This window comes from Numenius arquata, chromosome 2, assembly GCF_964106895.1.
Source record: "Numenius arquata chromosome 2, bNumArq3.hap1.1, whole genome shotgun sequence".
In the NCBI taxonomy this organism is placed as follows: Eukaryota; Metazoa; Chordata; class Aves; order Charadriiformes; family Scolopacidae; genus Numenius; species Numenius arquata.
Window position 1 is genome coordinate 11,321,864 of NC_133577.1, and position 72,089 is coordinate 11,393,952.

The 72,089-nt window shown below is 40.2% G+C and overlaps 2 protein-coding genes across 2 annotated transcripts; both read left to right on the forward strand.

Moving 5' to 3' along the window:
• The first annotated feature begins 205 nt into the window (after positions 1 to 205).
• On the forward strand, positions 206 to 17,793 carry MTRF1L (mitochondrial translation release factor 1 like). Its single transcript, XM_074168325.1, has 7 exons — positions 206 to 554; positions 3,800 to 3,879; positions 5,225 to 5,408; positions 11,444 to 11,607; positions 14,224 to 14,341; positions 16,148 to 16,284; positions 16,731 to 17,793. Exons 1-7 carry the CDS (start codon positions 263 to 265, stop codon positions 16,944 to 16,946), a joined length of 1,191 nt encoding a protein of 396 aa, XP_074024426.1. The 5' UTR covers positions 206 to 262; the 3' UTR covers positions 16,947 to 17,793.
• Positions 17,794 to 21,840: 4,047 nt separating this feature from the next.
• FBXO5 (F-box protein 5) lies at positions 21,841 to 25,658 on the forward strand. Its single transcript, XM_074144637.1, has 4 exons — positions 21,841 to 22,529; positions 22,858 to 22,948; positions 24,032 to 24,193; positions 25,339 to 25,658. The coding sequence occupies exons 1-4, from the start codon at positions 21,841 to 21,843 to the stop codon at positions 25,588 to 25,590; spliced, it is 1,194 nt and encodes a 397-aa protein (XP_074000738.1). The 3' UTR covers positions 25,591 to 25,658.
• The last annotated feature ends 46,431 nt before the right edge of the window (positions 25,659 to 72,089 follow it).

Genomic DNA, 72,089 nt, shown 5'->3' on the forward strand with positions numbered 1-72,089 from the left:
ACACGAGCCGGCCCGAGCCACGCCCCCTACCCCGCCCTGCCACCGCTGGCCAATCACAACGCGCCCGCCTCAAGGCACTGCCCCACCAGCTGATAGAAGCCGAACCCCTTCGTCCCTTTCCGCCGGCCGAGCCCCGAAAAATTTCCGGCCGCTCCCGAGTCTCTTCGGGAGCTTCCGGAAACCCGGAAGGGAGGCTGCCGAGGGCACTCGGGTGTTTCCGGCGCGGGCAGGGCCTGGCGAAGCACGGGCGCCCCAGCTGGGCATGCGGCTGCTTTCGCGAGCTCTTCGCGCGGCGCAAGGCTGCCGGGCGGCCGCGCTGCCCCCGCGGCGGAGCCCTCGCGCAGTGCTGAGCGGGGGCAGCGCGGCGGGGACGCAGCCGCGCCGCGGGCTGAGCGCCCGCCCCGGCTTCGACGAGCTGTTCGCCGCCCCTTCCTTACGCCGCCTGCTGGAGGCGCGGGCGCGGGATGGGGCGGGGCCGGAGCTGGCGGCGCGGATCGAACGGCTGCGCAACAAGGAACGGGAGCTGCGCGATACGCGGGAGCTGGCGCGGCAAGGTGCGGGGTGTGGGGCGGGGCCTGAGCCGCGGGGGTGGGGCGGGGCAGGCGCAGCTGTGGGCGGGGAGAAGGCGGGGCTTACTGGCGGAGGGGGGGTGGGGTGGGGTGGGGCGATTTGCATATGCCGACGCGATTGGTGGAGCGGAGCGGTGAGGGTGGTGGCTGCGCGTGCGTGAAGCGCGTGGCGGCGTGGGGCGGTGGCGGGAGGGCGCTGACGCGCGTGGGAGGGTTAAAGGCCTGTGGGCTGTGGAAGCAGAGGCCAGGGCACGAGTGAGCGGCAGGGCCTCATCCACGGGAGTGGGAGCCGCTGGTACTTGCAGGAAGAGCAGCGTGACAGCATCTTCTTCATATAAAATAAAGATAATTAATCAGGGATAGAAAATTTGTTTAATATTTTTTTTTCGTGGATTTTTTTTTTTTTTCCTTGCTGCCGTGTGCCTGGTCGTGTCCGTTTCAGCAGTCATCGACCTCAGCGTCTGCTCGTGCTGCCCCCACGCTCTGATTTAACTCCAGGCCCTGTTGTCAGCTGCGCACCCCTGGTGTTGCCAAATAGCAAATATTTTTTTTTACCCCAAATCGAACTTCGTTTTGATAGCGGTTAGAAACCAAAATGCAGATGAACAGCACTGTAAGATCAGAAAACTTTCACTAGATCACAGAACCACAGAATGATATGGGGTTGGAAGGGACCTCTGGGGACCATCTAGTCCAACCCCCCCCTGCCAAAGCAGGTCCACCTAGAGCAGGTTGCACAGGAATGTGTCTAGGTGGGTTCTGAATGTCTCCAGAGACGGAGACTCTACCACCTCTCTGGGCAGCCTGTTCCCTGTAAAAAGTTCCTCAAAGTAAAAAAGTTCCTCCTCATGTTTAGATGGAACTTCTTATATTCAAGTTTGTGCCCAGTTTTTCCCCCCTCAGTCTTCTCTTCTGAAGACTAAAAAGACCCAAATCCCTCAGCCTTTCCTCGTAAGAGAGATGCTCCAGGCCCCTAATCATCTTTGTAGCTCTCTGCTGTACCCTCTCCAGCAGTTGCCTGTCTTTCAGTTGGGGCCTCACCAGGGCAGAGGGGCAGGATAACCTCCCTCGACCTGCTGGTCACACTCCTCCTGATGCACCCCAAGATGCCATTGGCCTTCCTGGCCACAAGGGCACATTGCTGGCTCGTGGTCATCCTGTTGTCCACCAGGACTCCCAGGTCTTTCTCATCATGCTCCTCATCATAGATCTCATCATAGGTCATGAAATGTTCCCCAGGTCATGTAACAGAATCATAGAATTGTCTAGGTTGGAAGGGACCTTTAAGATCATCTAGTCCAACCATCAACCTAACCCTATTGCTTCTCTAAATACTGCTGAAATAAGAGTGTTAACTAGTCAGTTATTTCAGCTGATGAAGGTGATGAACACTGTATGAAAGCAGACAGTCTCTTTTTTAGTTTCCTTTTGTTCTCTCCCACCTCAGATTGAAAAAGGAGACCTAGTTCCCGTGAAAAAATTAGTCAATGACCCAGACACACTGAATGAAATTGAGGGATTATTTTTCCTCTCCTTTCAGAACCTGCTGAAAAAGTCAGTGTCATCAAAACCAGCAAAGTGAAGTGATTACAAGTAATTTTGAGCACCTCTGTAGTTCATACTTCAAAATATTTATATATATTATTTTTAACTGATTCTAGAGCTTATATTACATTGGACCTTAAAGTACTAAACTGCTATTAAATAGATTATTTCTTCATTGGATAATTGTTGCAGTATGAATAGCTAGTTTGATTGAAATGGATTTGTAATTCCTTAATTCTTACCCTTTCTTCTGTTGGCCTTAATGACTAGCCCTTGATTAGTAGTTATTGTAAAGAAATGTAAATAGTTGGAGACAATCAAGTTAACATGCTTAAGGAGTTACAGTTAGTCAGGTAGTCAACCGTGCATGCTCTTAGCCAGCTGTCAGTAAAGAGCATGCTTGTTGTTTAAACCAATTTACGCATGACTATCTTTTTAGTTTCCTTCTGTTAAACCTAAATTGTAGAGTCAAAAAGTTTCATTTAAAATTGTGCTAGCGACTCAGTGCAGTTAGAGTGCCGAGATGGTGTGGCTTTACTGTAAGAGTGCACCTCCCCTCTCAGCTGAACGCATTTAAAAGCTTGCTGTACATGGGGAAAAAAAGAAGTCTAGCATCTTTCTGTTTTCCCTCTTGCTGCTGACCGGGCAGTTATGTGTTCCTGTGCCTGCCCCAGTTCCCCCTTTTTTGTTGTGTGTGTACCATTTTCTCCTTTTTGGGGCAATATTTATTTCTTCTGCATGAGTGAGCTGAATCAGTGCGGATCAGAGACTGCTTAAGATGCTGATTTTTATATGTATTTTTTGAGTGTGGGGGAAGTTTGATATTGACCAGAAAAAAAGGAACATTTTAACATATCAAAACTGTAGTACAGAAAAACAAGTCTTAATTATAAAGCATTAGTGTTGATCAGTCAAGTAACACTTCAAAATTACAAGTTCCTCTTCTTAAGCAAAAGTTCTTCCATACCTTAGTTTTCAGTGATGTGTTATTCCAGCTGTTCTGGAATAAATTGACAGAGATAAAATACTTGAAATTACTACTACTATCTCCAAATTTTTGCATACGATGATAGGGGTAATAGTCCTTTTAAAGAAGAGTGTCAGTCATGGGGCTGCTCTGCTCTTTATAAATCCCTGATGTTCCTGTCACAGTGAAATACAGCAAGTCATTTCTTAGAATCACAGAATGGCTGAGGTGAGAAGGGATCTCTGGAGATTATCCAGTCCATCCCCCTGCTCAAATAGGGTCACCCACAGCAGGTCGCTCAGGGTTGTGTCCAGCCAGGGCTTGAATATCTCCAAGGATGGAGACTCTGCAACTTCTCTGGGCAACCTGTGCCACTGTTTGATGACCAGCACAGCAGTTGTTGTGGTTTTGGTTGGGTTGTTGGGTTTTTTTTTTAATGTTTATGTGGAACTTCTTGTGTTTCATATTTTCCCATGCCTCATACCTGAACAATATCAGAAAACACTCTATATATGTACTGTTTGTCTTTGTTACAGATTGTATTATTAATCTCATTTTCTGATAGGTTTAGTGTGTTTGAGGGGTTTTGTGCGGTGGGGGTTTTTTTGTGGTTTTTTTTTTTTTGTAGAATAAGTTTTTCATGTGGTTATTTTTCAGAAGGTTTTCTGACAGTGGCACTGATGTAAGTCTGAGGATTAACCATACTCAAATATTCCAGATGAGAGCGAAGATTTCCGGAAGCTTGCAGAAACGGAAATCGCCTCCTGTGAAGAAGAGATAGCTGAACTGAAACAAGAGGTTAGATCCCCTTTAAAAGTCTCTATTACCTTGCCATTCTTAAATTAACAAAGCCAAATTGTCTTCTCATCAAAATAAGATATATATATATAATCAACTCTTCTGCTCCTCCTCTCCCTGCCAATTATACTCCTCAACTAGTGTCTGTTATCTAAGGAAAATGGAAAATGCAAATAGTGTAGAGACAGCCTGTAAGTAATGCTTACTTATAGCTGAAATTTTTTGAATCAATACACCTTTATAAGTCGGTGCTACAGTTTGTCTTGTCTGGGTGTACCTTTATGGATGTCCAGCTCTTTATCTATTTGAAACATCAAACTTGTGTAGCATCACAACACAGTAGTGGTTTTGAAAAAAAGTAGTTTAATACTTTTGCAGTCCTGAGTAGCATTCTCTAAGCAATCCTGCTTCAGCAGGGGAGTTGGACTAGGTGATCTATATGGTCCCTTCCAACTCTAAAAAAATTCAGTGAAATTCAGTGAAATACTATGTAACTACTTTTGACTGCTACCTTATATAGGTTCTACATAGTATCTATGTTATTTAACACTAAAAATAACGTTCTTTACATAAACAAACTGTTACATATGCTTAATGTTACTGGTGAAGCAGAAGCTGGTACTGTCACATTCTTTGTTCCTTTGACAACAATACAACAATCCCTTTATACATATTTTTGTAAATACTTATGATTTTGTCAAAAGAAGTCTGTGGAAAGAAACATCACCCAATGCTAGTAAAGGAAGGTGATGGAAAAGCATTTGCAAATCATCCACAGATTTGATCCAGCCTGCAAAACTGTGATACAGGTTTTTTTTTGAGTGTATCTTTCTTCTACAGATCAATATAAGGCTGTCTCTCCCTTTGTAAATAAATAAATAAATGAATGATAGAGCTGAATTGTTGTTGTTGAAGGGCTGTCCTCCTGAACTTCCACATCTTCTTAGCTCTGCAGTTGAGACCAGGTTAAAAGGCAATCTTCTGGGAAGGGAGATGCTCAGTTGTCTTGCAAGAACCGGCACGTGTCCCGTGGTGTCCAGATGTCACAGTGCTCCCGATGAGTGAAAACTTCTGTGAAGTTTCATAGGTCTTGAGAGAGACCTGTGTAGCTCCTGTGACTGAACAGACACAGGTAGCCTCCTACCATGCAGCATCCCCCCTTTCCCCATCTTCCTGACTGCTGCTACTTCCCAGCAGGAGGAACTTGTCCTCTGGGCATCCCACCAGTTGGTGCAGGAGAACGCAGCCTAGATCAATTACAGACTTGTCTGGCATTTTATACTGTCCCAGTTGTGGATAGCGGCCTCAGAGGGAAGTCTTAGCTGGGTGTTTTTTGTATTCGCAGATAGCGTTGCTTTTGATTCCTTCAGAAGAAACAGACAAGAGTGATCTTCTCATGGAAGTAACCGCTGGAGTTGGAGGGCAGGAAGCCATGCTGTTCACCTCGGAGATATTTGATATGTATCAACGATATGCTGCCTATAAACAGTGGAAATTTGAAATATTAGAATACTTCCCCAGTGAAATAGGTCAGTAATGAAAATACTTAATCTTTGCAACTTTTTAATTTAAGTTGAAACACTCATTCATATGACACTTGAATTTCCTGACTGCAGGAAGCTATTTTGCACTAACTTAATTTTAGAAGCAGAAGATTGTTTGAATGTCTGAGTACGATTTTCCTCAGCTTCTGTATTTGAGAATGAAAATCCATTTCAGAAGTACTATTAAAATACTAAAGTAGTAAAAAATAAAAGTTGCCTTTCAGTAGTTTTAAAAAGTAGAAATGAAACTAAGTGATTGGTGGAAGAAAGTTCAGAAAGTGATGTAGATACGTTGCTTTAGCTTTATTTTTTTACAAATACAGTTTACATAGACTTTTTATCTGGATATGCTGTTCTACTTAGTTACTTAATGTTTCTAGTGTTTATAGATCAGTTTGGTGGCAGATTGAAAGTCTGTTTATTACTATGTATCCCTTTGCAGAGAGGGATCAGTATTACTGACTGTTCTTGAGGTTTAATCTAAAACATCTTGAATTTATCTGAAATAATGTGATTAGAGGATTTATATAGCTTATCTGCAACAGCTAAAAGTGGGGCACTTGTTGAGACAGATAAGAGATCTAATTATTTATGAAAGTCTTCAACTAAAATTTCACAGGTAATCAGTTTAACAGCTTGATGCCAGTAAAAGGAGATGTTTCTCCGTTCTTCCTTACTACCTCCCTGCCTGTCCGAGCAGTCCTACCATTTTTTTTTTTTTTCTCTGTTTTGATGTCCTTTCACTAAAACTGGCAAAGACTTTCCTTTTTACTACTGGGTTAGTGTTTTTGCCTAGTTAATGTGTTAAGTCAGTTCTCATGAGCCTTAGAACTAGCATAAGTAGCAACATGGGGCTGAATGCAAGGAGGTGGAGAAACTGGATCTTCTGGTGATGAGCTGTGAAGTTTGTTCACTGCATGTCATGGAACAGTGTCTTTGTAAAGACGGGGATTGGTAGGTTTACGCAACAAGCTGAGGCAGTGGCACATATTAGTTAATTTTAGCTTAATCCAGATAGCGTGTAAAGTTATTTCACAAAGATCAGGCTGCTGGCTCTGTGTTGCTGCTGACTTCTTTGCATTGGCACTTGTGATTATGTGTTTTCACAGAGTCTCATCACCAAGTCATTCCAACTGAAAAATAGCATAAAAAAACCCCGCTGATTAGTTTTCAGGGGTTCCAGCACAAGAGAAGAGGAGAAATGCTGTGTGGGGGAAGCAGAAGTGTGTGACTTCTGGTGACATTGAGAAAACCAGGACCTCTTTCCAGCAGGAAGAGGTTCAGTCACCTTAAGCTGATTGTGAAACTGCAATCCAAAACATGCCCAACCAGCAACAGGGATTTGGGGTTTTGATTGACAGATTGTTAACCACATTTCTCAGGAGACTAGATCTGCTAAGTCTGTGTTAACAGATCTGCAGGCTTACTGTTATCCATGCTGTTGTGAGTAAAGCCAGCACATTTTGCTTATTTACCTATTGTTGTGGAGGTAATGTATATGTCATAGTGGGTATGGATCAGTAGATGGCTCCTGTGCAACGTACTGCCCATGGCTCAGGTTGGTTGTCAAACTTTAGCTATATTCATACTTTCATCAGCAATTTTTTTTCTATTTTAGTGAAACTTTGAAGAAGAAATGAGAAAAGCTAGGATGTTAGGATATGCAATTTGTCAGAAAAACTCTAATCTTTTTTTCAGTAAACAGCATAATTCCAGAGAGATTTTTAGCAAGCGTTGAGAAATGTTTTAACACTTCTTCTGTTTACTTACGCCATATTTTGGACTCGATATTTTCAAATATCTTGAACCCTTTCTGTTCCAACCATGTAGAAATTCACAAAAAAAAAATATCCGCAACTCTCCTAGTTAAGCTGCTCATGTCAGTGAGCTACTTCTGCCTTCTAATGAGGGTCTCTCTGCCCTAAGACCCTTCTTGCATCACGGTTTTTGATTCACTGTTATATATTGAGGGATTAAAAGAAGGTTCAAAAATTGGACTCCATGGAAGAAATACAGTCAGACATCACGAACTGGGAACTCAAACATCTAAGTACAGGCTTGATTTGTTGTCTGTATTCACACTTCACCTTTCAGATATGCAGATACAATTGAACTTACTATGGATTTCACTTACACTTCTAGGTTTTTAAAATCTTTACTAGAATTTGATTTTTACAAGTGTTATATCTGTAAAATCTTTGAATAATGTTTTTTAGAATTCTTAGCAGGTGACTTGTTTGAAGCTGATGAACATGAACTTGGGTTTTCACAGTATCAGAATCTCCTTCTAGAGTAACTGCTATTGATTCAATTAATATAATTTTTTTAGTTTCATGATACTTGAATTCATTATTGTCTATCTAGATTTGTTACTATTAATAAAACTTTTTTGATGGTCAAGAGGTTGTTTGTCAAGTAAATGGTTTTCACAGTTCAGGTGAAGGTAGGGACAAGAAGAAGCTTCATGTTACAGCGCAGCTTGTTGCTGGAAGAGGAAACTCATGTTTATGCCCATTCATGACCAGGCACACGCTTTGCCAGGAGCCAACCCAGTTCAGCCTTTAAAGCTGACAGAAATCTATTAAATTTTTTTTTTTATTTTTTTAAGTAAATGGAATAAACGTGGTGCAGGTTAGATGGATGTAAACAGAATGGGGGAAGGGTGTGGTCGTCTGTATTTCATATACTAGGGGGAGAGGGGAGTTGCCCTTTCAATTGAGGCAAGACGTAGGTGGGTGAACCCCAGCAGTCACACACAACTTCACCTTCAGAGCACAGTTTCACAGTCAGCTTAAACAAGGTCTGTCCCACCTTCCAGCCACCTGCCAGCCATGTGTTCCTTCTCTCTCAACTTCTGCAATTTTGAGGCCATGGTGCTAATTGGATCAACCCACTGATTTGGCTTAAAACCCCTCTATTATTTGATAGTTTTAAGTCATTTGTGACTCAATTTGCAGTCCTGTGATTGGAAGAGAAAGGAAGTTGTGCTTGACTACCCTTTTGGTGAAAGCTCAGTCCTTGGACAACGAGCCTGCACTCTCAGAGGCATTATCTTTAATGCCTTCAATGGGAAATTGAAGTAATACATTAACCTAGTATATATCTAGGAGTATTTTCTCTTTGAAACTGCAAGGTTTTTAATGGTTATATATTTATTTTAAACTCATTTGCACTCATTTCTGCGCTGAAATGAATGTTTAGGAAGGTAGGATGTAAATTTGGAGAAAAACAAAGGCAACCCTAGCCTTTGTCAGCCTCTTGCAGTGTATTTTTGTATGTTACTTACATAACCACATATCAAAACTGAGGAGCTAAAAATAAATCAGGAGGTAGGGCCACTATAGATGGCACTGCCACTGAAAGGCATGTTTGAACCCTCAGGTTCAAAGTGTCTGTGCTGTGCTGAGCAAGAACGGAGTTAAGGAACGTGGCTGGCGGCACTGAGCTGTTGCATCCCATCCACGTCCCATTTTTATGGACTGCATGAGCAAAAACAAGGTCCTACATTAAAACATCGCACTCCCTCGTTCCAGAGAGCTCCAGAATTTGGCTGAAATCTGAATATGAGCATGTGTGAACAAGGTGAATGTTAAAGAAAGCTGCGATTAAGAATTGATTTCAGTCCAGTCTTGACTAATCTTATTGACCTACCCCAAGGGATGCCACTGTGCAAAAATAGCATGTTCAAGATACAGCACAAACCCACATGTCATTATTTATTCACTGCCCCTTGCCCTGTAATGGCAGGCAGAGACACAGGTATGGGACTTTGTCTCAACCTGGGTATAAGATGCCACATAAAAAACAAGTGCAAACTCATACCCTTGTTACGTGCACATCAACTTCCAGAGTAGAGAGGGACATTTTAATTGAAAGGGGCAAGCATGTAGTTCATAAGAGCTAACTGTATTTGACAGGCCTATGACATGTCTGCCGGGGTAAAGGGTCTATTAAAGTTTCATTGGATTTGGCTGCATTTCATATTAAACCCATGTTGGTACTAGTTGATTTGAAGCAGTATGACCTAAATATCTGTCTTTTGAACTGGTTTCCCGGTCATCTCGTGATAAGCAGTACGGTGCCACAGGCACACTGTTACTGCTACAAACTTAAACTCTCCTGAACATGTCACAGATGTGGCTGCAGTTCAAATAGACAGACTGTACCCATGGTATATATATTAATGCTGGGAGAAGCGAGGGAGAAAAGACAGAACATTAGCTTTTGCAATGAACTGCTTATCACGTAATTAATACTTGTCAGTAATGCCATAGCCTTGTGGACATTTATGTTATTTTTATTCCTGACGTAGTGTGGCTTCTTCCTCGTGTGCAGAGGTTGCTTATGATTTTTTTTAGTACTTGCTTTTATATGTAAAGAAGTAAGTAAGTTTTATTACTCAACTACATTAATTATTTTAGGTTATGTAAGATTCTTTAAAGAAGAAATCTTTTGTTCATTTGAATAGCATTTGCGTAGTAGTATAAAGATTTCACAGTACCTGTTAGAATGAAATTTACTGATCTAAACTGAAGATTTTGACAGGTACTCTTATTTGTTAGACTGCATGCTTTATGGTCAGATTTATTCTAAACTGGATGGATTTATCTTACAGAATTGGTAGTAGATAATGGCTCTAAATTAGATCAGTGAAGCACTAGCTGAACATTTGAATCAAAGTGGTAGAGATTTGTACAAGCAGAAGAAAACTTAAAAGTCAGAAGGACAAAAATGAGATAAAAGAGAAAGGAAGAGGCAGTTTAGGCTATTTTCCACAAACGTGACTGTAAAAGGAAATAAGTTTTAGTCAAGTTATGAAGGAATGTTAAATTTCTGTAGAATGAAAACATTTGCAAACCTTCTCTGTGGAAGTGAACAATCTGGCCTATGTTCTGGCTGATCATTTTTTCCTGCTCTGCAGGGCATTTTCAGGTTGTACGTTGGCTTCATTTTCCTTTCTTAAGAAAGCTGCCATCTTGTCCGTATGGTCGGTTTCCTTAGTCTAGAGATAGCCTAAAACAGTATTTCCGGGAAGTATGTGCCTCTTCCTTTCCTTGGCTGTGGTTTCATGTTGCAGGACTGCAACAGCAGTGCTCTTTAAAGGCCACCTTTCTGCTCTTCAGCCATTCCCTTGCAAACCATCCACTGTGCTGAGAATGGGATCTCAGAACTGAGCTGAATTAAAAACCAAAACGCATGAAAAATTACATTCATTTATAGTGCCATCACTTCTTTGATCCTTCAAACAGTCTTGTGGGCACAACTGAAGGGTTTGCACTCTAGCAAACAAGGAAGAGCAAGAATGCTATAAACTAGTATTGCAACAAAAACTCTGTTACAAACCATGATGGTATTGGGCTTTACTTTCAAGTTCCAGTACTGGTTTTTAGTATATTGCTGTCAATTGTTTTGCTGGATGTGTTGGTAAGAGGGACAGGAGCTGGAGTTCTGCTCGCTCCAAGGGAGCAAAAGATTAAAATGAAATGAAAGAGCAAAGATGAGACACGGGTAGGATGCACAGAGGAGAATGGATAATAAGAAGAGTATGAATAACACTCAGCCTTTAGTTAAAGAGTTTGAAGTTTTCCCATTGAATGATAAGGTTCTGAACTAACAATAAAAAAATTGACGTAGTTTCTGAAGGTGGCTTTCAAAATTTGATCTTTATGTCAACTTACTACAGGTGTTAAGAGTTCTACTATGGTTTATGATTGTATGTGTACATGTACGTACATGGTTTGTAGACAACCTTTTTATGTATATAAAAAAATTAAATTGGACTCGATAAAAAAGAATTTGATAGTCCCTTACGTGAGATCGTGTGTGACTATGTATGTCTGGCTTTGTTATTAAGACTTTTCTTGCATTTTTGGTATAATTCTGCCTAAGTATTTAAATAGTAAATTCATAATTTTAAGAAACAAATGGCAATGATGTCTAAATATCCTGTTTGAAATATAACAGCATAGTACCAGCAGTTTTTCTTACAGCTTTACAACTGTTTTTCTTCTTTATTTAAGGTGGCCTAAGATATGCAATTGCCAGTATAGCGGGGCTTGAGGCTTACAAGTACATGAAATTTGAAGGAGGAGTGCATCGTGTTCAGCGGGTGCCAAAGACAGAAAAACAAGGGCGCATTCACACCAGCACAATGACTGTTGCGATATTACCCCAACCCACTGAGGTAGTATTTATCTTCTAGTATAACTGACTTTACCATGAGCAATGTTTTTACATGCTGTATTGCTGATACCCAAGTATCTTCTGTCTATGTTGTTATTCTCTCTTAATGATTTTTTTTTTAAATCTTAGTTTTAAATTAAGTCATACTTGTTTGCTTATTTTTATTTTTGTCTGTGGGGCTGAAATAAAGAATTTCTGGATTTCCTCATAATCTTAATCTCAAGAAAGTCACTGGCAGTTTCTTCACTGTAACTTGAAAATTCACTGTGACTGTTTCTTGCATGTTTTCTGGAAAACTTTCCATTTTTTACAAAGTAACAAAAGACTGAACTAGTTTACAGAGCTTATAGAGGTTTCTTTTAGCACCTCTTCTCCATTTTTGTAGTGTTGTCACTTTCCCTTTCCAAAGTGTCTGGGTGATAATTCATTCTCGCAGTATTTCCTTGGTTAAAAACAGCTGACTAAGAATTAAAGCTTTGTTTTGATCTTTGTTTCAAGTTGACCTAGCAAATCGTCAAAGATCATAGAATCATCAAGGTTGGAAAAGACCCTTGGGATCATCGAGTCCAACCATCTACCCTACTCTACAAAGTTCTTCCCTACTCTGCAAAGTTCTTCCCTACACCATATCCCGCAACACCACATCTAAGCAACTCTTAAACTCATCCAAGGATGGTGACTCAACCACCTCCCTGGGCAGCCCGTTCCAGTGTCTGATCACTCTTACTGTGAAGAATTTCTTCCTAATGTCCAGTCTAAACCTACCCTGTTGCAGCTTGAATCCATTCCCTCTTGTTCTATCGCTATTTGCTTTTGAGAAGAGACCAGCACCGACCTCTCTACAATGTCCTTTCAAGTAGTTATAGAGAGTGATGAGGTCACCCCTCAGTCTCCTCTTCCTCAAACTAAATAGTCCCAGCTCCCTCAATCATTCTTCGTATGATTTATTCTCCAGGCCCTTCACCAGCTTCGTTGCCCTCCTCTGTACCCGCTCCAGCACCTCGATATCTCTCTTGTATTGAGGTGCCCAAAACTGGACACAATACTCCAGGTGTGGCCTCACCAGTGCTGAGTACAGGGGGACAATCACCTCCCTACTTCTGCTGGTCACACTATTTCTAATACAAGCCAGGATGCCGTTGGCTTTCTTGGCCACCTGGGCACACTGCTGGCTCATATTCAGCTGCTTGTCAATTAGAACCTCCAAGTCCTTTTCCGCCAGGCAGCTTTCCACCCACACTTCCCCAAGCCTGTACCGATGCATGGGGTTGTTGTGGACCAAGAGCAGGACCTGGCACTTGGTCTTGTTGAAGCTCATACCATTAATGTTGGCCCATCGATCCAACCTATCTAGGTTTCTCTGTAGAGCCTCCCTGTCCTCATGCAGATCAACACTCCCGCTTAACTTGGTGTCGTCTGCGAACTTAAAGATGATACACTCTATGTCATTATCAAGATCGTCAGTGAAGATGGTAAACAGAAATGGTCCCAACACTGAGCCCTGGGGAACACCACTTGTGACTGGCCACCAGCTGGATTTAACTCCATTGAGTACCACTCTTTGGGACCGTCCAGACAGCCAGTGCTTGATCCAGCAGATCGTATGCTCGCCCAGGCCATGTGCAGCTAGTTTTTCCACTAGAATTCTATGGGGTACAGTGTCAAATGCTTTTTGAAAGTCCAGGTAGATAATATCCCCAGCCTTTCCCTCATCCAATAATTGGGTCATCTTGTCATAGAAGGAGATCAGGTTCGTCTGGCAGGACCTGGCTTTCATAAACCCATGCTGACTAGGCCTGATCCCCTGGTTGGCCATTATATAGTTTGTGATGGCACTCAAGATGACCTGCTCCATGACCTTCCCTGGTATCGAGATCAGGCTGACAGGTCTATAGAGTCCTGGATCCTCCTTTTTGCCTTTCTTGTAGATGGGTGTTACATTTGCCACCCTCCAGTCCATTGGGACCTCCCCAGTTAGCCATGACTTCATGTAAATAATGGATAGCGGTTTGGCAAGCACGTCTGCCAGCTCTTTCAGCACTCTTGGGTGTAGCCCATCTGGTCCCATAGACTTGTGTGCATCCAAACGGCGTAGCAGGTCACTGATCTCTTCCTCTTTAATTGTGATGCCCTCATTCTGCTTCCCCTCCCTGTCTCCTAGCTCATGAGGCTGGGTGTCCAGGGTTATCCTTCCTATTCTCTGCCGAAGTTGTCTTGCTCCTTCCTTCTAGAGACCACCATTCCATTCCAGAGCTAAGGGAATATCTTCCATTTTATCTAAAAACCCATCTGGTCAAGTTCAAACATTGGTTAACTTTGCTGGAAGGAGGTGCAGAGCTTTCAGAAGAGTGGGAGGATCACTGTTAAGGCATGGTTATGCCTTAAGCTACTATTTGTCTGATTTCCTGACTTCCATCATGTCGCATTCCAATCTGGCTACAATGATTTGTTAATATGTTTATAAGTGGATGTGAGCTACCACTCATAAACTTTAAAAAGTTTGATCTTGCCTGTATGTGCCTTATAAAATAAACCCAACTATGCATATTTGATACCTGTCTAGAAAGAAACAATGTAAATATGTTCTTTTTTCTTTTTTTTCGGTCTCCCACGACAGATGAAGCTGCAAATTAATCCGAAAGATCTACGGATTGAAACAAAGCGAGCTAGTGGAGCTGGAGGCCAGCATGTCAACACCACAGACAGTGCTGTACGGATAGTTCATATTCCAACAGGTGCTTTGTTTTTTTCTCAGTACAAGAACTACATTGCTGTCAGAATTTCTCTTGAAACAATGGGTTTATTTTCAAAACTGGACAACAGTAGAGCAGAGTTTTTGTATAGCTTTCATGTGTGTTTATACTGTAAATGCGCCGTCTTATGCCGCTCCAACTTGTAGTAGTGAAGACTACTGGCTTCAGTAGGCAAACTATCCATTTTGCCATTAAGCATGACACTTTAAAAGCATCCAGATCAGTTTCTGTTAAAAAGTTATATTTAAGCTTTCAAATAGTCAAAAAGAAACTGAAAAGCAAAGTAGGTGATCAGATTTGCCTTTTCTTAACTAGTCTCCGAAAGAGAGATTGCTCTATTTCTGTATTAAAATGTTGCTTTTAATTGCAGAGCCTACTCGGGATGCTAGCTTCCATTTGCCTGCTAGCTCCTTTCCCGTAGATTACACACAGAATTAAGATCAGCCCATCCCCAGGGCTCAGGTTAGGAGACACAGGGGGGATAAGATACACTTTCAAATGCTACCTGGTTTTAGCTATCACATCCTCTTTTTTTATTGCCATTCCTAAGCTTTTTACTTCCCTTTGAGCAATCCACAATAGCTGCCTTGACTTTCATCGCTTTTTAACTTTTCCTCTTCTCTACCACAAACATTAGTCAGGCTTTACAGCCTCAGGTAATCCTGAGTGCTCTTTATCTTCACGTACCCAGATTTTTGCCACCCATTTCTTCATGTTTATTGAAGACACTAATCCGTTCTGCACTTGTTGCATCACCTCAGTAAAGCAGAAGGTAAACAGTGGAGAGGATAGAATTCTGTTAAAGATACGGTGACAAGAAGGTATTCCAGATTCAAAAAGTTTTGGATTGCCTGCACATTTGGGAAAAAAAAAAACAAACACAAACTTAAACTAGCAAATGATCTTAGGTTTTGCTGAAGGTAGTTATTAGTGTTTGTTATAGAAATCTTAAAATATATTACAAATGTTTTATGGTTATGTACTGCAGATGGTTCATAGGGGGTTTATATCTCACCTTACCTCCTGACTTTTTCCTATTCCAACTTTCCCTTCTTCATTTCCTCTGATTTCTCTTCCTTTACAATTGTCCTGTTAATTCTTCTATTTCTCTCATGCTAACTCTGTTTATAAACCCTTATTGCCACCCAAAAAGTTGTTTGTAAACAAGTCTTTCATAAAGTAATACTATGTAATCTTATAAAAGCATGCTGTCATCTTACCAGTTACTTAAAACAAATCCAGATAACAGCTTAGCTTGTGCTATCTTATTCCTGTATTTCTTCTCCCTACTCCTTTCTTAGACTGTTCACTTCTCATCTTAACTTGAACTGTATGCTTTGGGGGGAGAAACCACACCTTTTTTTTAAAGAAAATAGTGCCCATTTTTGTATATTCTGATCATAATCTTTATACTCACTCTCTCGTGTATTTTACTGCTCATTTAAACCTAAATTTCCTGGAACTGTGGCCAAAAATTGCAAGTATTAAAGGTGTCTTCTGTAAGTCAGATCACATCATGCGTCTTTTATTTTATTATCTACCTGTTGTCCAACATATCGAATTAAATTTTTATCTTATGGCTTAAAGCACCTGTACAACTCAGCCTGCACTTCTCTCCCAAAATGTATCATTAGACATTAATAAGCCTGGACTTTCACATTCCCAGTCCAAAATACTTACTGAAGAAAGAAACAGCTTATTGTAACATAACAAAAATCTTCTAGAAATTGCAAAACCCTTTTAGTACGTGTTACCATTAAGTGTTAAATGTCATGATATTTTTGGCAGGGATCGTGTCTGAATGTCAGCAAGAAAGATCTCAAATTAGAAACAAAGAGAAGGCTATGCAAATGCTATCTGCTAAACTATACAATGCCAAACTGGAAGAAGAAACCAAAAAGAGAAACAGTGTTCGAAAGATTCAAGTAAGTTTCAGTTAGAAAAGATGTAATTCTGCATATGTTCTTGGGGTAACTCCTGTGTTGAACTGCAAATAGTAAATGGAAATATAGAGGAACAGGAACCCACGAAGGACTTACACGAGGCAAAAATCTTATGTTCTGCTTGAGCAATAAAGGTTATCTATTAGCCAGACTTAAAATTTCATTAGTATGTAAATTCTAGAGATCTAGTGAAACAAAATGGATTGGAGCATGAAGAACCAGAACATATTAGAAAAAGATACAGTAAAATAATTCTTCTATATGTTCGAGAACAATTACTGCAACTGCTGAACTGGCCTAAGCACTATGTAACTGTAACAAATTTTGGATAATCATGGAAGAGAAAGTTTTTGCTTCAGATACTTCATCAATATTTCATCCTTTTTATAAAAGATGATGATGATAAACTGATTCTTCTTCATTCATAGGTGGGAACGAAAGGAAGATCAGAGAAGATCCGAACATACAACTTTCCACAGGACCGGATTACTGACCACAGGATAAGCAGATCAGTGCATCATATCGAGGCTTTCATGCTAGGGGAAGAAATGCTAGATGAAATGATACAAACTCTGAGAGAATATGCTGATTATGAATCTTTAATGGAAATTATTTCAGAAAGTGAAAAAAAGAATCTATCCTGAACGTTGCTCTTTGTCAGCCCATTACAACAGATGTAGACATTTGTCTGCAAAGGAGCTTCTTGGAGCCACCAGCCAGAAAATGCAACTGCTTTTCAGATCATGAAAGACACCACAACTTGTTTCCTCATGACTGATAAACAGTTTTCTTACTTGCTGGGTAAAAGACTCTCTTACCTTCATATGAGACATTATTGCTGCAGCAGTCCGCTTAAAAAAGTAAACTTGACTGGGCCAGAAGTAACTGCAATTTTTACCTTTCTCCACTGAGAAGATACCGATACGCCACTCTCAAAAGGTATGCATTAAAAAACGAGCTATTTCTAGTTCCAGATTTCATTAAAACAATAGTTTAAACATCAGGACAGTGTCAAATAGCTTACTTGAGAGAACAAAAAAATCCTATTTTGTTTGAGTGATTGGAAGAAAGTGATAAATAAATGACCCCACTACTAATCTGTATTTTTGTTAATCACTTATACATGGCGTGGGAGAGGAAGTCAAAGTGTATCTCCTTCATGTTTTCATGGCCTTCCAGCCTTTATTGCTAAACACAAAAAAATGTTAGGGAATATCCCTTGCTCAAAAAAAAAAAAAGCAGTGGAAGCCAACTGCCAAGTTATACGAATTGTTTTTGAAAAGGATGTCTCTCTTCTTGAGTCAAAAGTGAAAAGAATTATTACAATATTGTTTGGCTGATATTTCAGTCTCCATTTGGCTTCAGTTCAGTTTCTCCTTTATGTTTTTAATTGACTCCAGTTTATTGATTTTCTAAATGTTAAATGGTATGAACAGCATCTTACTGTTTTTGTCTATTTATTTAACAGTGTCTTAAAACACTTGATCACTGAAAGCAGAGTAAAACTTTTGCCTTTCTAATCTACTGATATACGCGCACATATTTATATCTGTAGGTAAAGAAGTCTTTTAACATTTATTTTAGGCTACATTTTACAATGCCACATACATACAGCAATACAAAACCTGCAGCTTCCATGCCACATTATCCCATCATGCATTGCACCTATGCATGTGTGTATACACACACAGAATGTATTTGAAATATATATACCAGTAAATAAGAAATTGGAACCTAAGGAAAAATGTTACCATGAGTATAGAGGTGTTTACTTTCAGACTTCTAATTGAAATTAGTGTAAGAAATGAGAAATGGAACTAAGTTTGCTACAGATAGCTTGTAAAGATGCATTATTTAAATATCCTATATAAAAATCAACTGAATATTGCAAGTTTATCTTCTTTTACTACATTTGAGACTGCAGTTTGAACCAGTGCACGTCAAAAAAATGCATAGAACCGTTTAAGACCTTTATTAGCTTTGTTTTCTAGGAAATACTGCATGGTAACTATGATTAAGTTCCAAATCTTTTAGTTAAAGATGCATCCATTAACTTGAGATGTAGGAGTGCCTGTATGTGTAAGGTGAGGCACACATATTTCCTGTTGGTGAGACCTAGGTCTAGAGTTACTGCCAGATTTACAACTCCCAGCTGGCACATAAGAAATTAAAAGAAACATCGATGCATTTTGTGCGTGAAAGAATTAGATATTGATGGGAGCAGAAACTAGGACTGAAGTCTTTATTCCTACCAGATCAGTGCCGTAAGAGGAGACTACAGAGCACTTGTGACAGTCTTCTTGACTTCGCTTAAAGCCAGACTATCTTATACCAAGAGTTGGATGCGTTTTGCGATTCCTTCTCTGTAACTTCAGCTTCATATTCCTCCAAACAAATGAGGGCCATCAACCAGGTCTAAGCACTAGACCACTGCATGATAAGTGTTCAGGTCTTTGTCACCCTATTCCCTGATGTTCCAGCTGGTGGCCTGCCTGCCCAGATCCTGCCTGGCTTGTGGCCACCCTGTTGTCTGGCTCCTGAACAGAGGTTAGGTGTGTTGTTGCCATGCAGGTGGCCAGCCTGTGATCAGACTGAGAAAAGCCAGGTATCACGTGGTTCTAGCAGGAGGCTGACAGAGGTATCCCCAAAATGGCATCCTATAAGGTGGACATCACTACCCTGAGTGGTGCCTCCTTGGCCTGTCATGGCAAGCGTTACCACGTAAAGACTTCAAGTCCCTTTCACGTTCCGTATTCATTTTAACGCAAGGTGTGTTGTCACATTACAAATGCGACCTTCCTGGCCCGTGAGAAGGTTGTCTTCTCAGTAGCGGCAGGACCCCTGCGCTGGTGTCCACCCCACTTAGCTCCTAGTACCGCTCCTCCTCGCTCTGCCAGCTGCGAATAACGCTGATTACACCGTAAAATAAATACAATTCTTCCATGGCGGGAGGAACCCAGATGTAAGAACCCAAATCCTTCCCCGGTGCAGGAGCTTTGCACGCTCCGGACGGTGTCACCTTCCCGGGCGCGCCTGGTTCAGAACGAACGCAGACCTCGGTGGGCGCGGACACGGCTGTGTCACCCCCTTACCCCTCCTCCCCCGGGGCGCAGAAGCTGCTCGTCGGTGTGGGAGAGCGCTCCGAGCCCGCCCGGCTGCCGGAGGACGGGAGGAAAGGAGGGAGGAAGAGGAGGAAAAGGAGGAAGAGGCGGGAGACGCCCCACGCCGTGTCTCCCGCGCTCCGGCCCCGCCCCGCGCCGAGCGCGCGCGCGCCACCTCCCCACCACTCGCCTCCCTCCTTTTGCCGGCCGAGGAGGGAAAATGCTGAGCCGGGCCGGCCCCGCCCACCGCCCCTCAGGATTGGTCCCCCGCCTTCCGCCCGCCTCCCATTGGCCGCCTCCCCTCCCCCCGGCGGCGCCCGATTGGCCGGCGCGGTTTTGGATACCAAATTCAAAGTTTTTAAAAGTACTCGGGGCGGGCGGCCGCGCACTCAGGGCCAGCGGGACGCGGCGGCGCAGCCCTGCAGGTGAGCGCGGGCGGGCGGCGGGGCCGGGGCTCCGCGGCAGGGCCCGTTGGTAGGCGGCGGGGCTCTGCGGTGAAGGCTCTGTAATCGAGACGGTTCGGGGCTCCGGGACCGGTGAAGCGCCGTGGGGACCGCTCCGTGGCGGGGGCTGCCGGCGTACGTGGTGGCGGGTCTGGGGGCGCTGGCCGCGCTGCGAGGGGTGGCGGGCGGACCAGGGATGGGGATGCCCGGCGGCCCCGCTGCCTTCCCCAGCATCCCCCCGCGGTTATCCCGCCGGCGGGATGGAACGGGATGGGGTAGAACGGAATGGGACGGCGGCGCATGGGCAGCCGCGGAGCGCCCCGGTCCTGCTGCCGAGCCTCCTGTGGGGCCCGTCCCGCACCAGCGGGACCGGGGCCGGGTCCGAGGGTGGGGTGGGGAGCGCAGCTCCCGCCGGCGGGCAGCAGCGGGCGGGGAGGCGCCGCGCCGCGCTGTCTCCCGCCCGCCGGGCCGCGCCGCCGGAGGGGGGCATCCCCCCGCCGCGCTCCTGCCCGCCCCGCTGCCACCATTTTAGGGGGCAATACCCCAACGTGGGGGGAAACGGAGACGCTCCCCCTCCCCCCTTCCCTGAAGGCTCAGGGTCCGGTTTTCGGGGCCGCGGGGCACGGCAGGGTCGGTGGCCGGTCTACCTGCCGCCCGCCCAGGCCATCTTTGAGCGCCGGGCGGGAGCCCCCTGACAGCGCCCGGGGGGCCCGCGGCTGAGCCCGCCCCGGCGAGTGGTCGGGGCCGGTCTGGGCGCCCCGAAAAACGGGCGGAGAGGGGACACACGTTTCCTAATTTTTGCAGGGTTTTAGCCTAAAAGCTCCCCTGCTCGCTGGTGGCGCGCAAGCGATGGGGGGAAGGGGAGAAGGTGGTTTGGGGAGTGTGGGGGGGCTTCGCCTCTCTCCCCTGGTTCACTCACACTGTACAAAGCCAGAATCGCATTTGCTCCCTTCTTCCACCAAACGTAGCTACGAAGAGGGACTTTTTTTTTTTTTTTTCTGAATCGTTCGTGAAACACGTTTTTCTAATGTGTTTTTTTCCAAAACGGCTGGAAGTGCTTAAATCCCTTAAAATACCTGCTCAAATGGGGGAGCTTACTTTTCATACGGATTGCAAAGCATGTTGAAAATTATTTTCCCTCTAGATTTAACACTTCAGAGATGGCTTCCTTCTTCCCTTCAGCCCTCGCCCATCCCCCCGCAATTGTTAATATAGATAGCACCACACTTCGGGGGGAGGGGAAGGAAAGAGGGCAAGAAAAGCTCGAATTTTCCCTGTAGTATCCATCGACCTCCCACCCTCTTAAAATCATGCTTGTAGGTAAGCTGTATTTCACTTTGACCATTGTTTAAGGGTCGCTGCTTTCCATTGTAATTTACACATCCATTGTAATTTAGGCATACGTGTGAGCACTCACGTTTTTCCTCTGCCACCCAGCTTTTTCCCTTCTTAAAAATGCCAGACACCTGGCTCCATCAGCAGACTTGCCTCTGGCCTTGGATGCAAACTTCAGGCTGCTTTGGCCCATCTATAGCCTTGCCTGGGCCTGATGTCACTCATGGTCCCTCTGCCACTGGTGTCCCTAGCAGGGACTGCAAGTGTCCTGAGTGTATCGCTGCATTAAGGGTAGGGAGTTGGAAACATTGATGTCTCTAAAAGTAGTCCGTGCTGGTGGAATGGTGACAAAGTAAATCATCCAGTCAGTTTTCTTGCCTCAGTTATAAGCAGCATAAAGCTCTAATTTTGAGAAGATCTCACATAGATTAAATATGTGGCTGATCATTAGTTCCAGTGGTTCCACTAGTTGTCTCTGTTTTAGACACTGGAGGGTGAGTTAGATAAAAGCTTAAAATTCATAACACAGAAGGGAGGAGTGATTGGTTCCTTATAAGAAAACCTGTGATGCAGTTTATGCTGTGCAGTAATTCTGTCCTTGTTGTTTCTTGCAGGATACAAACAGAGTAAGGAAATCAAACCTTAACCACTCTTTCAAAATGAAATGTGATTTTGATTGTACGTCTCTTCCTGCTGGGTTTGCACCATTGAAGTCTACTGTGGAGAAAACAAGACTGGAAGAATCCTGCTCCTTGAATTATGAGGAAGACTTTTGTAAAAGCTGTGCTGAAGAGCATCAGAAAATACTCCTTAGTGACTCATATCATGTGGCCACCAGAAATCTAGATCTTGAAGATGAAGGAAGACCTGTACATAACAAAGAAAACAAACAATTAACCCAGACACTTGATGAAGGTATCTATGAAATGGAGGCACTGGAAAACAGTAAATTTAATGAGGACAGTGGTTATTCCTCTATGTTAAGTAACCAATACGCTGATGCAATAGAACATGATGATAGTATACCTTTGGCTGGGAATCTCTGTGACACACCAAAGCATTGTCTCAAGAACCAAAACCAAGCACAGTTTTCAAAGAAGACTTTGTTGCCAGTAATCCATTATGAAGAAATGATTTGCTCAACTTTGAAAAAAAGTGGGAAAAGAAATCTCAAGTCTTGGGCTGTGGTAGACAGAATTGTTTTTAGAGGGAAGGTTGAACTTTGTAACCTAATTGGAAAGAAAATGGGATTAGACACAATAGACATTCTTGCTGAGCTCTTCCAAAAGAACCTGAAGCATATATTAGCAAACATCTTAAGACATCTCAGTGAGATGGATTTAGTAAAGTAAGTATATTGATCTCGTCGTATTTCATTGGGAAAATAACCTAATCAGATGGCTTAAGAATGTTTTAGATATGGGGCTTGTGACATTGACAAAGACAATGGTTAGTATTATATATTAATATACTGAAACATAAACTGTCGATGTAAGCCATGGATAAGCCAAATATGGACAATGTCTTTTTCCCTAGAAGGCAAATTAAAGACTAGAGCTGTGAACATATCCCATCTTCTACATGAAAGAGAAAGATTGCATAGTTGTTCCTACTATTCAATAAAAAGTTTTTCCCTTTTCTGGGAGGTAACTGATATGTTTGTATTGTCATTGCAGTTTTGCCAAAGTCAGCACAACATGGCAGAAGATTCTACAGGAAGATAAATGGATTTTCCAAATGTATAGTAAAGCTGTGAAAAACCTTTCTGTAAGTTTCCACGCTTGTTGGATATTTCAAGCCTTAACCAGCAGTGTCTTTCTGCTATTTCAGGACTCCTCCCAGCCTTCAGAGATCTCAGAAGAGTTTCTTAGATTGAAAACATGAAGTCTCTCAGTGTGCCCAGTTAGGATGCCCGGTCTCGGGTGCTGCTAGTCACTTCACTGTTAGTGCATAGACTCTCTTTGGAGCCCAAGGAAGGTTTACTGAGCAGGTTACCCAGGGAAAGATGCAGATGATCTTAAGAGCTTCCGCATGTCCCATGTCACAGAGGAAGGTAGGAAGGAGAGGGTCAGTTCCAACACCACCCGCTGGGCAAGCCCTTGAGGCTCTTGGCAGAGGCTTGCTTAGCTTCAGCATCTCCACTCATCCAGAAGGGAGTGAGACTGAGCGAAACCACTCTGCTGACTGTGCCACGCAACCACAGATCCAACCACACTAGCATTGCACTTTACCAAGGCCGGGACTCTTGGGGTTTTTCTTTCTTGAGAGACAACGAAACGAGGCTTAGGGTCTGCCACAAAATAAGGTAGCCAACTAGCTTGAGTTTTATGAAATATTTTATGATGCTGGTCTGTTGGGATGAAACAGTTGGACACCACTGAACATTCATTCCATAAAGTTTGATTTACTCCCTACCATTGTATGCTTTTCTTAACCTGAACTGCAAACTTAGAAAATTGGTAGGAGGAGCTTACTTATCAGAAAGAAAACTTCAAGCATCCCTATTCACTGTAAAGAATTAGAAATATTACTTTGTACTTTTAAACATTGCAGTGACGAGGTTACATGCTCTACCTAAATAATTATGTTAATATGAAAGTAAGTTGCATTATGTAGTAGAAAATGGTTGGTTTTGATGGTCTGAACTAGGGGTCTGTTCTACACATTTATAACAGTAGCAACCGAAAAAGCTAGGATAAAATTAACATAGTACTTGGTATGACATTTTATTATAGGAAGCCTTCTAGGCAGGAGGACAGATCAAAAATAAGTTGTTGACTTCTGTTACACCAAAAGTCAATATCAGATAAGTCTTTGCTCAAATCTTATTCTTTTTTTTCTTTTCATTAGAATGGTGCTAAGGCATCAGAACATGCTGCAACAAGGGAATATGTTCTCTACCGAGCGGCTTTAGCTTCCATTCAGAAAGCAACCCCACCAAAAAACTTGAGTAAAAAAGGCACCAGATCCAAAGCATCTAAGAATCACAGCAGGCTCATGGAGTTTTCTGAGGTAACTGGTGATTTCCATTCATCTATAATTTCTCATGTGTTGTTTGGCACACGATCAGCTTGTGAAGAATATTTCTAAAAGTAGTATCTCCAATTTGAAGTGCTTGTAACTCTGATTAGTATGGCTAGATTTTGCTTATTGAGCATATTTTAAGACAACGTCAGAAACTTAAGTGGAGAATAGTGTTACATACACTGAGATGTTCCACATCTTTTTTCCTTCCCCCCCAAGATGTCTAGGTATCCTTAAAATGACTTAGTGGGGTTCTTGTGGTTTAAATTTTGCATTGGATAAGACAAAAATATTTAGTATTTTTCCTCGTAGTTTCCATGGGCTTATAATGAATCACATGTTTTCCATATAGCAATCCCACAAAACCTATTTTACTTCAACACTGATAGGCAATTATTTTTTTTTTTTTAAAAAACAAAGACTAAGTAGTTCTTATTTTTTAAAAATGAAACGAATAATTCTCCCGTTTGTTCTATGCTTCTTTTTCAACTATTTATCTGACTAAGCTGGCTGTTTTTTAACTACACATTTCTAACGTCACACATTTGGAGTTGTCAACAACAGCTAACAGCATAAGCTTCCCTTCACCTTGTTATTTTTCTGGAGTTTTTGTTTTTCCACATATATGTGCCGGTCTACATTACAAGGGTATTAAGACTTTTAAAAGTGTTTATCAAAAGTCATTGTTTGTTAATAAGCAACAGATTTTCTTAACTAGAAAAAAAATTTACACTCAAGCTCCAAAGTCTGCAAATTGGTGCAATACTGGAAAGTATGATCAAGCTGCTCTCATACAACTATATAGCACTTTGTACCATTAGGAATCTGAAAGCTGAGCTGTACATTTAGTCTGCCTGTCCTTTAAATTTAAAATTTAAAGAATTTTAGATTGACTACCTCTATTTCTGTCCAAAGTACCTGCAGTTATAGATTGAGTATTGCTGTTCAATCTCCATCAGAATTTGATACAACCAGAATTAGGCTAAATTCGTAATTTATCTTTCTAGAGTAGAAGTCATATGCTTTTGTGGCACTTGGATAACATGAGGGAATGTTTGGGGTGTGTATTTACCCTCCACTCATGATTTTTTTTTTTTTTTTTTATATATATATATATATGCTTTTTCCAACAGGCTGCCAAGACCTTGAAAAACACTGAAAGCCTTAAGGTCTGCCATCGCTGTGGCTCACCTGCAAAGTATGACTCCTATCTACAAAGAGCGATGTGCAGTCGTGAAAGTTGTGGATTTGACTTTTGCACAAAATGCCTATGCAGCTACCACAGCTCCAGTGACTGTATGAGTGGCAAACCAGTGAAACCCATCTCTAATCTAGGGCCTCTTCCTGGGACTAAGAAAAGCAAGCAGAATCTACGGAGGTTGTGATCCATCCATCCCAGTACAGATACTCAGGTGTCCCATAACAGTTTTTTTTAGGATATGAACTTATTCACAAAGAAAATCAAACAACAACAAAAAAGAAGCTTTCTGCTATTCTATATTTAAAAAAAAAGAAGTTTAATTTTATTATTCCTCTGTACTATTTGGTCATGTTCAAATTCCTAGGAATCATCCCAAATATCCATTTAAAAAAGCCTTACTAATCTCTAAATTTAAAATAAAATTCTGGATATGGATTCTAATAACATTTTAAATATTTTCCTGACAATTTGTCTATTGTGTTCCAGTCTTCAAAGCACTCCACAATAATATTGAATGAAAGAAAAAAGTTTTGCCAAGTAGCCTTCCATGTGTAACCCCAGCAATTCTTGAATGCCAGAAGGGCGATGCGTAAATTGTGTTTTATTTAAATATTTACTCATGTTCAAAAGTCTTTTAAAAGCGTTTATAGTGAGAATGCCAATTGAGATTAGTGAATTTTAGGATAATATTTTTTCAGGGCTTTGCCTTAATTTTAAATGTGAAAGTTCATAATACCATTTTCATAATACCGGTTTACCTTATAGGAATCTTAAATTGTTGCTCTTGCTTCATTTCTTCATTCAGAAACTGCAGGTTTTCCTTGAGCTGAGGTGAAACCCTTTCCAACTTAAAAAAAAAAAGTACTGTATCTTGACTAAAAAAATACTTTGCCAGTGTTTTCCAAATCATAAGATTTTTAATATTTGTATATATTTGTAAATACTACTTTAAATATTATTCATGTTTGTCTTGTAAATGTGAAAATAAATTACTATTCTCAAAAACTTTGTTGGCAAATCTGGACTTCCTATTTATCATCTGAAAATGTTACTTTTCATGCTTGTTTTTCATGTCTTCTAGTACATACTTCTTAAAAATGTTGATTTAACAAAGAGGAAATCTCCTGATTTTGTGTAAAACGTACTGAATCCATTCTCATGCCGTGTTCCTGCAGTTTACCTAAAGGCTCCTAGCAGTAAAATCGCTGATAGTTTCTGAACCAATGCATTCCATGGAAAAGTTTGTGTTGACTGAATTTATGCTGCTGTTGTGGAACCAGCTCACTGTCAGAAGGTCTTTGTGATTCCCCAGCAAAGAAAGGCGAGCTTTCAAGAAAAGGACTGATTTTCTGGAAATGCCCGAGAGTTGGGTGTCTTTTTCCCATTAGTAAGTAGACAACAGACTGGGCAGGCAGCACTGTATGTCCTGCTCCTAGAACTGGGACAGCACTTACATAGTGCATGGCAACTTTTCCTGCCCTTGTTAATTTTCCACTTGTGACAGCAGTGGTAGAAAAAGTTGGGCAGCACCTCTAGCGTTCTGCTCTTATGTGGTGAACCTCATCTCTTAACCTGGACCTGAGACTTAAAATAACAGGCTGGCTGAGTAATATCAACAGTTTTCATCTGTAAATCTTTTGTCTATTTAAACCCGCTGACAGATATGCTCAAGATCTGAGAATGAAAGGTAGAACTCCTCCATCCTGTTATAATTACCTATTGTGGTAATTAGATTATACCACCTTTCCCAACCAGTCCTGCAGGCCAGAAGAAGATTGATGTTTGTATAGGAAGCAATAGCCCTCAACTACTAGATATTGGTTTCTCCAGTATTGTTTGTGGGATGTGGAAAAGGCAATGGTCGGGGGCTCGATATGCCTGCAAAGACCATGAGCCTGTTAGTAGGTTGTAGCCTGAACACAGACAGATAACAAATATTGCAAGCAAAAGTTTGTTATGAGAATTTTCATCTATGTTTATTGAAATTCCTGTGTCCTGAAGAGCACAGATACCTTAATGTGATCTGGACAGAACTGCCCTTTAGGACATTGAATTTGAGAAATGCAGCAGAGGCGTCCATGCTCAGACGGGTGTTGCAGAGTATGATACATCTCGAATTAAAATTTGTGTCTGTTTTGGTGCTGAATGTGGGTGATACAAACAATAGGTTTACTTTTTCAAGTTTTGAGCTTACTAAGGTTAACTATCCACTTTAGTAGGCTTAACAATTTGTGCACAGAGTGAAGAACAGCTTTTTTTTTTTTTCCCTTGTTTCCTGTAGAAATTTATCTGCTCATGTAGAATTTGAAGGAAAGTTCCTTGTTACTTCCAGATAAGGGGGAAGAACTGCACTATGTGGCTTCAGTGGTCACATCTGGAGATGAACAATATGAAGGAGGAGACGTTTTTCACTGAGTGATAAGAGGCAACTAATTCCTTCCTGAAACCTTGTTGCAAAGGTGAGATTACATGACTTCTAATAGAACTTTGGCCAAGCTGTAATGAGTCTGCTGCAAACCATTGTGGCTGTTTCTTTCCTCTTGTCCAACCATTTTTATGGTCTTTTCCTGATCCTCCAACCCTTGCCCTCCCAGCTTTAGTGTTGATAATCAGAATAGACATTCAAGATTGCAGCCTTCAACAGGTGGGTGACAGCTCCTTAAGGACCTTGACCTGTTACCAATGCTTGCAATTTTCTTATGCAAAATTTCTTTGTAGAAGCATGGGGATCTGTGGTGGCCACACAGCTATTTCCTCCTTTATGGTAATCCTGCCCAGCTGTTGAAAACTTGCCCAACAATGCTGAGCACTGGAGCTGTATAAAAACTATGCATCTTACTGAAAATTGTGATTGTTCGTCTCCTCACAAATAGCTTCAGTGAACCATGTATGGCAGAAGAAAACAGAGAACGATCAGTCCCCACCCTGGCATCTATGGCTGAGCGAGAAAGCAGCTCCTTATGAAGAGAGTGTGTTGGAAGTTATTACCAGTGAGTGCCCCAACCAGTGCTGAGGAGAGTGATATATGTGCCAAGGGCAGGAACGAAGTAGTAGATGCAGATTGTTGTGAATGGCTGTGCTGAGCCTATCTTGAACCTGCCTTTGATGTGTAATCAATGTGAGAGTCCTGCCTAAGGCAAGAGCACAGCACTTGCCATATGGAGAGGAGCAGTCCCCAACAACTACAGCTGTGTTGTCAAAACCACTTTCAGACTCAACAACTGGCAGCCCCAGTGACATTGCAGGAACGTGATAAGCTTCTTACCCACATCACATACGCCTTTCAGATCTACAGAAGGTGATAAATACCTGCAGGCTGACAGAGTCCCCTCTCTGGCTGGTGCAGCAGAGTACAGATTTCTCCCAGCGACTTGCTTATCTCTAGGCATGGCTCTGCATGGTGAGGAAAAGGGTGGGATGTTTCTCTGCTCTGTGAATTGCCATGGTGGCTAGCAGCTGTTCCCTCTGGCCTGAACAACTATGGAGCCAAAATATTCCTTAGCTTCACCCTAGCTGGGAGGCAGGCAGAAGCAGGGGTTTAAGGCTTTCTGGAAACAATATTGAATATCCACATTTGGCAGCTCTTCTCTCTTGCAGTTACGATGTTGTCCTGAAAAAACTAAGGAGCTGCTCGAGATGCTTACATCTTTCCGCAAAGCACTAAAGGCAATTTCAGCTGTCCCACCACAGCAACCAGAGAAGCTGGGGAGGCGTCAGATAATGATGATCAATCCTATGATAAATTCACTTGGAAAAACAAGGATGAGTTTGTATGCATTTATCAGTGCAAATTATCCTCCAGCAGCAGCCTTTGAGGTTCCTTTGAGGACTGTGGGACACGGAAGAACCAAACCAGAAAAAAAGACCCTCTTACTTCAACACCAAAACTGCTGGTGCCTTAGCACAGCAAGCAACATAGCTGTTCACCTGGGAGGCTGACTTCTAACGTGTGGCAAAACAGCAGCATGTGTCATATATGCTGTCACTAGCCAAAGGCTCCACCACAAAGAAGCGACAATTTAGCATGCTGAATGTTTTGTTTGACAAAAAAGTTTAAAACTCAAAGTTCTGGCAGTGCTTACTCTCAAAAAAACCTCAAAATATTTAAAGTCTGCCCTGACTCGCAGAGTTTAAAAAAAGCAATCTAGATGAAGATTGTGGTAAGAATTCTCCACCTCTCAAAATATCTACTCCTAAAGCCAAGGGCTGACAACCTTTTTGAGGCAATTATGCGTAGTGTAGCGATTTAAAAAAATGAAGTATGTTCTAGAAAGGGAAAACCACGAGATGGTGCTCTTGATACACTGCATGAAGCTGGATTCATTGAGTTCCTTCTTGCCGGGTATTTCCTCCACCGCCGCTGACTGTAGCTATCCATCTAGTTACTACAGTCATGGGTAATCATATTAAATCTGCGATTAAGAGAACAAAACCCAAACCTTGAATTCAATTGCTGATTTTAATGTTTTTTCAAACATATTTGTGTAGGATATGTACTTCTTTACTGAACTTAAAAAAATACAGGTGACTTCCATAAAAGCCTTATCCTGCTGCTAAATGTACCTGCCTTCTTCAAGGAGAGATTTGCTGCCCTAAAAACATAACATTTATTTTGCCCACCTTGTGCCCCTGTGGTGACAAGTGGAGAGCAAAACCACCACTTCAAAGCAATGGGTGCAAACTGTCCCATCAAACCCTCAGCATGGGTCTGGAGCAAGCAGTAAGTGGAGCTTTGTTTGGGGTCAGATGTCATGTTCCTCCCCCATGGAGGTTCGATGAACACTTCAGCTGTGCGACTGCTGTGGGATGACCTAGACATGTCTTCTGGCAGAAGCTAACAGTGCCAACTTGCAAAATATCTAAAAGGCATAGCATGAGTAGGTAAGGCAACTTCTCATACAGTTCCTCTGCCGTGGTTAGCAGGGGCTGGTGTCTTGAGCTGAAGTGCCATTACCTGAATGCAAGGATGGACCAAGCAATTACTGTGATAGATGCTTGATTTTGGAATACACTTGCCACGGTAGAAAAGGTTCCCCCTCTACTGCATTTAAACTTTGAAGTAGAGGATGAGGAGTTACAGAGATGGACAACTGCTGGAAAGTGAGTCTTTTACCTGATGAACAAATTGCTGTGTCAGCTCCACTCAACTTTAATGTTACCTTGTTAGAATGGTTTCTCCTCTGAAGGAGTTCAAGGGAACATAAGGAAAAAGGGACAAACATAATGCTGATATTCCTAGCAGAAAATAAAAGCGGCAAGGGTCCACTTGATCCTGCTGGCACACATAGAAATAGTTGCAAGGTTCAAATGAAGGACTAGACATTCTTGTAATAGCCACAGGGATGGTTCAGCAGCTGAGGGTTTATCCCTTAAGGTTTAGTATTGCTCTGCTCTTTGCATTCAGAACTGCCCTCCTGGTACCTCAGCACAGCACTCAAACAAGCCAAGGTCTTGAGAGGCTTTTTGAGACCTTGAGATGCAAAAAAATGCATTTCCCTATGTCTGCTGACTGCTCTGTAGGTTTCGAGATGGTGTTGGGGGGATACGATGAGCTCTCCAACAGCTCTCAGCCAGCAGCAGTGTCGGGGCAGTCCATGACCCCAGGGATGGCCCTGAGAATGCCCCCTGGCTGAGCAGGGGCATGGCTGGGAAGAGGGAGGGAACCCTCTCCCTCCTCTCCCTTACTTTTTGCCTCCTGAGTGCTGGGCTAGTTTTTGGGAGGTACCAGAAGTGCATCTGTGTCTGGCAAGGGGGAAGAGGAAGGCTGATGCTGGGGCACAGTGGAGTCCAGAAGAAGGGTTGGGGAAGTCAGCTGGGGTGGCTGTAAGGCCCTGAGTGGAGGGCAGGCTATGTCTTTTGGGTAGATAACACAGCATGTTGTGTATGTTTGCTGAAAAGCAAAGGCCTCCTGATGGTTGATGCTACCTTGTAACCAAAGCAGGACAGTAATGATGAATGCTGGTGTTGCATTAAACGGCTGAGCTACTCTGGCTCTCTCAGCCCATGTTGGACCCGCACTGAGAGCCTCATGAAGGTCTGAGTTAGCTCTTACCAAAAGTATTTGCTGTGGGCATATGAAGTTCAGGTGGTCCTCAGCTGCTGAGCAGAAGGACCAAGCTCAGAAGACGTTCCTGGGTGTTTCAGGAGGAGGTACACCTCTTCCAGGGCTAGTGCATGCCGGCTACAGCTTCAGATGGGAGACTTAACTATGGTGGTACAGCTGTGGTGGTGTTTCACTGGTTGCCACCTCCTGAAACTCCTGACATCCTGCCCGTGGCTCCTGAACGCCCACCAGAGAGCGCAGTGCCCATTCTGAAAAGCTGAGGGCTCCTCCCGGAGGCTGCACCGGGAGGTGGCTCAGGCGTGAGTCATAATGCAAACACGATGACACAAGACCTCTGAGACTTACCTCTTATGTTTAGTGTCATTTTATGAGGGTCTACCTCGGCTCAGTTAATTACATTGTGCAACAGATTTTCGTTAGTCATATGTAGATCTAATTTTTGAGATTGTCCCTGGATACCAAATTAGTAGAGAAGACATCAATTGCAATTTGCTTACAAACATGCTTTAAACACCAGCTGCTTGTAAAAATACACATAATGTTTTTAAATTAAAAAGCTCTGTGTTGCCTTAAAAACACTCACAACAGACAGCAGAATAATCCATTTACTCTCTGCAATGCATTTACTTCTGTACCCCTTGATAAAAAATCTGTGTGCCAGTAGGAAACCCAGAAAGTCTGTAAGTTGCTCCATGTCCCTGTCACTCTTTACGGATCGTAGTGGTTGTGTAATAAGTCATGATGCTAAACTGTAGTAGAAAAAGCTTCACTGAAGCAGGGTAAAAAAAACGTGTAAGGTGTCATATGTTAAAGGGAAGTAAATCAGTAAGGATACCGCAGGACTTCCAGTCTCCCTCTGTACCTTTTAGAAAGAGTTTCAGAAAAGCAAGCAGTTCATATTTGTTCTGGTCTCCTCACCTCTGTTAAATAGCAGTTATATTTTCAGTATTTGTACACGATATACAAATGTAAAATATATCAAAAAAAGATGTCTTAGTATCCTACCCCACCACCGTGGTCCCACCGCTCTGCTATGAATTAACCATGAAGTAGATAAGGGGTACACTTTTTAATATTTCTGTTTATACTCTCAGCGTGTTAATGCTCACAGTACTTATTCTCTTGTCAGTACTCATAATATTCTTCAGTGTTCTCAGCACTCTTGTAAATAGATTATACCCTGAAGGATGACTTTCTTAACAAGATGAAGACCATTCTCTTGCTGTGTTTTGCATATCACAACAGAGGAAAGGTTCTCCTCCCTTGGAGTTTCAGGCAAGAGCGAGGTTTTCCTTGTTCACACAGAACAGCTTTATCTTCACTGTAGCAAGTCTTTCACAAAGTTTCTGGAGTAGACAATAATTCAGTATGTTGTTTTATGTTTACATGCCAGTCTTGAATATGATTACAATGCTTTCGGTTTTCCTGTGCATACATACTGAAGCAAATTAAATTCCTGCATTTATTCTTTTCCATATCAATTTATTAAATTCTGCTGACCAAAATCAAAAGTACCGGTTGTGCAGGTTTTAAGAAGTTAGAGCGTATGGACTCCTTTCTCTGGAAATACTCAGAGAAAAAGAAACTGTTACAATGTACTAAGTAATAATCATATTATTGAAAAACACTGACTTGTAGGGCAGCTAGTGGTAATTCTTGCACAAAGAACAGCTTGACTTCCAGGAGAAGTAGTTTTTTTACCCACAGGCTCATGTTTTTGCCAATGCATGACATGAGAAAAATAATATTCCAGGGACTCCATGATCTTTTCTTGAAGGCGATAGCTGGATCTTCATGAAACATCTTCCTCCTGACTATTCACACCAAGCAAAACAAATCCACATCCAACACAGCATTTTTCAGAAATAGTTTTTAGAATGATCTTGGGGTTTTGGCATATAAACCAGACATAGAATAGGACATAACAATACCTAAATTACATGCCATTTTCTTATCCGTAAGATGCAAAGAACATCACAAGTGAGATGAATGTTGTTAATTCTATTTTAAATGTAAAGCAATGGAGATACAAAATGCTTGGTCCATGGTCATGCAGTGGTTCAGTTACAAATACAGTCTGGACTTTCTGACTCCAAATTCTGGGACTATGTCTTCTCCTATCCATACTGGTTTTCATAGTAATTCAAGTGGTAAATCAAGGAACACTTTGTATTTTATGATACTTGATGCTCAAACAAGCTATGAAATGTTTAGGAATGTGAGAGCTTGCCTACTTAAGAAAGATTACTGGTTTAATTTGGTTACTTATGGATGAAAAAAAAAAAAAAGACAACGAAAAGATATACAAAAGAGGTTGTCTGAAATGACAAAACCGGGCTCAGCTCATGCCTCAAACACTTCAGACCAAGTGAAGACCAGAGGTAGCAAATATCCGTATTTTTCCTTCTGAAACAGAATCCACTCTTTGAAGCAACTTCTTACTGCAGGTCAGTGGTGTATACTTGTACAGCCCTCCTAAATCTACATCACATATTTGTTGCTTATGCAGCAGATGAAAGCAGAAGCTCCTCTATAGCTCCTCTATAAAACCAGGATAAACTTCTAACACTGCTAACTAGGCAGAAATGGTTGTCACTCAAAGTGAAAAAAATGAAATAAATGGAAGACTTACCTGTGACTTGACCTGTGGATTGGGCTCCTAGAAGGTAAAAAATGTTAGTTGCAGATAGGATGGTAGAGGGTAACTACAGGTTTACCTCTTCTATGTGTCTTAATAAATTAAGTATATAATTTGGTATGGGTTTACAAGGATTATAAACTGGAAAGAAAAAGCCATCAGCTGTATTATCAATCATTTCTGTTCCTTTGATTTGAAATTAATAGAATTCCTTTTTCTCAGATAAATCAGCTCATCATTAAAGTTGTAAAGTTCAAAAATATTTCTAAATATTTTCATTACCATATTCACAGAAATTCTTTGTTACAAACCAGCTAAATTTGTATTCAGGGAATAAGGTTAAAAAATTCTTCTATCATAGTTTTTTTTTGTATATGTAACTATTGTATTTATTCACAGATAATTTAGTTAATACAAAATATGTTAGATGATACAAAATATGTTAGATTTGGCTTTCAGGCTGTAACCTGAGCTCCTAGTGTTACAGGGGAAATACCTAGTTATTATTTATTATGCAGCTTGAAGTAGTTGGGAAAGTGTTTAATCCAGTAAGATAAAAAGTAGCTGCTTAAAATATTCATATTTTGAAATGCTGTGTAAGTAAAAACAGAGTGTTCCCTTTTAGGCGACCACAAATACAAGTTGCTGGTAGCAAGCTGTATGCCAGGTAGTAAAAGTTTGAAGGATTAGAAATTAAAAGAAGTCAGCATCTGTTTTGGTTACCATTTTGAAGACTTGTTCAAAGCCAGCAAGTGAGATCATCATTTTAAATTTTAACATGGCAGAAAACACGATCCAAAAGGCTTCTCCTTAAGCTTGCCCTTAAGGGCATGAAAGAAGCTCAATACAGGACTGTAATACACAGCCTGTGGGCAAGAAATTGATCCATAAATCTTTGTAAATTAAGCCAGCATTTGTGTTACTGAAAAATGGATTTCATCTGGTGGTGAACTCAGAATACTCAATGGTATTATATATCCTGTATATGAATTTGGTTTAGTGTTGCTGCTACATTGCCATAGCAGCTGCTGCAAAATTGCTACGAAGAAATACACTTCTCTGATTATATTTTCCATGTTCTTCTGGTCTGGATGTGTTTTGCAGGTAATAAATGTTAACCCTGAGGAAGATGAAAAGCAGCAGCATCATTTTTGTATTAAACCTCAGTTAGCATCAGTTTACTTTGAATTCAGAGTAGTAGTAAAATGTAGCTTTTTTATTTATGCTAAAATTGAAACAAAGTGAAAGGAACATAGAATATATCATTTGGTAGATGTGAGAGATCATAGAATTTAGTTCAGGGAGTGGAGAACACGCTTTTAATGAGACTTCCTCATCTCCTTTATGTGCTCTGTGTAATTTTAAATCTGTTGATTTAAAACATTATGTAATTTTAATAAAGTCTTCTGCTTAATAACTCTTGATTTCCATCACCTTATTCCTACAATACTGATGACAGATTTAAATACTTTCAAGAATATTTCACTATCTTTCAAGCTAAGACTCTCTGAGTCAGCAGACTCGACCTCTCACAACGTCCTCTTACTCAATGACCACTGGGGAACAGCTACAAAGGAAAAAGACTACTTTGCAACAGCACAGAAAAGTTTTAGTAAATGTTTCTGCACCCCAGAGAATGCAGAAAAGATGATGAAAGGGAACAAAAGTTGCAGTCAAGAGGTTTGGTATTTGCTACTGCACTGTCCGTCAGTGTAATTTTCACATCACGCACACTCGTGGTGTTAAACACCGTGTGACTCGAAAGAGGCCCAAGTCAAGGTCTGATCCCTCATTAACTAGTAAGTGACTGTACAAGAGACTCTTTTTCCTTATAAAATTAGTCCTCCGGTATCTCTTTTGCCTCTAGTGTGAGTATGTGATGAGGGCATGTCTGAGGCACCTTCTCTCTTTATTTTTCCAGTCAGACTTGTGATTTCTCTGCCTGCGCTCTGAACTAGCAGGAAGTATGGCAGGTCCTATCCAAAACCAGGGATGTGACTCAGTTAGCACAGACCTGAATGCATGTGGGGAGTTCAGGATTGCTCTTTGGTTTTACTCTTTACACTAGTGAGATGGTGGTGATGTCCATGAGGTTGTGTATCATGTAACCCCCCTGTTTTGCTCCCGATCATTCACACATATGGCACTGACTGTGCAAATCTTCTGCTCTCACCTTACAACACTCCACAAAGTTCACTGCAGGAACACCAAACATCCCTTACGGTTATTCTCATCAAAGACTGAGGGTGACAAAAGACTTGGTTCCCTTCTGGGACTGGATCATGTTTGGAGCAAACAAGAGTTAAACTTGAAAAGAAAATTTTAAGCACTTTTGTACTTCCCCATTTCTGGCCACACTGAGGCAGTGGGAACAGGCTGGCCGGGAATGGTCCTGCCTTCCACCACTGTCACAGGCATTCCGGCAGAAACAGACCTGCAGCCACTTTCTCCCAGGCAGCAAGGGAAGTGCAACCTCCCAAGTTCACATCAGTGAAACCATGGTGTCCATCCCATCTCCTGAAGCATCTGGAGACTACTCTTTTGAAAGCCCTGTTATTTTAAAATACTTAGTGCATGTACAGTCTTTCCTCCTTTTTTAAAAAAGCACAGTTAACACTTTACCATCAAGCTGAGAAGACAGGTTAAAGGGGTTTAAAACAAGCAGGTGAAAGTACAGTCATGTGCAGGTCTTGATCTTGACCAGGGCAAAGTTTGAACTCAGTGATTTCAGCTGACGCCTGCTTAGACCTTCCTTGTGGAAACTCTCACCCATACAACCTTACAGAAATTGTGACACTAACTCAGCGATACTGGAGCTTTTTCTTTCCTGCTGCCAAGGTTTGCTGTAAAAAGCGTTAGAGTTCCTGTTATTGGTGCCATCCCTCATCCCTGGTACTAAACTTGGCCCTGATTTCAAATTTGCTATCATATTAATTTAACCATCCAACTTTTGGCTATCTTTATACCTGTGTTCTTTTCTTTGCACTGCTATAAGTGCATATAAAATCAGATCTAATCTCAGTAACTCTGACAGTTTCCGTGATGCCAACAACAATACCGGTACCCACGCATGCATCTAAAGTAAGGGTCCTCTGCTAAAGAGAAGGAAGGCTAAGAAAAGGTCTTGAAATAAAGTAAGTACCAAAGATTTTTACTTTGCATTAGATATTTGTCAGGAGTAAAGATTTAAATTCCTATTTTGCACTAAATTCCAGCACAGTGCTCCTATGTTGTTGATTATCATTAATTTCCAAAAGTTATCTGAGAAAAATATCAGAGTTCAACACAAGAAAATATCATTGAATTTAACTATTTACTGATGTGTTCATTAGTGCTTTAAAAAAATATAAATAAATTCTTTAATTACTAACTTGCTTTATAGCCAATACTGTTTAGCTTTCAGTATTACTGCAGTGAAGTTATTTTTGACAGTCTTTCAGTTTCTAGTGTTTCCTGCCTTAATAAGAATGTAAAGCCATTGCCCAGTATATAGACTTGCAGGCATGATAAGCTGGATTCAAAATTAATGAATCTTCCTCTTAATTTTAACCCCTGAATATAGCCATGACCTTCTCCTCCTACAGTGCTGAATTACAACGAGTTTGGGGGTGGTTTAAATTATTGATGCAGTTGCCCATGATGGCATTGCTATATTTTTAATTGCAGACACAGACTACATGTGCACACTCATCCCTTTATGTAAAAAAAAGAGATACTTTCCAAGCTTTATGTGGCAGAGCCGTGCTCTTAGCTTTTAACTGTCCCAGCTTAAGCTTTCTAACTAGAGTATGTGCTTAATTTGTCATGAAATAATAGTCACCATAACAACATTATATATTACACTACAAGGTGTTCATATCATAGGCTGTATTTTTAGGCTTCAAATGTATGAGTATGTTACAGAGTTTTAAGAAGTATTGGCTACCTGCTGAGCATGGTAACAGTCCCAAGAATCAGTCTGAGTCCTGGCTTAAAACTCATCCAGTGGCGTTAGAGTAAATTCTTCTGCTTTGCAATACGAGTGGGCTGAGAACATACACACAGCTATAAGACATCTTTAAACTGGTAAAAATAGTGTTCAGAAAAGTTCCCAGTAATTAAGACTGACTGGTACAGAACAGCCCATGTCTATGTTGATAAACCCCCTGAGCCTCCAAAAGAGGCTGTCTACGTGCACATGACTTCTTGGTGATAATCTCCATCATGTTATAACTTTTGAACAGTACGCAAGAATTATTTGGGGAAAAGTTAGTTGGTACAGTCTAACAGCACGGCTCTAATGCTACAAGACAAACTGTTCCAGTGCACAGGACCCTTCCCAGGTACCTTGTAATTAGCTTGAATAGAGGCAGCCACAGTGGACCAGTTAAGCTGATATAAGTCCATCAGTTGAGCTTTTAGAGTAAAGAATGATCTTTATGGAAACTACAACATTTTAAAAGTGGTTAGAGTTTGGCCCACACTCTTAATTACATTTATGGAATGATACACATCCTCAGGTCACTGAGCCGAGTGGAAGGGACTCTCTTCTGCTTTGTCCCAGGCACATGGAAAGAAAGGATTTTGTTCTATCTTGGAAGGAGGAAACAGAGAGATAAAAAGGATTGTGTGCCACGGTGAGAAGGCAGGGGGAAAATGTTTCCAGTCCTAAGCAATGTCAAAGAAGTGGAAAGAAAGCCTCTTTTCTGAAATCCCTGCTGCAGGTTGGGTAGGAAAGGAGAGGGCTGAGAGCTGAAAGTATGGCTTTACTTGTTGAACTTCTCCATGCATTACCTATACCTCAGTATAACCTGCAATATTCAGCATCCAAAGGTTTTGACTGATAACAAACAGACTCTGCACGTGAAAACAGCAGATAGATTCCACAGCAGCTGAAGCTTCCCAGAGATTTATGTCTCAGGTGAAGCCTATAATTTAGGTTTGGTGGAACAGATTTTTCAGCTGTTGTAAATCAAAACATGTACATGATTCACAGCATATGAGGATCCAGTCCAAATTGCATATAGATAATTTCTATTATATGTGAAGGAGTTTGGGGGCTGTTTTTCCTGTGATTTATACCAGCATAATTTTGGAATAAGTGCAGTGAGCATAAAAGTATTTCATCAGTGAGTGAGAGATGAATTGGCTCCAACATGTGCATTGCAAAGATGTAAATGCCAGGTCATGTTGTGTTTCTTGCTGTCATTGTCAAGTTTAAAACCCATCAGGCAAATATTTAGGTCCATTATAGTCATGATAAATTGAGTCCATCATAGTATAAATAATAAAACAGATTTTTGGTTAAATCACAATATTACATTAATTCTATCTTTTTAATGCTCTTCCGGAGAAAAACAGTGATTATTCTATTTAATTAATGATGCTAAAATATTGGGAATATTATTGAAAGCAACAGGCCTTTTTCAAGCAGAAAAGAAAAGCAGACGAGCACATGTAAAATTCTTAAAAATGCACTGAGATGTTGTATCTTTGAATAATTCAGCAAGGAGTTGCCATCAGATCTGTGGAAGATTTTTATGAGATGGTTCCATAATAACAGTGTATTTAGAACTGGTGTTCCCCTGAAGAGTATTTTTTGCAACTATTGTACTGCTAACAGCTACCGTGTCTGAGAAGGAGAAAAAGAATTCTAGAGCAGCACAGTCCAGCTGGTGATATGTAAAATGCATTTAGACTCCAGGTTACTCCCACCTGGCTCCTCAGCCGCTCCTCAAAGGAGTGGTTATTCAAATAATGCACGTAATCCTGGCAATCCACCCAGCAGTGCCCCAGCACAGCAAGGCAAGAGGGCAAGCCTCTGTCACTGTGTCACTGCGGGAGGGCAGGTAGGAAGGGGGCCAGGTATTGTCCTCTGCCTCCATGTGCTCCACCATGTAGAATTGCTTCTGGAGCAAGCCAGCCCAGAGAGACATCCCTCAGCTGGGATACGGCCCTGGTGCTGATGAATTTCAGGCTATTGTCTGAAATTTAATTTTCTTTAATACGTATAACTGAGCGCCTGGGAGAAGACACTTTGAATGTTGCTTTTCAAGATGCTTGTGAAGTGCTGGCATGAGAAATTTGACTCAATAAAAAGAAGAGGGAAAGGCTAAAAGCTAAAATAGAAGTAATAGCCATTTATTAGCCATTTGTGGAAGGCATTGGTCATCGGGCATGCTAAGTGGTGATAATGACGAGGTGTGGTGACTCAGAGCTGACTCTTCTCAGAAGGCTGCAGCTGGCTGCTGTGCTTCCAGCCGTCCCTCTTCCCCGCCGCATCAAGGAGCTGCGCAGCTGGAGCAGCAGCGGATTTGCCCATTCCGCCCAAAATAGAAGCCTGGAGGCTGGGGAAGAAAAGCAGGCTGTCAGGACTGCCTTCTTATTTCATTCCTCTTTTCCCCTCAAGGCAGTAACTCCCTCCGGTGACTGGAGGAGGAAAGGCAGTGGGATGTCTCTATAGGAGGTAACTTTTGGTATCAGGGTCTCGCCTGGAGCACTTGTAGGAAATGGTTGCCCTTCCCTTACCCGTGACCAGTTGCTGGTAGCTTGGCCGAGTCGCTCACCACAGGCAAAACAGAGAGGTCTCAGTAGCCGCAGGGGTTCATGGCCAGCAGTAAAATTCGATGCCCTAGGATTTTATTAGACGCTGTTATTCACCATAAGGTGGGGTTCTGCTTTAAAATATGACAGGCAGCTCTTTCAAAACACCCGGAGGTGGAGAGGAAGGTGGGGGAGTTCAGGATGAGCTTCTTTCTTCAACAGGTAGATAGAGGGAGTGGGGAGGTGCATGACATTGAGTCATATCTACACTTTTTTGTAGTGAGAGACAGACTGAGGAGAGTCTCTGGTCCTGACAGAGGCCTTCTGTCAGCAGGTGCCTGCGGCTGCTCAGAGCCCATGAAACCACCTCACACAGCTTGCTGCCATTGGGTGTGCTAGGTATGTCTGTCTTATGGTTTTGTATTTGTTTATTTTGGTTTTAGAAATTGAAGCCAGTGAATATATTAGTATGCCTGGGGTATACAGGCCTGCAGCACGGCTCCAGCATGTGGCACCTCCAAAGGGCAGGGGCTCTAGAACAGCATTTCCCTGCTTTTCATTCTAAACCTTTTTTGTTTACATTTTCTATCCTTCATATTTCCTTTCTGTAGAAATAGTTACATACCAACTCAATGTTATACCTAACATTGGTAACTTGCTGTTGTAGTTACCCACCATCTTGTTTCTCTCCTCATCCTCCCTTCTCAGCTTGACCCCGAGCTTTGCTGCTGCTGCAGGTGTTATCCACTTGCTCTTTATGAAATACTCAGCACGTTTTGGGGTGTCGGGGGAAAATCCTTAACATTCTTTTGTGAGTTGTTTTTGATGGTGAAACAGATGTATTGCTGAAAGGAGTGCTGGTTTGGTTTCAGTCACCCAGCCACGTCTAACTGAGGACGGTGTGTGTTCATACTTTTTACAATGTGTTGATAAATGCCTCTGTGAGGACACAAGTCTTTCTGGTGATGATATTTAGCACTAGGCTGATGTTTTCATTGTCATCATTTCATATCAGGGAGATCTTTACACTTGCTCAGCTAATTATTTGGCACAGAAAGCTTCAATGAAAAAAAAAAAAACAAAACACCCCAAACCAAACATTTTGTGGACTAATGTAAACTCATATACTGAAAAGGATCTTTCAGAGTGAACTGCTGCAGTCACTAGTTTGGGTATGATGACAACTGAGCTCAAACTGCATGTGAAATTATATTGTGTGATGGCAACCTGAGAAAATAGCTCTCACTGTAGCCTTTGGATGCTGCCAGTTAAGCCTCCATAATTGTCTAGGGAAAGCTTACGGTGCTTGATTTCCTGGCAAGACCTAACCCAGGAGATACAGCAAGGGATCAAAAGTCATTCTGGATGGTGCTGTGGTTGATGGATAGCCTAAAAGGGGCTGCAGACTCAGGAGGGGATTGTTGCATTACTGAAATAGGGCCACGAAGATGATCAGAGGGATGGAGCACCTCCCCTACGAAGACAGGCTGAGAGAGCTGGGGTTGTTCAGCCTGGAGAAGAGAAGGCTCTGGGGAGACCTCATAGCAGCCTTCCAATATCTGAAGGGAGCCTACAGGAGAGCCGGAGAGGGACTCTTTCTCAGGAAGTGTAGTGACAGGACAAGGGTAATGGTTTTAAATTGGAAGAGGGGAGATTTAGATTAGATATTAGGAAGAAATTCTTTCCTGTGAGGGTGATGAAGCACTGGAACAGGTTGCCCAGGGAAGTTGTGGATGCCCCATCCCTGGAAGTGTTTAAGGCCAGGCTGGATGGGGCTTTGAGCAACCTGCTCTAGTGGAGGTGTACCTGCCCATGGCAGGGGGGTTGGAACTCGATGATCTTTAAGGTCCCTTCCAACTCTAACCATTCTATGATTCTATGATTCTAAATCACCACAGACGTTTTTTCTCAGGAGGTCCTCACTGGAAGGAATGAAATTCTGTGCAATTACCTTTCTCATTATATTCTTTGATGGATACATCCTGAGTTTATATTAACTTTAGGAGTTTTAAAGCACTGTACAATCATGTTTACTCTCACAAATTTATAATCTACTTACATTTCACAAAGAATCAGAAGCAAGAATTTATAATTAGCTTACAATTCACTTCAAACTGTTTTGAGAGCCAGGATTATAATGCAGGAATGCAGGAATGCTTGACTTCTACCCTTATCTTTGCTCATCATAGATCTCCATTCCCTTTATTTTTGTTTCTCCTTTCTAGAGACTAAAACACTATTTCATAAAGGCTCCAAAGATTTACGTACAAACCTTGAATCAAGACACAATGAACAAAATAAGATCTGATTGTGGAAAAGAGTTCTTCTCCATGCCCACCAGCTCTAGAAAATGTTTTTGTCATTTTAATGATTTAAAGGCTGAAAAATTACTCAGCCAGTCTATTTTAGATTTTTAGTAAGAAACTAGAAACTAAGATAATCTGCATGAAATTAGATCATTTCCTACTTTAAAACCTCTTGTTACTGAGTTGCTTTACTGACTAGTTCAGAGAAGGTTTAATCCATTACAGAAGCCAAAATTTCAGGTAGATAGGTTTTGTGTAGAAGAAGATGAAACTTAGGGAAAGCTTATTTATATCTGTATTGCAAAGGAACTAGAATGATGCATTTGTGAATAATAAAGGTTATGCATCCAAATATTTAAAATCAACGAACTTTTGTTCAAAGTGAGAAAATGTAATTTCTCTATTTTTTCCCCAAAAAATTCTGTTGACTTCAGTGGAACTATTTTAGTTTACAGTTACCTGAAAGTGGAAAGAACCAGATGTCCCTTTCTAATTCTTGATTCTTTCTTTTCTGGTACTTGATTCATCCACTATTTTTCAGTGTGGATGAGGGAGTTCTTTTGCAGTGTTTGAAAAATTCTGTCCAAACTCTGTTTTTTGTCTGAAAGCTTCTTGAATACAGCTCTGCAATGTCAAACATCTTTGATTTGATTTGGACTGAACCAGATGTCAACAAATTGGAATTTAATGTTGTTGAGATAGATGACAAACTAGGAAGCATAAAAGGATTCATTACAAATTAGAATTAAAGAAAATATTCAGATGCAGTTGTGCAGTTTTTATTCACCATAACTTAGACAATTAGAAAAAAATGAGAAATTCCTTTTTTTTTTCTCATTCCTTATGAAGAACTGAATGGGAATTTAGGACTTGTATCATAAGTCACCAGTAAGCTTTTTTTTTTTTTTTAATCTGAACTGGTATTTTTCAAATAATGGTTCATGGTATGTATGGTGACATTCTTCCTTGGTCCTTTGAAAATATACACATTCTGATATGCCTGGCAGAAGATTAGACAGAAACTCAACAAAAGCTCAGTGTTAAGGAGCAAACCCCAAACTTTTTTAGAGTCTCAGATTTATCTACAGCAGTATAAGTACATAAACCTAGTAAGGATCTTTGCTTTCTTTATGTTGACACAAACAAATATGCAAACAATGGCTTTTTACACGTACAAGTGATCGCAAAGCAAGTTCTAAAGTTAGAAATGCACTGAAATTAACTGTAAAAGCTGCTTGTGTGAACATTTGTCAGACGACGGTTAACTGTTGCTTAATCATCTAGCAGAAAATACAGATGAACAATGAAGAGATTCTCCCTGCTGTGGCAGAGCTTCCTCTGCAGCAGGGCATCTGCTTCCCTGCAGGAGAAAGCTCCTTTTCTCCAGGATCTTAGTGGTGGCACAGAGGTTTCTTTCTCCAGGCTTGGCTTATTAGTTGTACACCTAGCTGGGGCCTCAAAGACATCTTTCCTCTGGCCACCAGCTCTGCTCTCAGATTTTCTTCAGGAGAGCAGGCAGTCTGGCTTCTGGGGGAATGGTTGTAATGGGCTGTGGTATTTACTGGTAAAGCTTGGGAAATTCAAAGGGGTCAGAAAGGGACTGGGAGCAGTTTTCCTCATTCCTGAGAAGAGTCACACCCCCTTCCTGAAGCAGGCAGTGTGGTGGGAATTGGCAGATCTGGATGAAGGAAGAAAAAAGCCCCATAAGGCATAGGTCTGTAATTTCCGTTTATGTAGCACTCAGGTGGTGGCTATCTGAAAGAAATGGGTCTGGTTCCGCCTAACTGATTTCCATTCTAGGCAGACCTAATGCAGAAGAAGACAGGCTCACTAGGGGTGTACAAAAATCTGGAGTTTTGTCCTGGTTTTAGGCATGCAGGTGTGGCAGCTTTGTCTAAATAAAGACAATGAAATCTGATTAGCAGCTGAGGGTTTCCTGAAAGATTTCCATTCTTCCACACATGGCAGAGAATTGCATTTTTTTGTTTGTTTTGTTTTTTAAATCATGAAGGAGAAAGAATTTTGTCTCTTGTGGTCATTTTCGCTATAAGGACTGAAATATGGGTCTCATGAAAAGATGCATCACTTTTTCTCTCTTGATACAGTATGTCCTTCAATGAAAAATTATGATTCTTTTTCTGAAGAATGTTATTGGAATTATTTACAGTGTACATATATACAACTTATACAAAAATACACATAGAACTTTGCAGAATAGAGACTCCCTGTAGAAACTGGTTTTAAAAAGATGTTATAGTGATAAGTTGAAATGAGTAATTGTTGAAAATTATTTTTGGTTTTGTATCCCCTCCATCTTATGAAAGGCACACATAATTTGTCTTTCTTGGTCCAGGTTTCATATACAACTCTATAAATATTTCCAGAGTTTAGGTGGTTTAGGTTTTTTTCTGTAAGGCTGTACACAGCTCAGATTGCTTTGGCTCTGCACATTGTGTTAGATGTCCAGGGTTCAATGTGAATTTTAGCTGAACTCAGACCTCAACCCTTCTGGAGTTTAACCTTCCAAAATTCAGAAATTCATAGGATTATCAACACTGTTCCCCATTATTACTGATCAAGGTTATAAGAAATATTGCTTCTTGATTTTTAAGGTGTCTCTGCAGAGGTACTTCCTGGTATGTCTTCAAGAAAATTAAGTTTATGTAAAAGAACTTAACTCTGTCTTATTTCGTTCAGGTGACTGAAAAAAGACATTGATCAATTATAGTTTTGAGCTTCACTCACTTTCTGGTTTTAACTAAAGGTTGCAAAGCAGTTGATAAACTCTTTAAGAATTTTGTCAAGAACACAAAAATATGTCTCAGAGTGGTGTCCACCAAGTTTTTACATGAAGTAAAGGATAAGTAAGATTAAATGATAAGTACAAATCTCCCTCATTTCCACAGAGTGCCCATTTAGCAAGAGCAGGTTTTTCTTTACAGGCATTCTGGCTAGCTCTTCTATGTTATTGGGAAATACAAATCTGGCTTGAGAATGATCTTGAAAGTTAATTAGACTAGTAAAAGTACCTACTAAATGTCTCTGCTGTTGTTGAATCCAATAAAGATTGACTTCATATTAGATGTAAGTGATAAAATCAGCATTTCTGAGATTAAACCTGTTGAAGTGCATGCCTTTATTCAGTGACTGTAATCCCGAGCCTAGGAGGTGCTTACACTTGATTCTGCAATAAAGAACAATTCTGATGATCCACAGCTAATTTTATTCCTCCTCATTTTTTGATATTATGTTAAATATAACAGAAGTGTCTACCTTGACGTAACTAATTTTATAGACATTTTTTGAAATTATTTAAAGCATATTCTGTCAGTACTGATGTACAACAGCACCACAATTTTCCTTGCCAAGAAAAATCAAAGCTTGAATTCTCTGTTTCAGACTCCCTTTTCTCTTCACTCACCCCTTAGCACACCTTCAGGGTTTTAGAGTAAAATAAAAGCTTTTATTATTATTGCTATTAGCTCAAATATCTGGAGAAACAAAGTGGACAGAAAATACTATAAAGATAACACAAATAAAGAGAAGGAAATTTATAAATGAGGCTTGATATGTACTCCAGAATAAGGAATGGCTAAGCAATATAATTTGAAAAGAGGTGAATCTATTGCTACAATTTAAGGCTACTCCTACTCATGGCTGAAGCAAAGGGCAGACTATTCCCTTATTTTCTGCAAGAGTTTTGCAAGGCTGCTCCTCTTTATACATCCCAGGATGATTTTGCTGCTTTGGCAACAGCAAAACATTGTTAACTTAAGTTAGCTGTGGTCTTTTCACAGAAACACAGAATTTTCTACTGTTCAGCTTCTTTTCTGGGAACATAGGATCACAGGATAAATCAGGCTGGAAGGGACATTAAGAAGTGGATGTCTACTCCAACCTTCCACTCAAGGCAGGGTCAACTGTATACTCCAAGCAGGTTGCTCATCTCATCCTCCTGCTGTGCCCTGCTGTGAAGAGATTGGCTCCAACTTCTTTCTTATCTTCCCAGAGGTGCTGGGGAGCTGCTGATATATACCCTAAGAGCCATCTCTGTACCAGGCTGAACCAGCCCTGGTTTCTCAGTTTCTCCTCATAGGGTGAGTGCTCCAGTCCCTGACCACCTTGGTGGTCCTCCACTAAACCCACTCCAGTTTATTAATGTCTTTCCTGTACTGGGAACCCCAAAATGGAACACAATACTGTAGAAGCAGTCTGAGGAGTGCTGAGTAAAGGGAGATATTACTTTGCTCCATGTCTGGCTATTCTTCTGGTCACACAACCCAGGCTGTTGTTGGCCCTCTTTGCTGTTAAGGCATTCTGCTGGCTCATGCTCACTCCCTGACTGCCAACACCCCCAGTGTCTTTTCAGCAAGACCACTCCCCACAGTCAAGTCCAGCCAACAGCACTTCAGGGAGCTCTTCCTTCCCAGGTGCAGGACCCTGCACTTGCCCTGTTGCATAAATAGGTCTTCAGTCTGCGTTAAATTTCAGGGTGTCATAAAACACACCTGCATGACTCAGGAAGCACAACCTCCTCCAGACTACGGAACCTCGGTAGAACTGATTTGTTCAAAGGACTTTCCAATTGAGAGCCATGCCTTTTTTTTTTTTTTAAAACTCTTTCTCTAAGTAGCAAAACCTATTGTGGTGTTTAGAGAAACAGAAATAAAGCTTCAGGGAGCTGGGCATGTATCCTTCAAGCAGTAGGGTATCTCTCTCTTATATCTTCCTCAGACTGAAATCTACATGGCAGTCAAAATACTCAAAGGAAAAAAAGAAAGTTTAATCTTAGAAGTACAGCTCTCAATTGAGATATTTTTTCTTTCTGTGATTGCTTTAAAAACACTATGCTAACACTTCCCGGGTAACAGACTACTATTGCATCAGAATATGCATACTCCAAATCTGAGCGTTGTCTACAGTCAGGACTAAGAAATGGAATCTTGCAAAAAAGGCATGACAAAGCCACATGAGAATCTTTCTTTCTGTTATAGAAGTTGTCACTGACTCCGAAATGTAATGCGAGTCTATAATGCTTTACTGAAGTATAAATTCAGTTCTCTGATGATTGCTTGGCTCCTTAACAACACTTTGAAGTTATTTACGAACTAGCAGGTATGTTGTGATAATGTGAACTTCCCCTAGAAAATTCCTCTTTGTCCATTCATGCCTACAGTTTTGCTGAAATTTGGAAGCTGAAATTTACCTAATTGTCTAGTTTATTAATCTCTTTGTACCATGCTCATCACCATGGTTTCTGAACATATGTCTGATTATTAAAGCTTTATTGTGTTCCACCAGTGTATGATAGGAAGAAAACAAGAGTTATTTCTTATTATCCAAGCTTTAATCTTCAAACAGGATGCTAAAACAGGCTAACTGCCTATTACTCATCATCTCAAACAATGATGAGAACTATATAATGGTACTTCAGCTCTCACACTTTTATGCAGTGTAATTATAATTATATTACTGGAACCTGCACAAGTGCATTCTAACCTACCCAAAGTAACAAAAGCTTTAATCTTCAATTATTACTTCCTGTGTTTTTTGCCTTCATGTTCCTTCTGCAGAGTACATTGGATCATTCCAGCACGAAATGAATCTCTTGAAGAAAATAAATCACTCTTTACTTTCCAGTTAAAATATGTTCTTGCTTTGCTGTTCATAAACACTTTATTTTAAAGAGGTATATTTTTGTAGAATGACTGTAAGTCTCGAACATTTTCCGATAGCTGTCCTTTATCCAGACATGTTGGATTAAACCTGCTTTTCCTGGACCTGCTTTGACTATGAAGTTGGACTAGATGAGCTCTGGAGGTCCTTTCTAACACACATTATTATGTGGCTAACCCACATGTCCTTGTTTCCAGTAATCTCAACTTTCTTCTATATTTGTAGGAGATTTCATTGTATTTTCAACTTCCATAGATCTAATAAATCTCTGGAATAACAGAGGAGTAATTTTGATTATGTAATCTCAGGATCAGTTCCTTGTTAAATTTTAAATTCCTGAAGTCTTCAGGAGAGTTTCAGAAAATACTGAAAAAAGTTTCAAAAAGGACATAAGAAAAATCAAATCTCAGAGCTGCAATTTCTTTTTTTACTTCATATTTCCAAACCTAAGATGTAGAAGTTGTTTCTTCTAACTGATAAAAAATTACAAATATGTATGAATAAAGACCTTCAGATTTCTTCTCTAGTGGATAATTTAACTAATTATTTGTTTCACACTTTTTTGTCAGCCAAGATGAGGTAATTATGAAAAAAACCCCACTGATGTAGTTTTGTTCATCCTGTTGTTAATCAGTAGTATCTAAATAAACAGTTCCAAAAGAAGCCAGTGGGAGCTCAGTGAGAATTATGTCTGCTCTTATTCTGGAAGTTACAGGAATCCAAAAGCTATTATGTTGAAGATATTCTTGTTAATTAATAAAAATGGATGTATTTTTTTTTTAAAAAATGGCTTCCAGTCTTTGTGGTTAGCTTTAGGGAACAAATAGATTTTTAAATTTTTATTTAAAATGCAAGAGAAAGATAAAACATTAATATTTAATGTTAGTGGGTTAAATCTGTGTTAACCTTAGTAGGTACTGACCTGTAAGTTCAAATGTTATTATAACAAAAAGTAAAGAGTTTTCATATATTTGTCTCAGAGTATGCCCTTCATCTTTCCTCCTCTCTCCCCTGACTAGCAGCCAGAATAGGATTCTGAATACTGATAGGTATAGCAGCTCATAAAGTATTAGTTTCCCAAAGAAATTACAGTTGATTTTTTTTTCTCATTTTCTTTGCAAGTTGTATGTTTGCTCCAGCATATCTCTATTAAGCTTTAATAATTTACCACTGGTTTTATAGTTTTAAAACCTGTTTTTAAACCAAGTGTTTCCTAATGATTTATTGTGCAAACAAAAGTCTGTCAGAAATAAAATTAAAGGCACTAAAAAGATATGATGGTAGTGGCACAGGAGTTGGGAAAATTGTATCTAAATTGTTCTAAAACAGAGCTGGTTAATTTTTTGAAGTGTAATTTGTTGTGTGGTTTCAGAGGAGGTTACAGTAGCATAATTTCAAAATATATGTGTAGCAAGAGGTATCGGGCAGCATTTTATGGCTCCACTCTTGCATTAAACTCCAGGAGCTCAATTAATTTGCTTGGATATAAGCATTAGTACCACCTGTGAGGTTCCAGATATCTTGCCTGAGGCCTTGAGGAGACCCATGGCCTTCTCATGTGGTGGCCAGAGGGATAGAAGGGTGTGCCAGGCCATGCCAAAGGGTCCTACCTGTTTCTCTGTGGGTAACTGCATGGGGCTGTGCTGGGTCTCATGGCCCATGGCAGCCCCTCATGGCATTGCCTGGGCCTCTACTGACGGCTACGAGAGCTCAGACCCCGGGCGTGCAGCTGGGTTCCCCACAAAATGCTGTCTGTGTCCCAGATGCACATGGGGCTGGCAGATCCATGGGAGAGATGTGCCGCTCTGCAGCAGCAACTAGGCAACAAATGGGGTGTCGTGGAGTGGCTGAAAAGGCACTAAATTACTATGTCTGAACAGCTGAATCCTGCCGTACGTGCACGTGCAGACAGACAAACCCTACTCATTAATTCAGTCTGCTCTTTAATATAGAAAAACCTGTGTAACTCACTGATTAGACCTCTGTGTTAACTGAGGATACCCATAAACTAATTTTGTTTCTGAGAATTCAGAGGGTTCTTTTGACAATGGCTTTTTGTGGTATGGAATAGTAAAAATCAGGCTACAGAAATTCACCTGGTTTATTTCCATGTCCCCGAAGCAGACACACCTGTACTTAAACTGCTCCTGATAGATGTTTGTTCTTGTAATCCTTTAAATGAGGGAGATGCTGCAGTTCCCACAGACTATCTATTCTATTAGAAAGCTAAATCTCTCCTGCTACAATTTAAGCCCATTTCTTATGACATTCAGAGCAAACAAACTCCAACAATTAATTCCTTCCTTTAGTGAACCAACAGTCTAATTACCTGAAAGTCTTTCCTCATAAATGATATCTTCCAGATGTTTTATTCTCTTCAGCTGGTCACATCTTTCCATAGAGCAAAAACATGTTCTGCACAAAAGCTTTCCTCCCCCGGTCTCCTATTCCAGTAAAGAGCTTTATGACAATGACAGCGAACACTGAATCAAAGATCACCTGGATTTGACATATGTCCTCTTTGCCTGCCTTTGCTTTTGAGGAATATTCACTGAGATTCATTTATGAGCCCCCTTCAAGCTTCTCATAACAATAATTTCTATTGTGCTGGGCCTTGGCTATCTGAGAGGTTGTCTTTTTCATCAGGTAGTAATGGTGCCATTGGAGTTTTCAAGTTTATGCCTTGTCTATGATTTAACCAGGACTGAGTGATACTTTGTTCAAAACTTAGTTCTGGAGGTGCTCTAAATCATAGTCCAGGGAGGGAGCAGCAGACTAGAACACAAGACCTTTGCAAACGCTAAGTAGGTCACCAACAATTTACTAGGTTTAACCTGGCTCTCTTTGGTATATATAAAAGATGACTTGCTTCTACTGTTGTTGACTGGCCTATACAGTTGTTAGACAACAAATGAATCAGGATAAAATACAATAAAAATACTCTTCCAATTAAATAAAGAGTTGATCAAATTCAGAAATGCGCCAGCTGACTACCACCGCACCATCCACAGAAATACAAGGCAGCGAGGGAGCTCAGAAATTAAAGACTTAGAAATTAAAGGCGTTTTATCAGGTCCCACAGAAAATTATTCTACTTGTGCTTTACTGGAGGCACAAGAGCTTTGGCATGGATGAGTCTCAGGAACATACGGTAGCTTCATCCGGACAGAGACTGGGCCATGCATTCGGTAATGGGATGAGCTACCTTCACTGAGGAGGGCATATACTGATTTACACCAACCAACTGCCTGTCTCTTGGTGCCCAGAAAACCATTTGGAAGAATTATACACAAAACTTTCACAGTTACTTTTTTTTTAATGTCTCTTCCTATTTCGGTCACTGGAACTTAATACAGATAATAGAAGAAAATAGTGGTAGAACATGAGAGGAGCACACAAATTGGAGAGATCTCGGCTGCAGAGATATGTTTGTCACTACTTTTGAAGTGATCAGATTTTGTCACTACTAAAAGGGTTCGGTTTCAGATTGTGCTATCACTTTAACAGTTAAACAACAGATAAGAGTGATCAGTGATCCAGTGAAGTACTGAATTAATTTGGTGAGCCTGGAATATATAAATCACAAGGAAAATAGACACTTAAAAATAGTTTGTCAAATTATGGATAAAGATCAGATGAAAGAAATAAAAAATAGAAACAGAACAGCCTTTGGGACGTCAGTGGGATCCATCAAAGTCTAATCGTTATACAGCTCTGGCATTTTGCTTCAGTGTAGGGGGTGCCCCAAGCACTTCTGGTTGGTGGCTTGTTGAGTAAATGTCAGTTTAATGCTGTTTTCCTGTTTTTGTGAAAAATTCCTGTAGGGTCTCTCATCAGCTAACCAGTTTTATTACGTCCTCACTGCCGCTAGTCAAGCATAAATGTTAGTTCTATATGTAGCTGCTTTCTTACCTTGTTTCTTTTCACTTGGTGATGTCAGGTTTTTAGCCACTGAAGGTCTAAGACCAGCTATTTTTGAACCATGAACTATTGTTATCTTTGATGCTTCTTGCAAATCACATCCCTGGGTGCATGTCACTGAATTCGACATGCACACAGTTATGACAGTTATTTTAGAATTATTAGTTCCAGTTTAAATGTGATCCATGGATAATGCAGCCCAGTGAGTGCACAGGAAATAGGTTTAGTTCTATTTCTCTGTCATGACCAACAAATAAAAAAACTTGTGATTGTTGGGGCTTGGGGGAGACACTTGCTTGTCACTTTTCTTTTGAATTTGCAGGGTATATGTCTGACCCAGATTGCACGTTATATTTTAAGTTTAAAGCTTATCTCTTCTTTCAAACATGCTTCATATAAAATAGCGAGGAAATATTTTGCATGAGTATTAGTTAATTTAGAAAAACTTTGACACTTAACATTGAAAAGAAAAAGAAAAGTTAATTTAGAAAAACTTTGACACTTAACAGGGACATTGAGGTGCTGGAGCGGGTCCAGAGAAGGGCAACGAAGCTGGTGAGGGGTCTGGAGCACAAGTCTTACGAGGAGAGGCTGAGGGAGCTGGGGTTGTTCAGTCTGGGGAAGAGGAGACTGAGGGGAGACCTTATTGTTCTGTACAAGTACCTGAAGGGAGGCTGTAGAGAGACGGGGGTCGGTCTCTTCTCCCAAGTCACAGATGATAGGACAAGGGGTAATGACTTCAAGTTGCGCCAGGGGAAGTTCAGGTTGGATATTAGGAAACATTTCTTTACTGAAAGGGTTATCAGGCATTGGAATGGGCTGCCCAGGGAGGTGGTGGAGTCACCATCCCTGGAGGTATTTAAGAAACGTGTAGACATGGTTCTTCAGGGCATGCTCTAGTGTCCAAGATTACTGGTTTGTGGTGGGGTGCTGTGTGGGTGGGTGATGGTTTTTGGTTTGGTTGTTGGTGTTGTGTGTTCAGGTGGTGGGTGGTGGTTTTGTTTGTGGTGTGTTTTTTTTTTTTTTTTTTTTTTTTTTTTTTACTGTTGGTTGGACTCGATGATCTCTGAGGTCCCTTCCAACCACTACGATTCTGATTCTGATTCTGATTCTGATTCTGATTCTAATAATCAGCTAATAAAAGTAATGCAGTTCATTATTCTGTTCTAAACCCTGTGTCTATAGCAACTTACAAGGTGCCATACAAAGAACATAATTCCTGCATCACCAGGTCATCACAGTCTAAATGCATGAGCAGGCACAGTATAGTGAACTTTTCTTGTACATCTCTTTCACTGATGTTTAATTACCAATGTATTTATTACATAAATAAATATAGAATAAATAATTGCATTAGAGATGGGCAAAACCAGGGGATGGGGCTTTTTTACTGACCTTCCTTTATAGTTGTCATTTCATTTGGGGTCAGAATAGGAAATTTTTTGTGGGGTATGGCATCTTTCTCTAGGATGTGGCAGCTTCGGCTCACCCGACTGTTCTCTGCGTAGCTCCCTGTAGGGCACTGTGACAGGTTGAATTGTAAAGCTCTGGGGCTCTGCCCGTCTGTAAGTCACAGCGGGAGCAGAAGCTGTGTATTTAGACAAATACTAGGTTAGAATTTTGGTTTTTCACAGGAGGTCAGCTCACACAGTTCTGCTAATAGTCAACCGGAAGCTAAGGTGAAGTTGCCGTAAAATCTCTCTCTATGCCAAAGAGTGAATCTGTGATAATGTGACAGATCAACCATATGTTCTAATTTGCAATCTCATGCTCTCACCTGTAAATAATACTTTCTTAGCATAAGAAAGTAAGTTTTTAAAAAATGAGAAAGCAGCATTTCTTTGAATAACTTTGATTCAGTTAAAGTCAGGTTCTTATAATTTTTTTATGCTGGGGTTTTTGCACATAAAATATAAATGAAAGCAGCTATTAAGATTCCGCCTTTTTTCTGCATCATCAAGTGCTGCTATTTTTAAATAATCATTTCTTAATGCATCACATGGTACATTTTCATTAAATAAACATTTTAAATGTGTAAAAGCCATATTCATTAATATATTTTTAAAAAAATTAAGCCAATGGATGTGGCTCCCTATAAATAATTGATACTTGTTTTATCTCCTGTTTCATATAAAGAATTAGTTAAACTAAAATGATGTTTTTTATCATTTGTTTAATTCTGATTCTCTTTTAATCTTCCATTTATGTTAAAGTAATTCAAATACACTTAGTCTTTGTCCCATTCCCTCTGTTTCTTCTTGTGTCTAAGGCTCCAACTCCAAAGAGCTGACGGGCTGCAACTGTCTACATAAATTTTCAGTCAGCACTCATAGTATATCCCACTTACAGCTTTGCCCAATATCCATCCTTTGCACTTTCCTTTCTTTATGCTATCAAAACTCATCAATCCCAGGCTCCTTGTCAGCACCCGCAGCTCTGTGAAACCCACCCACCAATAGTATTGCACCTGCAGGTCTGAGCCAGATGCCACCATAGTTGGTGGAAAGGCAACAGGAGTTGTACAAAACCCTTCCAAGTCAAGCTTTACATATTTTTTTCTCACTACATTGCTAGACACCCATTCGTCCTCACTTTGCACAGCCCCTTTCACTGGCTTTATGCCCATTTGTGTTGTGGGAATCCTTCCCCAGGACCTTCACCCATTGGCATCTGTTTCTGATCTCTATATTGCTGAAATTTCAGGAAATATTGAATTTCTTCAGTTTATTTTCTTTTTCTCAGTTGGCCCCTATTTTGTGTAATTGGTGGTTTGCAAATTCCTCCCTATCTCTCCTCAAATCCCACCTTGCTATCCAGACAAGAGTGCTCTATTCTATTTTGCCTGTTACCCCAATCCTGTTTGTAATATAACAATCAATCCAATTCTCCGAATTTCACCATTTTTCAAGATTCAGCAATTCTGCATGAAATCAATCCATGATAATAGCATTCAGCTTTACAATGATTTACTATGCATTGCTTATATTGTACATACATAGGCTTTAATTAGCTGTCTTCTGCTGTCTATTCCAGACACAGAAAGACAGAACACTTTGTTAAGAAACCATAGGATTTGTTAGTCAGGAAAGGTACGTATTCATTGTGGAGGTACTAAAATATATTTTTATCAAGCTGAAGGTGAGTCTACTAAGGAATAGCTCTGTTACTTATTCTTCTGGAGTTCTATAGTTATGTTTTACCTCTGAACTGAAAAAAAAAAAACCAAACCAAAAACATTTATTTTTGATGACAGTATCAGTCTGGGTTGCTTAATACCTGGATTCCCTGGATTCTTACCCCTTCCCTGCCAGCAACCTTGCAGTACCCTTAAGCAAGCTGTTGTCTTTCCTCATTCTTCGTTTTAGTCTCTGTAAAAAGAAATCAGTAATTTCAAACTGCTTGCGATCTGCTGGGAAGAGCAGCTGCATAAGTACAAAATGCTGTTGTACCAGTTTTTTCCATCATCATCTTGGTAACATAGTTCTGTCATACCTACCATCCTCACTGAATGAAATAAGTCACTTTAACTGCTCTTCACACCCATTTTTTCTTCAGAGGCAGCGCACCAAACTAAGGATTCACAAGTCAGATCCAGCCTGTGTTTTGTTAGAATTCCAATGTAATTCCAATAGCAATTTATCAGACCAAGTGAAGAAAATGGAGTAACAGGTATATTTGTGATACAACACAACCAATGGAAATACTACTCCTGGACTGCAGAGCAGTTACTACATGGCCAGTGGTAATGACTATTTTAGTAGTGGTGGTAGAAGAGAAAAGAATGAAATATTTCAAGGTCTCAGCCAAAGATTAGAGTATTAAAGCAAGTATATTTCTTTTCTAAAAATAAAAAAAAAATCATATGTAAAAGACCAAGTTGGTAAATATAGAATCCTATTTTTGAAATTCCTGGGTTGAGATTTATGAATAGCTGTAGCTTGCTTTTACTTTTGTCTTCCACCCACTATTAACTTCTTGGCAGGAAGAAGTTTCCCCAGCCCACACAGGCACATCAGTTACTTCCATCAGCAAATGGTAGGTCTTCAGACAAAGATCAGGTTAGAAGATCTCGGTTTCTAAAATGGAGAATATGGTGGGTTTGGTGACTGTGGAGCTGAATTTCTACTGAGTCTCGATTACTATCAGATAATCTTTGATGTTCAAAACCTCAATGCATTAGATGCCTCAGAACAGGGTATTTGCAGAATGACCATAGGTGAGGGAGGAGGGATAGTGGTGCCAGGTGTTGGTGCAAGAAATGTATCTTAATGGATCTTTTTCTGAACTGGGAGTGTTGCTGTGCGGTGGTGTTGCCTTTGTTGGAAGAAAATGCCAAAAATTCACCATGGCATGCCAGAGGCAAAAGCATGAGATAGAGTCTTAGTAACACAAACATATAAAGGAGAAGCCCATTATTTGAACGTGATTTTTGAGTACATGAGATGTCAGACATAATGGTTTATATCTTCTATAAAATGGATTTTAAAATAATAACAAATTAGAAAAGCTTAGTCTTTCATATTCAGGCTGATCGTACATGAATGGCTTTTTAAGCTACTTTGCAGCGGAGATCTGGTAATTCTCCTTTTTCCTTTCTCCCAGATTCTGAGCAGCCTGGCAGGCTCAGATTCTGCCCCACAAAAGTGTTAAACACTGGGTATGGTTTGCAGTGATATGCTTTTTATATACATGTCTGATCTTGCCCTCTAGGGTATTACAGCCTGGCTGCAACCAGGGATTTTAGTTATTAATTGAGCCTTGTGTCTTCTACACAGTAACCTTTCATCTTTCCTCTGACAATTTGACACAAATTGTCAAACATCGTTGTTGTCTCATTAAAGCAAATGCTTAAATCGCCAGAGAACATAATAGTTTCCATAATCATTTTCTTGCAAATGAGTTATGCTTATTAATTTTCTTCTTTTACAAAGAGTCACAAAATGGCTGAGGTGTGAGGGGACCTCTGGAGATCATCCAGTCCAGTGCCCTGCTCTAGCAGGGTCACCTACACCAGGTTCCTCGGTTCTGTGTCCGGTCAGATTGCTTGTAATGAATTTGCTAGTGTAGTAGATAATAAAGCAACTGGCATCCATGGGGACAGGGGTAGCTTCACAAGTTGTCCACAGAAGCAAAGGATGATGCATTCTGCAGGGTTTGGGGGTGACTTGGGGTAATAAAACTTTGAAGAAGTTACCTTAAAAGTTTACCTTAGAAGGTAAATGTGAAGGAAGCATTTTATATAGCCATAGGTATAGGACTAGGTTGGTAGATTTTTGGTTAAACCAATAGGAACCTGAGGAAAAACCAGGAATTGCCTTAGAGAGTGGCTATAGTTTGTGCATGCAAGGAAAACACTTTTACTCACCCAGTAAGTAAACATGGCCAATCAACTCCCTGTATAATGTTTTCAAGAATGGCAGACATTATTGTGAGATAGATCATTACTACTGTATTTTGTTGTTGTTGTTCTAGAGTTAACACCAGCATTATACATTCTTCTTTTCCCCCCTCAGATTTGCTTCCATTGTGTATGTGAGGTTCTTGAAACTATTTTTTTTACCTCCTGGGGACAGACACCCAAATCTCTCTGAACTGAGAAGAGTGACTGAGAATTAGATTAGGAGATTACAAATCCTGGGCTCTAAGATCACTTATCTTTCTAATTTCTGCTTTGCTTTGAGCAACTCACTTCACTTCTCTGTATTCTAATTTTTCCATCAAGTGTTTACATATACATAACCATTACTTTACACTGCCTCTTATTAGGGCACTGGTTATAATAAATGAACCGTGACTTGTTATACTTTGTTTCCTTTGTAGGATTACAATTATTTTTATTTCTATGAGCTTATGCATAGTAATTAAAAAAAATCAATATAGTCCTATTGAATTCTGTGGAAAATAACAAATGAACAAGCAAACAGTTATTTCTGATCCCACTCAAAATATTTAAAGGGGGAAATGGTTTATAAAAATGTTTCAGACTCTGAAAAAAAGATTTTTCCAGTTTATAAGAACATTTTAAAAATCCAGTTAGACAACAGACCCACCTTGTGCCAAACTCAGTGTCTGATGATTGCAAGTGCCCATCAGCTCTTCAGAAATAGTGTTGTTTGTATTCCTGAGAAGCCTGGGTTGAATATCTTGTAGTCTTGTATATTGCATTACATTGTTTTAAACCCCCTTCTATTTCCACACGAATTGAGACAATTCTGTATGGAAACTCTATGATGTAGAAAGCATTTCTGCTCTTCTCCAAACATAATTACAAAACCCATGTAGCATTTCTGCTGTTATCCCTCTTGAGTTCTGCTTTTGCATTTTGATTACTGACCCTCATTAGCTCATTGCCTCTCATGCTCCTGACAGTCTTATTATTAATTTTTATTTCTTCAGCTAGGTGCTTCTCAGAAATGCTTCTGTATGCCTTATTATGGGTTTGTAGTGGTCTTTTTAAGTTAATTGACTAGATTTGATGTTTATAATTTCTGCCTTTTGACAGATTCAGTATTAAAAATGATTCAAACCACAAGCCAGAGAAGTTCTTACAGAATTGAGTTTAGAACTGACGTTTTCTGTATGTTCACTGCAGTTCTCACCAGTGTAATATTAATTGTGATGCCCAGTTACCTTGATCTATTTCTGTCTTATTTAAGGAGTACATGTTTTAGCATTTTCTCTGAAATGTTTTAATCTTTCAGGCTTTTCTATTGTACAGAAATTAAATATGAAGACAGAGAGTAAACATGAAATCTTAAAGAATTTAAGATTCATGTTCAGTACCAGGTTCTGAAATTAAGGTTTGTAGAGCCAGATTAGCAGATTATTGACTATTTAAAGTTTTAAAGTACAATTGGATTTATATTTTGTCAGGTATGAAAAGTATTTACCTTTGTAATACCTGTATAGTTTGTCAGGTTTTTTTTTGTTTGTTTGTTTGTTTTGGTTTTTTTCCCCACGTGGAAAAGTGTGTCGCAGGTTGTCTTTGTCAGCTGAGTTCATAGTCCTCACTTTCCAGTAACGCCTCTGGAGAACTTCATACTTGCAGGCATTTATTCCATGCACAGCTGTGATGCAGTCAATACCAGTAAACTAGAAACTCTGGACAGTAAGACAAGACTGCAAGTACCTATGCATATATTCCTGTACCAAGCAAGTATAAACATTACTACTAAATAATTTGCTGGTATTATAGACTCTGGGCAAGTGTAGAACTCTTTCACTGATGTCAAATTGGTAGGTTAAGAACCAGAAATTGAAATAATTAGTACCCATGGATACTCCCCTTTCATATTTTATATCTAAAAACTCAGAGAAGGATTTCACCAAACATGATACCTTTTATGGAGTATATCAACTTTACTGCTGGCTGCTGAAATAAAATATGAAGTCCTCATCTGATCCGTCTTTCTGAATAGTGCCTCACACAGAAATATTTCTCCAAATGGCTCAGCTTCTGTAACCACTGGAGCCTGATCTTGTTTTGCTGACAGCTTCTACTCCGTGCTGGCCATTGCTGTATTGCGTTATATGCAGGTCCATTTTCTGCTTTATAAAGGGAAGTGGTGGCAACAGCAGTTTATGTTGTTAGAAGCCACAGGTAAGGTACATGTGGCCAAAATCTTGTTTCCTAAGCCGGCTGGAGAAAATTTTACAGACTGGATCCAATCTGCAGGCCACCAACTGGACCACACATTAAATTAATCAGTGGGAAATTATACATTTAAAATCAGACTATATTACCTATTTTATTACGAATTACAATAATTTGGTTAGGGTAATGTTTGCTTGGCTCTGTCATTGTAGTTGTTCCCTCTTTTCCTTGTTTTGATGCACCACAGGAAATAAACACCTGCTTTAGTCGTTGTTATCCTGTCCTGAAATGGGAAACAGAAGAGGAAACCTCTCAGCAGTCATTTCTGCTCTGTTTTCCAGTTCTTTTATTAGCATTACCAAGCCTTCCTACATGGATGACAGAGAAACTGAGGCAGATAATTAATATGATCTGATGAAATTCCACATGAAAAAGAATCAATTGTTAATACTACCTGAATGCTGCAAAAATTAATTAAGAATTGTGTAAGACATTTAGGTAGTGTTAAATGTGATATAAGGTCCTATTTAGAACAGAACCTGGGTTAAGCCCAGACTGTAAATCTACATAAAATGTCCATTGCTCAGCATCATGGGACTGTAAAATACCTTCTATTGCAAAAGGGAATAAAACAGAGTTGTATCCTTGTGCAAATTTGTTGGATTGATTTTTATTTCCATGCACAGATCCCAAGTGGCCCTATCATGAGTCTGTGACAATTTGAATGGAGAAATCGGTCAGCTAAATAAGTTGTCTGTTCTGGCTCAATCTTGAACAGAGACTGAATATTCAGCAAGCAGTGATATCCAATATAGTATTTCAGAAATAATTTCTCTGTGTATATCCACAGTCTAGCTGAAGTAACTAAATATTAAATGCCTGTTATATTTTTACAGAACTCATTCTCTGAGTCAAATCTGCAAATCTAATTTAGTTGTATTAATTCCATTATAATTTAAATCTTTTTACTACAAATGGATCTATATAAAAAAACCTAAATATGTTAGTGAGGTAGATTATTCAGTTAATACTTCCGCTAATGACTGATTTTGAAAGGTAGTATTAAATTTTCAGAGACCAGATATTTGCATTCCCTTATTTATATCTTAAAAGGAATATTTGCTTGTTAAAACAGATGTTACTGATCAGGACAAAGTGATTGTAAAAATTCAATGTTTGATTTTTGATTATTTGCATATTTTTCTTACTATTTTTTTTTTGTTGTTTTGGAAAACCATCTCACTTTATTTTGTTCTGTTTTTTCAGCAGTGAGTGGGACATCTTTTATGTGACTTGATCTAAAAGTTAGGCATCTTTTTTGAGCTGTTCATTTAGTTAAAGTTTAATCTATTCGTCTAACCAAGCCCCTTTAACAAAAAAGAAAGTCAGCTTCCCTAGAGAGCAAATTCATCCCATAATGGAATCAAAGTCAAGTAGAATAATTCTTCTTTTCAATATGCCTATGTCTCTTCATTGACAACAGAGGTAGTCAGAATGACTTGCCTTTGTACTTCACTTTTATGTCGCTAAAATCAGGGGGAAGAAGCCCACTCTAAGATTCTGCCCATCATCTGAGATGTCCAGAGGATACCCCTGGTTATGTATGTTCTAATTTAATTTTTTCCTTCTCTCTCATTTTTGTTACACTACTTTCAGCAGTGATATACAATTGCCCTTTTCCTGTTCCCTGCTTTCTAGGCCCCTGTCTAAATCAGTGTGGTGGAACACTGGAACAGGTTGCCCAGGGAGGTGGTTGAGGCCCCTTCCCTTGAGATATTCAAGGTGAAGCTCGACGAGGCCCTGGGCAACCTGGTCTAGTTGGGGGTGTCCCTGCTGACTGCGGGGAGGTCGGACTAGATGACCTTTGGAGGTCCCTTCCGGCCTGGACCAATCTATGAATCTATGAATCTATGAATCTCTCTGCTATTTTTCATGCAGCTAAAGGACGAGACTGCAGATTTTTAGTATTAGCTTTTTTTAAAAAAAATCCAATAGCTAACTCAAATAATAGTTTATTTCTCAAAATCTAAGTTAGGCTGCTTTTTGAAATGGAAAGACCTGAAATGTTTCTCCAGAAATTGTTCAGTAACATCATCTAGCTCTCCAGGAGTTAAAGAACTGACTTTTGGACTGGTTACAGAGGTCCACTATTTTATATAAACTAGTCTTAGTGGGTATGTTTTGCTCGTACTGCTGGTTGTGAAGTATCTGTTGATTTCTTTAATTGCTAAAAGTGAATATCCAGTTATAAAGAGGTAAACGAATTCTGTATATTAAATCTATCATACATTGTTTCATACTCGTAATGCTTCATTTGAAAATGACTGGTTTTATTATGCTGTGATAAATAACACTGATCTATTTTAGTTTATAGAAGTATTAATTCTCTTAATTATATGTGATTAAGACATATACATGATATGCTTTTGTTCTGGGTTTTTTTTTTTAAATGTATGGAAATCTTCATTTTGATGAATTTCTGTTCATAAACATGCAGAGTTTCCTTAGAGTGAGATTTGATGAAAACAAGGAATGGTAGCGAAGGTCCTTTTTCCTTTCTAACCTCTATGGAGGTAAAGAAGTTATGAAAAGTAACAGAAGCAGAAAGAGGACAAATTGAAAAGCAGTGGACATTTTCACCATTAGAGAAACCAACCTTGGTTAGAAGTGCTTTTAAAAGAGTTCGTAAAAGCTATGTAAGTCTTTGCTTGCAAATGTGCATTTGGGAACTGCCTCTGTGGCAAACAAAGTGTACTCTTACACCCAGCTGTCTCTTTCCTTGTGTTTATTTGGCCATAACCAAGGCAACACTGGTCACACTGAAACTGGCCAGTACATTTCTGCTTATGTTTTCTTTGAAACTCCCCCGTGCTTGGTCTTTTCACGCTGCCTACAGGGACTGCTGAACTGGTGAGAGCATTCATCTTCAAGAGAGGGCTGCCAGCTTTCTGGTAAGGCTGCTAATAGAAGGAATTGATTTCATAGTCAGAGATAAATGGCACCTCTCTGGCAACAGACACGTTGAGTCACATCTGCTGTGCATGTACCTCTATGCTGTTCTCTTGGAAACTCTCCTGTATGGGGTCTGTCTGTCTTGGAGCACAGGCAGAAAAATGGCCTTTTTGAACAGTTCATTTCAGTCAGGTTTTCCAGCTACCGAATATCTGCAGTGCCTATTCTTAAACTTATTTTTAATGGTGTCCACATACCCTGCCTTCAGATTAGTATCTTCATTATACCCCATAGGCCGAGCAGGGTGTCATAAACCACTATAAACTCCACAGTGTAAATACATTAACACAAGAACCCATCTACTTCTTATGCAGCTTTGCGACTCACTGCAGGTACCAACTGCTGTGCCCCAAACTTTTTGGAACCACTTTCTGTAATCAAGACACAGCTTGTGCAAGGTGAGGCAGTAGCTAATTTCAAAATTTAATGGGCACAGGCACATAAAAAAAAATGAAATTAGTCAGCCAATGGGACTGAAACAGTAATTAGTTAAGGAGAATCTTATGAGCTGACCTGAACAGGTACATCATCTCTCACATGTACCTCCTACATGAAAGGTAAAAAATCACAGAATTTTGTCACTTAACATGATTTTTCCTCTAGACAGTAGGTAATTCATCATCTTCTTGCTCTTTATTAGGTAGATGGAGCTGTGAATGAAATCACATGCTCATTAAAGTTATCAGATCTTGAAAAAACTCCTCTTAAATTATGTGGATAAGTACATAGCTTTACTTTTCAGATAAAAAATGAAGTGTAGGCTAAGAAATTGCAGAGTAATTAGCACCCGTCTTTTCTCTCCCTCCACTCAGTAACTCTGGTCTTTGTCTTATCTCTGTTTTCTTCATATAATGGAGCTTCTCTGATCTTCCCAGAGTGATGTTAAATTGTTCCATATTCATTTTTTGACATGAATGTCAAATTATTTTTCCCAGGAGTACAAATAGTGATGCCAAAGGGAAAAAAAAAAAAGTAGACTGTCATTAAGAGAAGCAAAAGTAGTCCTCTAGAATTTTTAATGATGAATGATGCAAAGTGACTACACTTATTATAAGGTAGATTCCAAATGGTGTGGGAAATTATTTGGAGGTTTAAAAACAGCAGTGCAGAATTTCCTGTTATTCTCGTATTATTTCATCTCTTCTTCAAATGTAATATTACTTAAGTGATAGCTTAGTTTTTTTCATTATGTTCAGGAAATATGACTCAATTTCTGCAATGTTTCTTGTAAATGGAAGTAACGGTATACTTCTAGAAATCACAATGTTCAATATTAATCTCTGTAAGTAACAGTTCACATGGAAAAGTAAAAACATATCTAAATTGAAAATACTTTCAACTCATTAGACAAAATAAGAAATCAAAAGTATAAGGTAATTCTTTCAGAATACAGTGCTATGTTTGCTTCAACAGAAAAGTGAGATTAATGAAAAAATAATTTTCTGCAACAGAGACCAAGAGCTCATCTTAATTTTAAGCACAACATAATCCCAAGAATATTGTTCAGGTTTGCTTGTTGAGATCAGTCATTTGTTGACATAATCACACTTTTGCAATAGTATCCAGATACGAAGAGATGGAAAAAAAAAAATATCTGTGTTCGGCTAGACAATCTCACTGTTTAAAATATGTTCTTTATTTCTCATTTGACTTTGACTAGCTCAAGGCAGGTCCAGTGAGAGCAGGTTGCTCAGGGCTCTGTTCAGCTGGGTCCAGTATTGACATCTCCAAGGACAGAGAATCCACAGCCTCCCTCTGCAACCTGTTCCCATGCTTGACCACCCCCCTACTCTCATAGTGTCTGATGCTTCTTCAAAACTTTTTGAAAATGTTCTATAAACAACTATGTCAGATTGCTTTATAAGTATTTATCACATTCATTGCAAACAACATCCAGTGCTACAGAGAATTTTTCAGAGATCAGAATAGGAACTTTTTCATTGCAGTTGTTAATATGCCACCATTCCATGAATAGTATAGAGATAACTGTGTTATAAATAGCCTAAATGGCAAAACTTGTTTCATGTATAAAAAGACTAACAAATTTATTTTAGTTGAGGAAGAATCATAGTGGACCTTATATCTTACTATAAAGTGGCTTTGCTTTGAACTTTCATTGAGTTTACAATGCCTTCCTAGGATGAATGAAAATCAATCCCATTACATATATAAACATATTTATTTAAAATGACCAATGACCAGGACCTCACTAGGCATTGTAAAATGAAAAACCTTCCTTTGCTTCACATATATATGGTTTTGTGTAGTAAAACAGACCTTTGGTAAAGGGGCAAGGACTCAGAGAGCAAAAGAAAACTGGAGAGAGACTACTGAATAAAATTAACTTTTAAAAAATTTTCTAGAGTTCGTTGTTGTGGTTTAACCCCAGCCAGCAACCAGGACCATGCTGTGGTTTAACCCCAGCCAGCAACCAGCTGAGAAAGACAGTTTAATATCTAGAGCAAAAGCCATGCACACAAGCAAAACAAAGCAAAACAAGAAATTCATTCACTGCTTCCTGCGGGCAGGCAGGTGTTAAGTCATTTCCAGGAAAGCAGTGCTCCATCACACGTAATGGTTACTTGGGAAGACAAACATCATCACTCTGAATGTCCCCCCCCCTTCCTCCTTCTTCCCCAAGCTTTATATGCTGAGCATGATGTCACATGGTATGGAATACCCCTTTGGTCAGCTGGGCTCAGCTGTCCCAGCTGTCTCTTCCCAACTTTTTCTGCAGTCCCAGCCTGCTCACTGGCAGGGCAGCGTGAGGAGTAGAAAAGGCCTTGACTGCTTAAGAATAACCAAAACCATCAGTGTTTTACCAACACCATTTCCATTCCAAATCCAAAACATAGCCCCACACCAGCTGCTAGTAAGAAAGTTAACTCCATCCCAGCTGAAGCCATGACACTAATAAAAATTGTCCTCCAGTCATTAGTGATGGGCCTCACCTAGTAACATTATTGCTTTTTATTTTCATGCTGTATACCTCCATATCAGGGCAGGATCTAGAGAAAGACAAAGAGTTTCTGTTCTATTTTTCTCCTCTGTGTCTGTTTCCATTAGAAAGAGGCCTAGAAAGGCTACTTGGACAGATAGATCTGCCTAACATAGACCAAGCCCCTGAGGGAAAGAGAGAAAATATAAACTTTATCTTTAAGAGGGTAGGGGAGAGTTTGGAAATTATGGACCAGTTGTCTCAACTTCAATTTCTACAATAATAAAAATATGAAAAGGTATGCTTTTGTAAACATCCCAAAAATAGCAAAAGGGTGAGTAACAATTAGTATAAATTTTTCAAGAACATATCATACCCTCTGAATTTCCTTCTCTACTGATAAGAAGTACTGAGTATGCAGAATAGTATATATTATATATCTTGACCTCACTACTGTTTTTTAACTGTTTTGTTTGACATTTTCATAAAAAAACTGGGGAAGTGAAGTCTTCATGAATTTACTATCAGGCATATACACAAATGGTTAGGAAACCATGTTTAGTAGTTATTAATGGTTCTTTGTTGTCTAGCATTACGTATTGAGTAGTGTTCTGCAGAGGTCAGTCTTGTGCCCGGTTCTCATCAATGTTCTCATTAGTCACTTGAATCATTGAGTACGTAGTCAATGATTAAATAGCGTAGTGTGCTTATTAAATTTCCAATGACATCAAGCTGTGAGGGTCTGTAAACATATATGAGGACAGACTTAAAAAGATCTTGACAAATTAGAGAAATCATTTAAATAAATTGGATGCAATTCAGTAATGAGAAATGCAGAACACTAAGTTTAAAAGACCACACATTTCAAGCTAAGTCATAATACATGAAGCAGCAATTTTGCAGATAGGAATCTGAGGCAGACTGAGTGGACTTTTTCCTTAACATTAGATATCCAAACCACAGACTTCTATGGCTGATGTATTCACTTTATTATCCCTTTATATTCATTGGGAATAAATATCTTTTCAGGGAACTTGACTTGTTATAAAAATCTGCTTAAGATACCTTAGAAATGCATATATTTCTCCTACAATTATCAAAGAACCTCAGGACAGAAGCTCAGGTGTAAATGTTCCATGCTGTAGATAGAAAAAAAATATATCAAGTGTCAGAGCTGGATAGATTTCTCTTAAAACAAATGAGAAGAATCCTCTTTATATTAAACATGTTATCATTATAAATGATTCAAAGCCAGTTACAGAACAGGAGGTCCTAGATGTAGATCTACCAGGAGGGAGTATCACTGGCTACTCCCACTTATTAGCTAGCTCCTCTTTACCTGTTCCTCATCAGTGTTCAAATGCAGAATTAACAGAAGGTTTGTATCACCAAAACCTTACATTCCAGGAAAAAATATTTTAACAGCAGATGTTCAAATCATTATGAATCAACACCACAAGTCAAAAACTACAGTGTTGCTGTTAAACCCCTGAAGTCTGGCCCAATTCACCAAAGCACGTCAGAGGTCTCCTATCTAGAGCTTATGGTTGGCTGCCTAGAAATCAGTGTGATTATTCAAACTCTTAGAATTCATGCAAGTGTTATCCTGGCTACTGGCTTGGATAAAATTCCTTGAAAAACCTGTCCGAATATTGTCATGAGCAGCAATAGGCCAGGCTGCTTGAACATGCACATCCCAAATTTTATCCGAAATATTTTCAGTTTTGGTTCTGATCTACGGAATTATTTCAGTTGCCCTCCCCAAAACTAATGGGGCCTTCACATATTGTGGGTTATTATGGTGAACAACAGCTACTGATATCTGCACACTAAACACAGACTTCTTACATGTTCATCCATAACTACTAATCAGGTGTTTGACAATCTAGTCAAAGATATGAATGATCTTTCTGGCTAGCGTTGGGATTTTGGGGTAAATTACATTGGCTTACAGAGGACTATGGATGTGTAAACTGGAAAAACCAAAAGCATAAAAACTACAAAAAACTGATAAAGCTGAAGTAACTTCAGTTGCACATTATGTGTAACCAGTCTGATTTGGGTTGATTGAAAATGTTTCAGCCCTTTGCTGCTGAAGGGCTTTGTAGGAAGAATGTGACAGTCACTGCTGGATACCAACAGACACGTTTTTTTAACACAATGTCAAAAAACTTTCTGCAGCTTAGAGAGGTCTTTATATGGAGTCCTAGGACTCATTGTGTTGTGTAGTAGCCAGAAGCCCTAATGACTGTTGCTCACAGGAGTTTGTCTCCGTTTTTATATCCAAAATAAAATTGGTAATGCATTGCAGTTGCAACTGAAATGTTCTCATCTTCCACGGTTTTTCCACAGTATCAGCAGAGGTAGACAGATAGAATTTGTCACCAAGAGATCACATATGTTATTTAGTCCCAGCAATAAATTGTTTTAAAAAAGAAAATACAGACTTAACCAAAACGAACAGTAAACATAGTCAAAAGCACAGGACTTTTTTCTTTAATCTGATAGTATTTAGCTTTTCAGGATTTGAGCTTGCAGTAAGCAGTCTTATGGACCATAAGTCTGATACCTGCTGTCACTGTCTGCGTCAATCAAGTGGCAGTGTTATTTCCATCAAATTTATTAGAGTCGTGTATCCCTGGACACTGGCTCTGAGAGCTGAACTGCCAGCAGCCTAAACCAGGAGAAGTTCAGTGACATTTGGAAGAGAATGATTCAGTGCATGTTTTTTGTTGAGGAAGGGGATAGGAACGAATACGTTTATGCATGCAAGGAGCTCTGCGCTCAAGGTCTGTAAACAACAAGTCCCTATTTCATAAGTGTTCTGTGACACTTTTATTACAAAGTAGAAAGCACAAGGATGTCCATAAACTGATAGACATGGATGTGGACAAATATGCCTCCCAGGGGTGTAACGAGACCAGCAGTAAGCAGAGATCTTCCTTGCAGTAATCTTCCTTGTGCTCTGTCACAGCCAAAGCAAGTCTCAGCCAGTTGCTGTGGGGCTGGTTGCTCCCTGTTGTCCTGCCCTCACCTCCTGCCCTAACACATCGTGGGTCCTGGTCTCTGTCACCTTGGGTTTCTCTTCTGCACTCCCCAGTCACAACTCCGGTGCCTGCTGCGCCCCCTCAGCCCATGGCCAAGTGCTGCTATTGCCCTTCTGCTCAGGCATGTTCTTGATGGACTTGTTTTCCTCCCTAGAGTGAGTGTTCGCCTGCTAACTCTCGCTCTTTCATATTTTTTGGAAATAATTTGTTAAAGTTGCAGATCATGGTAAAGTGACAGAAGCATGGATTTTGCTGACTTTAGTGAGGACAGCTGCCACAGCCAGAATCTTCTTTTTCTTTTTTTTTTTTTTTTAACTGCCAGTAGAATATTTCTTGAAAGGTATCTTTGCAGGTTAAAGAAAATATTTCATTTTGATCACATCAAGCTGTTTTGTTCCAAGTTTGACATTTTATGCACAGAAGTCCAAATAAAAATCAGAAATGTTTTCCAGAAGGAAAAAGGAAACTGTTTTACATAATGAGTTTATTACCAAAAACTGGGGATTGGCATGAACACCTGGGCAGCTACCTTAGTACTCAAATTTGAGGTCACAAAAACTTAAAGCAAACACATCACTACCATAAGAAGAGAGAGTGAAATACATGAACTACCTGTAGAGGTGAATAAATCTCAACTGACCCTGTCTCAAAATGGTAATTTACTGCACTGATAGCTGAGAAGACCTGTCTAAACCACAGAAATTATTATGCTTGTGGCAGAATCTCAAAATGGGACATGAGCAAGCACTTAATCTGTCCATTTGGTAACCTGACACGCTGAAAGGATGAAAATCAGCACCACTCTGTTTTGCTATATGTGTTCCTCTTTGGAAGAATTTGCATTGTGTACAAAGGACAGTGACTGCAGAGGTTTTTTTGTAGCTGTTGTCTGCATTGAAAAGCACTTAAAAAACCCTCCTGTAGATCTGATTGTTATCTAATGTGATCCATCCAAAAAAGTCTAACTGTTCAGTTTTTATGTGCAGCTCTTGTTTTCTCATGCATCTCCAGCCTTATTCTTCCATCTCTCTGTGGAACATTATTTCATGCAACTGTAGGTCTCTGTATTATAGCTAAAATGTCCTCTGTGAGGAGAGGATCCTCAGTGAGGATCCTCTTCTGCATCACAGCCATTTATTCTAGAATAACATTCTCTACTGCTTTGCACAGATGCAGCATAAATATGCCCTCAGAAGAGAACCATTACAGCTCAGGCCCTTGATCTCTGATTCTCATTATGCAGTCCACCCTCTAATACACTTGAGGACTTCCTTGATGTTAATTTGCACAATACTTCATTTTGTTAGCTGAATACACAGCATATCTCCTATCATTAAACAGAGGCACATACATGAAACAAGCTTTTCTGTGGAAAGAATCTTATTTAAATAAGAATATTAACTTGGCCAAAACAAGGGCTAAGTTAAAATTAGGTCTGTTTCTCTATGGGAGCAAGTATCCTGCTGATTTGGGTATATAAAAACCTCGCTTTTGTTTTAATTTGGATGTCATAAGGTGAGAAAATTTTAAGGTGTCCAATGATCTTTTATGTCCCAGACTTTGGAAGGTCACCCTCAGCATCAAAACTACAGTTTTCCAGAGGCCCTAAAATGTTTCTTTCTGTGAAAGAACAGATATTTATTCCAAAATCAGGAGCCTTAATGGATGGTGTTTAATTGAGGGAGTAAAATGGCCCTGTTGCTTACATGCATTGGGTGGGTTCTTCAATGACATAGCCTACCATAAATTATTCCAAAATCTCCACAGTCTGCTTCCAAAGCCAAAAGACATACATAAAATATGGAGTTTTTTTTGGTTAATGACCACTGTTTGTTTTATTCTGCGCAAAATGTAGTGGCTCTGTAAACAGCGAGCATGTTCTTAGGCAAGATTTTAAACAGTGCAGCCAGAAGCTTGTCATCTCTCTTTAATACTACAAGGATATGACATTAATCAATTTTTAGCAAATCTGTTTCATGTCTGAGCAGGAAAGTTTTACTCTTCCTGGTAGCTGTTCTAATTGTCTTGTTGAATGCAGCATACATTTTTTGTAGCATGCTGCTGAGCTGTACAAGAACCTGTGTGAGAATGTTGTCAGTACTACGAGTAATTCATTTGAATCCAGCAGTAGGAGATACAACAGTGAGAGACCCAAAATATAACCTTCTTTTTCAGGACTGTGCAGGCAGCCAGTGCATCAACGAGGAGCTATTGTTCTTGAAGTTCATAAACAAAAACGCATATAGTTTATTCTGAGGCACTATTTAAAGAAGGTGGGTCTTGTTGCCCTTTGATTTCTCTGTTAAATGTCAATATTTTTGATTTTGTATAAGTTGTCACTACATTCTTCTTGGATTTGCTTTCTAGTGGTTTCCTTTTTCTGTGCCAAGACACAGTGAGGGCCAGCTGTTCCCAGAAGGTGAGCCAAAAGCTGGGGTGACCGTGAGGCAGACTGTGCCCTCACCCATGGGCACTATCCCACAGATCCCAAACACAAAGGGAAAAGCTGGGAGAGAGGGTCCTTTGGCAGTCCAAGACATGCAAGGAGGTGAACCTGAACGCAGGACAAGCCAGGAGCTCCAACCCCAGAAACAGTGCCATAGAAAGGACTGGAGATAAGGCCACAGCACGCGTCCAAGGGATTCATCCAGAAGGCCAGTTATCTGCAGTGAGACGCCAAGGCCCATCCAGGAAGCAAGGCCCAAGACAGGATTGGAGACCTGACAGCCCTCAGCTGGGCTGAAAACTTGAAATTTGCTGAGTGCTCTTTGCCCTATCATCTAGGTCATTGATAAAAACATTGATGGGGACTTGGTCTCTGAGGGATAGCCTTGGCAATCAGTTGTCAGTTGACTTTGTACTGCTGATCACTACCCTTGAGTGCAGCCAAATTTCCACCCACTTTGATGTCCATGTCTTCAGCCTGTATCTCACCAATCTGGATATAGGAACACTATGGGCAAGT

Coding starts and splice junctions, on each gene's coding strand:
- MTRF1L (XM_074168325.1), top strand. CDS start 263: ATGCGGCTGCTTTCGCGAGCTCTTCGCGCGGCGCAAGGCTGCCGGGCG. Junction 14,342..16,147: donor GATAGTTCATATTCCAACAG/GTGCTTTGTTTT, acceptor TATTTTTGGCAG/GGATCGTGTCTGAATGTCAG. Junction 16,285..16,730: donor ACAGTGTTCGAAAGATTCAA/GTAAGTTTCAGT, acceptor CTTCATTCATAG/GTGGGAACGAAAGGAAGATC.
- FBXO5 (XM_074144637.1), top strand. CDS start 21,841: ATGAAATGTGATTTTGATTGTACGTCTCTTCCTGCTGGGTTTGCACCA. Junction 22,949..24,031: donor AAGCTGTGAAAAACCTTTCT/GTAAGTTTCCAC, acceptor TCTTTTCATTAG/AATGGTGCTAAGGCATCAGA. Junction 24,194..25,338: donor GGCTCATGGAGTTTTCTGAG/GTAACTGGTGAT, acceptor TTTTTCCAACAG/GCTGCCAAGACCTTGAAAAA.